Source organism: Hemicordylus capensis, chromosome 1 (assembly GCF_027244095.1).
Source record: "Hemicordylus capensis ecotype Gifberg chromosome 1, rHemCap1.1.pri, whole genome shotgun sequence".
Classification (NCBI taxonomy): Eukaryota; Metazoa; Chordata; class Lepidosauria; order Squamata; family Cordylidae; genus Hemicordylus; species Hemicordylus capensis.
Genome location: NC_069657.1, coordinates 355115251 through 355187339, shown reverse-complemented (window position 1 = coordinate 355187339; position 72089 = coordinate 355115251). Strand labels below are relative to the sequence as shown.

Sequence of the window (72089 nt, the reverse complement as noted above, 5' to 3'; positions counted from 1 at the left end):
CAGCTAGGGTTTTATCTGGAGCTGCCAGTGGGAGCACATCAAACCCATTTTGAAAGAGTTGCACTGGTTTCCAGTTTGTTTCCAGGTCCAATTCAAGGTGCTGGTTTTGACCTTTAAAGCCCTTAATGGTTTGGGCCCGGGGTACTTGAGGGACCACCTGCTCCCAAGGGTTGCTGCCCGCTCGACAAGGTCATCTGAGGGGGCTCTGCTCCGGGTACCGACAATGAGGGAGGCCTGGCTGTCATGCACTCGGGATAGGGCCTTCTCTGTTGCTGCCCCCAGACTTTGGAATGCTCTCCCAGTGGCCATTTGCTCCTCTGACTCCATCACAGATTTTAGAAAGCTTGTTAAATCTTGGCTTTTTATCCAGGCCTTTACATGATTGTTTTATTGCTGCTTCTATGTGTTTCACTCATATATAGTTTTTATGTTTGTATTTTATAGATTTTAAATTAGATTGGTTTTGTATTTTAGCTTAATATTTTTATTGTCATTTTTATTGTATGTTTTTTCACTTTTGTAAACCGCCTTGGGATTGTTTTTAATGAAAGGCAGTATATAAATGTAACAATAAATAAAAATTAAATTATATAAAAAATATACCGCCCTTCCAAAAATGGCTCAGGGTGGTTTACACAGAGAAATAATAAATAAGTAAGATGGATCTCTGTCCCCAAAGGGCACACAATCTAAAAAGAAACATCAGACAGACACCAGCAACAGTCACTGGAGGTACTGTTCTGTGGGTGAATAGGGCCAGTTACTCTCCCCCTGCGAAATAAAGAGAATCATCACGTTAAAAGGTGCCTCTTTGCTAAGTTAGCAGGGGTTACCAAGTTAGCAGGGGTACACCTTGCAGGTTCCTCCATGAGTGCAGCTTTTGTGGGGCCAAGCACCCCAGCATGAACTGCTCCATGAGCAGGGGATTTAGAGGGTGATTGGCGGACTTGGGCAATGTTGGTAAGAAAGGTGGTGGTTCCACTGCCTCCGGAAGGGTCCCAGCCCAATTAGTACTTGAGAGGGGCCCCAGCCTAATTAGACTGACAGTCTTGAGGCAACTATGGAGGATTATCCTCTTCACGGCCATGTAGGTTATCTCTTGACCTATTTTAAAGAAGGTTTCAGGATTACGTGTTCCTTCTTTAGGGAACACTCAGAACCAGGGAAACTTCTATCAGTTTGGGGAATGGAGGAAGTGTTTACCAGGAAAATCTGGAAGGAGGTCAAGTTGGGCAGGGTATTGGGCCCCTATGATACCCTTCCCTTGCCTACATTGCACGTCTCACCATTGGGGGTTGTCCCCAAGAAGGTCCCGGGGGAGTTTAGACTCATACATCATCTTTCTTTTTCTAGGGGTTCCTCAGTCAGTGATGATATACCAGAGGAATTATGTTTGGTGAGGTATACTTCATTTGATGAGGCAGTACGGACTGTTTGCAGTAGTGGCTCCGGGGCTTTGTTGGTGAAATGCTACATCGAATCTTCATTTCGTCGGCTGCCTGTTCATCCCATAGATTTTGGCCTGCTGGGTTTTAAGTTTCAGGGATTTTACTTTTGGATTGCACCATGCCTATGAGCTGTTCCATTTTGTGTGTGGTGTTTGAAATGTTCAGCTCCATGCTGGAGTGGGTGGTTAGGTATCACATGTGGTGGGACCATGGATGACTTTCTTTTTGGATGACTTTCTGTTTGTTGGTCTGGCTAGCTCTGACCACTCTGTCTGTCCATTGGATAGTTTTACTGGTTTGTGTCTTGAGCTGGGTGTCCTGCTGGCTCATGCTACAACAGAAGAGCCAACTTCCAGGATTACTTTTCTTGGCATTGAGTTAGACACAGTTGCTGGTTGTTTCCAGGCATACCCAGGACAAATTGGATTAGCTCTCTGCCAAGCTGGAAGAGTGTTTGATTGATTAAGTGCTGTCAAGTTGGTGTCCACTCTTAGCGACCACATAGATAGATTCTCTCCAGGATGATCTGTCTTCAACTTGGCATTAAGGTTTCTCAGTAGTATATTCATTGCTGTCGTAATCGCGTCCATCCACCTTGCTGCTGGTCTTCTCTTTCCTTCAACTTTCCCCAGGATTATTGACTTCTCAAGGGAGCTGGGTCTTCACATAATGTGTCCAAAGTATGATAGTTTGAGCCTGGTCATTTGTGCCACGAGTGAAAATTCTGGATTGATTTGTTCTATGATTCATATGCTTGTTTCCTTGGCTGTCCAGGGTATCCTCCAAAGTCTTCTACAGCACCAAAGTTCAAAAGCATCAATGCTTTTTCTATCTTGCTTCTTCAAAGTCCAGCTTTCACATCCGTAGAGTGTCACAGGGAAAACCATTGTCTGAATGAATCTAATCTTTGTAAGTGTAGACACGTCACAGCATCTAAATATCCTTTCCAAGGTCTTCATTGAAACCCTACCAAATGCTAGTCTGCGATGTACTTTTGACTGCTGGATCCTTTCCTGTTGATGGTTGATACTAAAAGGCAGAAGCTATCCACCACTTCAATGTCTTCATTGTCAGTTCTGAGGCTGGTTGCTGTACCCATTGTCATTAGTTTAGTCTTCTATACATTTAGTTGCAGTCCCATTTTTTCCACTGTGCTCCTTGAGGTTCATCACTAGAGCTTGCAAATCATCTGCATTCTCAGCTAACAGAGTGCTGTCATCAGCATAGAACAGGTTAGTAATTCCTCCAACTTTTAAGCCACACTCATCTTCTTCCAATCCAGCTTCTCTCAGTATATGTTCAGCATATAAGTTGAATAAATAAGGAGAAAGTATACAGCCTTGTCTAACTCCTTTGCCGATCTTGAACCAGTCTGTTCCACCATGTTCTTTCTGGACTGTAGCTTACTCTCCTCTGTATAGGTTTCTCATGAGAACAATGAGATGTTCTGGGATGCCCATTTCCCTAAGGATATTCCACAGCTTGACATGACTGATGCAATCAAAGGCTTTTCTCTAGTCAATTAAGCACAGATTGACTTCTTTTTTGTATTCTTTGACTTTGTCCCCAGACCCCGGCCCAAGAAGACACAGAGACGTTAAATGGATGAAACGGGCCACGTTTATTAATAAACAAATAGGCATAGGCGGACTGTAAACCAGGTGATTAATCACCAACATAGAACAGTGCGGGCCCCTAGGCGTGAGCTAGGATGCTACCATCCTATTCATCACCTGACATGGGCGACACACCCTGGCTCAGGAAACAAGCGGGTATACCCCACCTGTCTCCTTCAAAGCCAACCGCCCTCCAGAGAAGAGGGGATCTGGACAGCTCAAGGTCTTCACCCACCCCGGACCGCACAGCCCAAAGGTTGATGAAATCCTTAAGCAGGTTTCCTGGCAATCAATTTCTCCCCGTGCCGCACAGGCTACAAAGGAGCGATTGACCATTCCACCTTACAATATCCAAGGGTGCTCACCATACTCTAACCAACCACTTACCCCTTAGCCCGCACTGTTACTGCCCACGTGGCCAACCTAAAACTAACTAACAACTGAGTACAGAACGGAGTAGGCGAAAAAACCCCCAACAAAGGCCAATACGTTGGGAGCAAAAAATTCCTACTCGGCCCCGAAGCGACCAGTCACTGAACCCGCTCTGCATCAGGGAGGGAGGGAGGGAGATCCTGAAAAGAACTGAAGAGTAGAGGCGTGGATCGACCGTGCTGCAGCCGAAACCACGCCCTTTTTTGCAAATTGGCCAATCAGGCCACTTCTAGGGCCTCATGTCCAGGGTGGCTGAGACAAACTCCCTCCCCCCCGCACAAGGCGAAGGGGAGGGGAATTCTCAATTATCCAGCGTGCATCAGCAATGATGTCTCTTGATCCTTGGCCTTTTCTGAAACCAGCTTGAACATCCAGCATTTCCTTTTCCACGTAGGGCTCTAATCTGTGTTGGATGATCCTGAGCATTATTTTGCTAGCATGTGAAATTACGGATGTTCTGCGATGGTTTGCGCAGTCTGTTAAGTCTCCTTTCTTTGGTATGAGTATGTAGACTGACCTCTTCCAATCTGTTGGCCACTGTGTTGTTCTCCAAATTTGCTGGCATAGTTTGGTTAGAGCCTTGTCTTATTCCTTTTCGGCTGCCTGCCATATTTCTGTAGCTGTTCCATTAATTCCTGTAGCCTTCCAACTTGGTAATGATTGGAGTGCTGATTTAACTTCATCTTCTTGTACTAGAGGTTCTTGCAAGTAAGAAATATCTTCTAGTGTATCTTGACATCCCTGTTGTACAGATTTTCAGCATACTCCTTCCATCTCTGTTTGATCTTCTCTGAATCAGTTACTATATGTCCTTTTACATTCCTTAACATACCAATTCGAGGTTGGACCCTCCCTCTGAGTTCAGAGATCTTTTGGAAAACATGTCTTGTTTTTCCATGTCTATTTCCATTCTCAAGGTCTTTACAGATGTCATTGTAGCACTGCTCTTTGTCTCTTCTAACAGCTTTCTGAAATTCCCTATTAAGTTCCTTCCTGAGGTCTTTATCATTCTTGACTTTGGCTTCTCTCCTCTTCTTGGCAATTTCCACCATCTGTTCTGATATCCATTTTGCTTTCTTCTGTTTCTTGGTCTTTGGCAGTCTCTTTTCACATTCATCCTTAACAACTGGTTCCATTCCACAGTTCTTCTGGTTCCCTATAAATGAGGTTCAGAACTTCAAAGCATTTCTTGATGTTCTCCTTGAAAATGGTGGGAACATTCTCAAGATCATATTGTGGAAACTAGATAGCTTTGATTTTCTGATTTAGCTTGACTTGGAACTTGCACATGAGCAGTTTGTTATCTGTTCCACAATTGGCCCCCACGCCCCAGAGTGTTTGGGGCCTTGAAAAATTACCCTAAGCCAATTACAGGTGGTGGTAGGTCACCTCCACTTTGCTCACCAAGTTGTTGCACCAGGGCGCACCTTCTTGCGGCACCTGTGATGCCATGGAGGAGTTACATGAGCCACACCATAATTTGAGGGTTACTTCTGCTATGTGGGGTGATCTGGAGACCTGGTCTTCCTGTCTGCAATCCTTTAATGTGGTCTCATTTTGGAGGGCCAAACAGGTGCAAGATTTACAGGACAGCACAGGTGATTTCAGGATTCACAGGAGTGAGTGACAATCCCCATCTGTTAAATGGTTAACAAAGTTGTGGCCCTTTTACACCTTTCATGTTAGTCTCATGTCAGTTTGCAGGGGCCACAACCATGCTCAGCTGCATGAACAACTTGCAGAAGAGAGATCGCCACACAACTTGGTCTGTGCCAGCAGGGTGGGGGCAAGTGGCAGCACCAGCTGCTGCTGAAAGGCTGGTAAGACAATTAAAGTACTTCTCTCACCACCCCCTGGCCACCCTTTTGATCCCGAACTGATCTGCCTGAACTGGGCTTGGTTGGGTTTGATTGTAGATTGAACTGCCTCAGGTTTGGTTCATGATCGAGTCACTGAACTGGCCCAGTTTGAGGTGAACCAGTTCGGGATCGAATGGTTCATGCACACCCCTAAATAAGAATAAGAAGAAATAAGCACAATAATAAATATAGTAGGAAACAACAACAACAACAATAGTGATACAGCTGAAGTTTGCAATTCTTCAGTTCACAAGATGAATTGCTGTGACTTGTAACGATCTCCTTAAATATGAGGCATTATCAATAGGGATGTGTACGAATAGATTTTTTAAATTAAATTTGTGCCTGAATTGAATCCCCAATGATTTGTTTTGCATCCATATCTGTCCCCCCAAATCACTACTTTTTAATTTTTAAAAAGTTAAGCTCTAGCTCTTGTAGAAGTGGAGTTATGGAGCATAATATGCGGTCACTGTTTGTCAAGTGTTTGGTTTCTTTGATGTATAATAACTTTTCCTCATAATGAATCCCTATGAGGATTCATTACACACCTGTGTCAACTACACCACCACCACCACCCACACACACCTGCAAGGCTGTGGGGTACTCAGTTTATTTTTTAGGAATATTGAAATGTTTAGATTCTTTGGTGTCTAATAACCTTTCACCATAATGAATCCTTATGAATTTTCATTATACGCCTTTATTTCTTTTGTTCCTTTTGACTGTCATTGGACAGTGCCAACTGTCAACTGCCATGTGTCACCTACATCCCCCTCCCCACCACACACACTGGGGTACTCAGTTTATTTTTTAAAGAATTTGCTGAAGTGTTTAGATTCTTTGGTTCTTCATTACACACCTTAACTTCTTCTGTCCATTCTGACTCCACTGCTTTGTGGGTGGGGGTGGGGAATTAGTGGCATCCCATGTGCCAACTACCCCTCAACCCGCAAGCCACTGGGTACTCAGTTTATATTTTAGGAATTTTTGAGGTGTTTAGACTCTTTGGTGTGTAATGAATGCCTTGCGGGTGGGAGGGGGTGTCCTTAGAGTGAGACACACCCCCACCCCAGCGTCAGACCACCGGACTGGGCCACTTGTGAACCAGTTCGCAGGCCTCTAACATGGCCTGCGGACCGGTTCATGCACATCAGTAGTTGGCACATGGCAGTTGACAGTTGAAAAATAGTGACCTCACATTTTGCTCCATAACTCCACTTCTACTAGGGGTAGAGCTTAGATTTTTAATTTTTTTTTAAATTAAAGCTGGAAATCTGGGGGAATTAATAGGAGGAATCAGAATCTGGAATCAATTCAAATTGAATCTGGTGAGATTCAATTGGTACCCCAAATCTAGCCAATGGACCACAGGGGTGATATGCTCTGTTTCCAAATCACCAGAAGCAGCAAGATTCAGGTACAAATCAATTTGTACCCTAATTGATTCACACATCTCTAATTATGAACTCTAAGGTTCAATGCAACTCCTCCTTTTCATCCAATAGAAGAACTTTTTTCCTCTATCAATTTAGCTTGCTAATCCCCCAATGACTGCTGCTTTCTCTCCCTCCCCCACCCTCCTTTGGAATGTTACTGTGGCCAATTATGAACCAATTTTGCAGCACAATTGTACCTATGATGCCACCTGAAATACAACAGGGTTTGATATCATCAGTCCAGATTTGTAATTAGCTTAGAATAAATCAAGTTGTTTTCTAGGAATTTTATTTTTGATTTTTTTTTCCTTTGGTGGGAGAGGGGACTAGCTTGAATTTTCAAGCCCAGTAATAAACTTAACCGGAGTGACTTACTCATAATATGCAAACATGCAGATAACATAAAAAGAAACTTATTCTTAATTTGGTGAGTTAGAAATTGGGTATAGTAACATTAATTCCAACAAACACTACAAGCTGTTGCTAAATCAATCAATCAATCTGGAGTTGCAGAATCTAAAGTTGCTCAGAAAGTTATACTTGTTATGAAGCAAATTCATCCATTATGGAAATTGTTTCCCATAAGAGGGGCAAAGCTGAATGATTACTAGCCAGAAGGGCCACGAGAACAAATTCCAACATAATTAATAGAGGCAGGACACAAGCTAATTAATAAAATCCAAGTCTATCTTTTGCTGATTATAATGATTCAATTCTCTGTCCCTCATAAGAGGTATATCAAACTTTCTTTGAAATCCAAATTACTTAAATTGTATCCTGTGAACTATCAAATAATTATTTATAATAAAAGATTAGTTTGAAGAGGTAATATTATAGTTGCCTCCTGCATCTGAATCTTCTTAGAACTGGCAGAATATTTATCTAATATGGATATGTGCTTCCTCCTCTGTTTTGGGTAAGGCTGAAGATTAAAACGATTCCCCTACATTCCGAATCCTTGTGTCTTCTCGCCTGTTTCATTCTTTATACCAGAGATACACTCGGGTTCTTTTTGCATTGTCAAAATTAAAAAAAAAGATATATGCATTTTTTGGTTCTTTTTAACATATATATGTTACTATCCAAAAGCATATACAAAAGTCAACATGAAGAACTCTAGGGTCCCATGGTCTCAAATTTAAAAATGCAAACTTTTGTCAAAAGTGAACAAAAAACTAAGTAGTACGGACCCTTGAGGGCTTTGAGGCTCTGAATAAAAACAAAACATATTATTTTAAAAAATTGCATCCTAAGCTGTTGTTCCATAAATGGAGAACTCATACTGACATGGGGTGTGTATGTGTGTGACTGATCCTTCCTTCCTGCTACAGCCTCCAAGTTGCATGTCATCCTATTCTGAGGGGTTCCTCAGAAGTGGATTTTCGGGGGGTGAGTGCAGGGGCTGCAAAGCATAGGATCTGGATCAAGCATAGGATCTGGATCTGGAGCTTCCTCCATACTACTGCAGAAATAAGACTTGGGTGTTCATGTTCAATTTAATCCAATGACCTTGCAATAACTCTGATAAGCTATGCAAAATAGCTCAGTTTAGTTATTTAGAACAAACATTAGAATGTTAGAATAAATGCTTGACTAAACACCTGCCTGAGATGATTTTTAAAAACCCCACCTTAGTTGAAAAATCAAGCATGCAGTCAACTGTATACAACTGACAATACAGAGTCACTTAAGAATCATGCAGTAGGTATCTTAATGAATGTTTCTGTAAAGCTGTCTTGAAAAACTTCAGGAACTGAAAGTGTCTGTGAACTAAAAAAAACCTCCTTGAAAAGGATTTGAGTGACTGCTGCAATTTGATGTTGCTGCCATTGTAGGCTTCAGTAGCTCAGTTTACCAGATACTTTGTCAGTGTATTTCAGTTTTCTAGTTTTCAGGGCTTTCTTAATAATTCTACTCTTCCCTGCAATCTATTTGATGTTTTCAAATCCTGCCTAGCAGTTCAGTCATTGGCCTTAGTGGTTAGACTGTGAATTTGTTGAAATGACGAGGCACACAATCTTATTTGATTCTGAGTTTCTGTATTGGTTCTAACTTCTGCAAACTTGGCTGTTCCCATTTCACAGTATGAGTTATCATGGATGGGGAAGGGAAAATGCTCATAATTTCACCAGGACATAAAGTAAATTAAATTTCATTAAATCAAAAAAACTTTAAAGAGATAATTATGGGTGTAGCAATTCCAACTGAACTCCAAAAAGTGAGGAAATGTGATGGCCCATGATGTTCACACCATGGGAATATGAGACTAGACGTCCAGTCTGAGATATTATACTGCCTTACAAAATCATAACCATGGACACTCAACTTGGCTAGGTCTTCTGTGCTCCAATTCACTACCTGCATAGCCTGGTGATGAGAGCAAAAGCTGAGGATTAGTGTTACTGCAATGTTTAAACAGAATTTGGTAATATGTGCCACTAAGTATATGGTGAGTGCTGTTACCTCAGCAGGCAACAATTACAATGAGAACAATAGGAATTTGTATGAAATGTTTGATGCTGAACCGGTTTGCCTTGAACTCAAATGGTTCGGTGGCTCAGTCGCAAACCTAACTGGAGGTCGTTCAGATCACGGTTGAACCAAACCAACCTTGGTTTGGGCAGCCTGGTTCAGGATCGAAAGGGCAGCTGGGGGACAGCGAAGAAAATAGTTTCAAGTTCTTACCAGCCTGGCACAGCTGCCAGCACCACTGCTCACCACCCTGGTGCAGCCCAAGCATGCAACGATCCCTCTTCAGCAAACTGCCCACGGATGGCAAGCTCCTGCAGTGATCCCCCTTCAGCAAGCCACCCGCAGATGTACACAGGCTGGAACCATGCTGCTGCTGCATGGGCAGATTGCTGAAGAAGAGTGATCATTTGAACAAAATGTAAGTGCTATTGCTATCATCATGCACTTGGGATGCCATGCTGGGCTGGTAAGAACTTGAAATTACTTCTCTCGCCGCCACCCCTGGTCCTCCCACCCCTTGGCATTTAAAGGGGAATCTTCACTGGATTCCTCTTTACAAGTATAGCCCCTCAAACCGCCGAACTGGTTTCTGTCAAATGGTCAGTTTGACCAAACCTGTTCAAGGATAGGCATTTTGCTGACTTGTGCTACGCAAATGGCCAGTGCACATGTACGGAGGTCAAAGAAACGGCCTCCATGCATGTTCAGAGGCCCGAAATGGGCCCAAGAACTGGGTCTGAAACAGGCCTGAGCAAACTCTGGACACTGTGAGTAGAGGCCAGAGGGGGCTGGGGGAGCCACTGCCACCCTTCATGGCTGCTGCAGCTTTTGGCAGTGACATTGGCATGCTAGGTGAGAAATTTCCATTTATTATTTCTATTTTTAAAAACACTTTTAGCAGCCCCCTGCTCCTGCTGCCCCTTTACAGGTAAAGGGGAATCCTCACCGGATTCCTCTTTGCCAGCAGATCCTCAAACTGGGCCTGAACCAGTTCAAATTTGAACAAAACTGGGTCCCGCTCCGGAGGGGGGCAAAACTGAACCAGTCTGACCTGGTTCAAAATTGGTTTAGATTCAAACTGGGACAGGGAAACTGGTTTTGTGCATATCCCTAAGGCAGCGGAGGTGGCAGGAGATGGGGAAGGCATCTTACTACCCTGTAGGCACTTCAATAATTTGCCACTTAAGACACTTCCTGACCTTGCCTTATGGAAGGCCTGAATCACCAAGGTCTGATAAGTACTGTACAATTTTTCAGTAACAAAGCTATCGAAAAGAAGTCTACTCTGAGAGAGAGAGAGAGAGAGAGAACGAATGAATGAATGAATGAATGAATATACCAGGGAGATCCTACTATTTTGGAGAATGAACCTATGTATTTACTTAAAATGGTAAAATTAAAGCAGAAACCAAAAGACAATGAAAGAAAATAAAAAATAAAAAAGACATGAACAAAAACAAAAAGACATGAACAAAAACAAAAAGACATGAACAAAAACTATGGTGGGGAGAAAAAAAAGAACTATTTATTTAGACATGCCATAGAAAATAGCCTCAGTGTATATTTTAATGTTTTTTAAAATGTTATTTGAAGACTACCTAGGCATATTGGTAATACATTCAACATTAAAATTTATTTTCAGATGAGAATCAAATCTTTCAGGCGTATGCTTTTAAAATACCTATAATATAGCTAAAATGAACATTTATGCCTGATTTCTAAACAAGGCAAGGAACTAATGATTCAGTCTAGTGTTCTGTTGAATTTTCATGAAGATTGATTTTTGCTGCAAACATTACCATTTGGGAGGTGTGAAAACATTTTTTAAAATCACTCTACACGTGGTATACATCCGCACTACAACTCTTTCTGCTTAAAAGTATGATGCAGCTATGGCCTGAGGGCATAAAGAAATTTACCATATGATAAAAGTTTATACAGTATTTGGCTTTAGGCTATTTCTAATCCAGGCAGTTCATTGGAAATATTTCCTCTCTTTTGCATTTTGAGTCATGATAGTTTAATGCATAAATGAATAAATTTCAGCCAAGCTTTAGTACTAACTGTTTTCCATAGCATTTAAATTATCCTCTGAGATAAAGGCTTGTCCTTTTAATGCTTCCAGTACACAAATGATCTTGCCCATTTAAGATTTTGGATTGACAGCACTTGAAACATAAGCAGTAATCCCCAAGAAGCACTTAGAGAGTAAGGCTTTCTGAGGAACTGATATTGTACCGAGTATTAAATTTACTTAACAGTATTACATTTACTCACAGTCAAGAGGTCTTTACATAAACCACAACCTAAACTCAGTTCCATGAGTGCCACCAGAGATAATCAAATTCTTTTTCCTGTTGATGCTAAAAGTTTGAAATAGAATCAAGTCACTTGACCCTCATTATCTCTATATGGACCTAACACATCACAAGAAACCATGATACAAAACAGTTAGTTGGCTTCATTTGTAGGCATGTGCACGAATTGAGGTTCATGCACTTGTCTGAATGCATATGTAAATAAGCAGGTCTTTACCTGTGTGACCACCACTCCAGACAGCTTCCTGCTGCTGTGGCTCTCCCCCCACCCCAGCAACATGTGTGCGGCGCCAGCTCACACCTGGCCTCTGTGCATGCGTGGAGGCAATTTGCATAGTCAGCATGGTGTTGCTGACCACGCACCTGACCTCCATGAATGCACAGAGGCCAGCTACGTGCTGCCACTGTACCACTGCACTGCCTTGCATGGGCTGTTGGGGAAAGTGCTGCGGCAGCAAGAAGTTGCCTGGAGTGGCAGTCATACAGGTAAGGACCTCCTTACTTACTTTTAAAGGTTCTGCTTGCCCCCCCCCCCTTGGTTCTGCCCTCAAACCATTGAACCTGCATCATGGTTGGGCTGAACTGGTATGAACTGGTTCGCGGAACCATGAACTGGTCCACATTCGGACCAGTGTACGAACCTCAGGTCATGCACATGGCTATTCCCTTGCCACTTTGGAGAGTGCCTAGAAGGTAGCCTGATACTCATATTCATTAATTCATTAAAAAGTATTCCCCCCTTTCTTTAAAAGATTGAAGGTGGCAAGCAATATGAATTATAACAATAAAATAAACAACAACTATTATTCAAACACAAATAAAGAAGTCAGGAACTGGGAGCATATAGAATTAGGAGACGGAATAAAAACAACAACAAGGACGATCATAATACATGACACAAGCCTTCTAAAGAGCCAGGCCTTCACAAGGTTAAAAGAGATAAGAAAGGTCAGAGCTAGTCAGGTCTTCAATGGTTCCACAGGGCAGGGGCAATCACTGAGAAGGCCCTATCCTATGTGACTATCATATCACCTCGAAAGGAGGCAGTACATGCAGGTGGGTCCCTCTGAAAACTCTTATGGGCCTGGAAGATTCATGTGGAAGAAGGTGCTCCGTCAGCTATCCTAGTTTCAAATCATTTAGGGCTTTAAAGGTCATTTTCATGCCTGGAAATATGATTTTCCATTAAATAGTGCAGCTGCTTTAGAATACATGTAATATGTTCCAAGGGCCTCTTAAGACTCTAGCAGCTGAATTTCTGGGCCAACTGAAGTTTCTGAACAGTCTTCAAGAACAGTCCCAAACAGAGCACATTACAGTAATCTAGTCAAGACTAGTAAGGGCATGAATCACCATGGCAAGATCTGAATGGGAGAGGAAAGGGAGCAGCTGGAGCACCAGATGAAGCTGGGCAAAAGCCCCCCAAGCCATGGGCCACACCTGGACCTTCAAGGACTCTAAAACTGCAAACCTGATACTTCAAGGAGAGTACAACTCTATCAATAACAAGTTGATAGACCGTCCCTGATTCAGCAGTTTTCATAAATGGGAGGGCCTCTGTCTTATCCAGATTTCATTTCCATATATTGGTCCATATCCAGTTCTTCACCCAACCATCACTGTTTCTTCAGTTGGGAATGGCCCAGATATATAGGTGTCATCAACATATTGATGGACACCCAACAACAAACCTATGGATAACCTTCCCCAGCAGGTTCATGTAAATGTGGAAAAGCATGAGTGACAAGATAGAACCCTGTGGGACACTTTAGCCAACAGCCAACTTTCTGGGCACACATCCCCAGCACCTCTTGCAGGGTACATGCCAGAATGTGCAGGCGTGTTGAGGACTTGTGGCCATATCCAGCCGCTGGGGGCAATGGGGCAGCAGGGAGGTATGCTGCCACCCCGATCAGCTTTCTTAACAAAGGACGCCGATGGGGGGGACACAGTAGGAGGGTTAAGTGCATCCTCCACTGCTCTTAAAGCGGCACCCCACTGCCTTCGAACCGGTGGAACCGCTGGTTCTTCAAACTGGTTTGGAGGCCTCCGAACTGGTTCTGTGCACATCTCTACTATCTTATACTCCAGAGGAACAAAGACCAACAGAGAATGAACAGAAACAACGAGAGTAATATTTTGCAAACAAGCAAGCAATAGGACACATATCTCTGGCTGTAAGTGATCAGGTAATCTATCATATAGAAGATAAAAATACAGCAAGAGAGAGGTGAGAAAGACAGAAGGAGGTATTTCAACAAAGAACCATGAAAAGTCGAATTTATCTTATGCTGCAGTTGTGTAGTAAAATATTCAAAGAGGGAGTGAGTTTGCATGGGCACACATGCTCATTTTGGGGAATACTGAGAATGCTGGAGCTGTAGGAGATATATATGTCTGAACCAGCAAAAGCTGGACTTTTGCTTAACATTTTGCCTAAAGAACATGAGAATATTGTTAACTTTCAGCAAATCAAAGAAAATGTGACTTTAAGTTTTGTGCAGGAGAGTTTGCAATAATTCAACTTGAAAAATCATACAGAAAGTAAGGAATCACTTAAAAATCAAGCCTACAAAGTTGCTGGTGACAGGCAATGGAAGCACCTTGCATGTGGAAGCACCTTGCGTTTGAGGAATGCTTGTCCTACTAAAGAGCAAGGGGGTTATTCTCAACAGAGAAAAGAGAATAAGACTAAATTACCTATGCAAAACTGAAAGCAATGAAAAGAGTGCTGTGGATGATGAAAAACTGAGGTCCAACACATATCCCAGCACCAGTTCATGGGCTTATTTCTCAATGGTATAAGCATCTTTTAGCTGGTAGAATTCCATGGCCTCTGATACACCTGCACAACTGCATCATTATACCAGCAGAACACTATTCATTCATTTAAAATATTTATATGCTGCAGTTCTTCATAAATGAATTCATTGTGGCTTAGAACAAAATCTATTAAAAACAAAGTAAAACACAGCACAGCTCTTCTCACAAACAAAACCATTCTTGAGAAGAGCTTCTATTGGGCCTTCAGGGAGAGAGGGCTTAGCCTGCTCTCCCCGCAGACGATCAAAGGGCAGCTATGAGGTGGATGGATCAGATGCCCACACGACTGCCAGCTCCATCACGGGGCCAGCGGGGGCTGCAGGGACCGGGGGCTGTGTGGCCCTTGGAAGTCCCAGGATTCCCCATGCGAGTGCGCGGGACATCCTGGAGAGACCCCCGAGCCCGGGAGTCTCCTCATGTGTTGCCACGGCGTGGAGCTGTGCCACTCCAGCACACGATCATCCCAACGGTGCTCTGCTAACCTTGTTTAAAGGGAGGGGTACTTTTGGTGGTTTGCTGGTGGGAGCTGCACGGCTCCCATGGCAGCAGACATACAACCAGGAGAAATCGAGCTAGGCTCCCTTAGCCCAATTTCTCCGGGTTGTGAGAATGGTTTCAGCCTCTAAAACCATAGAATTGCAGTATAAGGCAATCATTAAAATAGAGCAATCACAGAGGGATATATAGAGTTCGGGGAAGGCCTGCTGAAATAAAAAAAAGTTTTCAATTTCCATTTAAAATTAACAGGGAGCGGGCAAGCCTAATATCTCCATCAGGGCAGGGAGTTCCAGAGAGCTGGGGCCATGACTGAGGAGGCTTGCCGATGTGCTGTTGTCGATTGCGCTTCAGAAAGAAGCACAGGAAAGCCTCTCTACATGATCGCATGACCTGGGCAGAGCTAAGTGGAAGTAGCAGCCCTTCAGCTATCTTGGCCCTAAGCCATATCTGCAATTACTGGCATAACTCTGGCCAGTGGAGACCCCAAAATGGGATAGGGACATGGGCAGGATGAGGTAGAACTTTTTAAGGCCAAGTTCTATACTTCTTCCACACACTAAATATGCATTGACAATGGCCTAACTTTAGGCCAACTCTGGAGGGAAGTAGGCCAAGCACCCATTGGATCCAATGGAAAAAATCCCTCTCCTACCTCATCCACTACACTTCCATTGTCACAATGGAGGATCTCTACAGCCAATCGCAGTGCACCTGATCCAGTACATAGACCCCTAACAGGGAGACCATGATATGACATGAGGCTATATTTTTGGCCCTTATGTTTGAGCACATAAGATGAACCCTGGTGATGGGATCAATGAAGAAAGGGCACTTAACACAAAAAGGGGAGCACTTTGCACAAACAGCTTGCTGACCTTAGAGCATAGATGGAAAGAGGACTTTGCTAACACCTTTGCTCTACCTTACAGGACTCTGGCCATTTGCCTATGAGTCAAAGAAAAAGCACTTGCAGGGGATAACAAATGTCCCATGATGTGTCTTGTTTTCTCTGTTTTCTGTTTGAACTGGACTCAAATCGAACTGGGCATGTTTGGTTTTGTGCTTTCTGAACAGACCCCTGGCTGGGCTCAAATTGGAGCTGATTTGGGGGTTCTAAGGTTAAAAAAAATTCCCTCAAAAACACTCACCACCAGGTCTGGGGGGACGTGGTCTGCCGTAGATGCAGGGGTGTGTGTCTCAGCCATCTCCCTCACTGCCGTCTTTCCTCGCTCTTCCTAGGGCCATTTTTGCCCTTTTCCAGGCCATTTTGGCCCATTTTCAGGCTTTTCCAGCCTCTCCTTTGTGTGGGTGGCCATTTTGGAGGGTGCTGCAAATGCACCCTGTTCATTTTCGTGGCCGTTAAATCTTTAATTTTTTTAAAATTTCTTTCCTGCGGAAGCAAAGCAATGAAGTTACTTCCCCATGAGAACTTGAACACTTGTCTTGGGGAGACCTGTGTGCTTGTTGTCCCTTTCAAGGGAACTATCTTCCTTTCCTTTATACTAAATAGACATCTATTTTAGCAGTGTGCATATATGCAGGGGATTTGAGCCTCCTTGTATGGGTACCTTGCAGGTCCTTTGACCAGCTTCTTGCTGCTTATACCACATGCATTTGCAGCCTTATGTCATGTGGGTTGTATACTTTGTTTGTGGTGTACTGATGTCATGGGAGAGGATGTCCCTGCCATTCTGTGTGGGGTTGGCTCTTTTCATTCTTGCCCCTTAGCAGGTGTGGTCAGTATGCTATTCCAACACTGATGTGTTCATGCCAATTGCCATGATGTGTTCTGACAATTGCTGCTCCATGAGGAGTGGCTGCTGGGATCATAACTCCTGTGTTGTTCCCCTCAGCTCTTATTTACTCCACTATGTTGTTCTGGAGAGGGAGGTGCATAAAACCAGCAAAGCTGATTCAGCTCAAATCCAAAATGGATTCGAGCCGTCCTGGCCTGGTCCAGTTCCATGCCCTGCCAAATTAGACCCGGTTCAGGTTTGAACTGAGGTGGTTCAAAAGGGCTTGGAGGTCTACTAGTAAAGGGAATCTAGGGAGGATTTCCCTTTACCAGTAAAGGGCAAGGGGGGCAGGGTTTTTGGGGGGCTTCCCTGAAGGTAGAGTGGGTGAGTATACCTGGGCAACTACCTGGTCCTCAAGAGGCCCCAATGCTGATCTCTGATCACCTGTGCTCATGGCCTTCATGCTGTGGTGGCAACAGAATTATTTTATCAGATAAAAGTGTGTCTCCATTGTCAACCCCCACCCTTTGCATCCATCCATCCATCCACAAATGGGAACTTTATCCTAGAGGCCCCTGTGTCAAGGCAGCGACTTCTGGGGGGAAGTCTTGTTTGTGGATGCGGACAGCTGGAGGAACCCCTTTGACAATGCCAAAGTAAGCCCCATCACTAAAAATAGGGGGCCACCCAAGTAGGAAGGAACCCACATTAGGTACTTTGCTGAAGGGACCTCCCACAGTGGCAGCTAAAATACCATGAGGCTATTCACATGAACAGCCCAAACTAGGCTAGGGCTTCTGATCCCGTCACTGCCACCCCTGCTAGCCCGACTTCCCAACCCGGCATTTAGCCAAGGTTAAATGGACCTTCGGTTCATTTGACCTCAGCAGGTGATCATGTGTGCGATTGCAGCCAGGTTAAAGGGCTTCCCCCTGTCCCTCAGGCGGCAGTGAGCTGGGGGAAGGAGCAGCCACAATGAGTGTGGCAGTTGCTCTAATGAGAGCAACAGCTGCGCTTGTGCTGCATAGCACTCTGGGATGTGGGAGGGGTAAGTCCTCCCAGTTCAAGCTCCTGCCATCTCTGCGCCACTGCTCACGTGGGCATGCAGCATGGCGGAGGGAGGGCAGCTGCTGCCCATCTGCTGGGGAAGGCAGGCAAACTCCTGTCTTCCCTGCACCCCCTGGCAGTGGCCACAGGAAGTCATAGGAACATAGGAAGCTGCCACATACTGAGTCAGACCACTGGTCCATCTAGCTCAGTATTGTCTTCACAGACTGGCAGCAGCTTCTCCAAGGTTGCAGGCAGGAATCTCTCTCAGCCCTATCTTGGAGAAGCCAGGGAGGGAACTTGGGAACCTTCTGCTCTTCCCAGAGTGGCTCCATCCCTGGAGGGGAATATCTTCCAGTGCTCACACTTCTAGTCTCCCTTTCATATGCAACCAGGGCAGACTCTGCTTAGCTAAGGGGACAAGTCAAGCTTGCTACCACAAGACCAGCTCTCCTCTCCTCATGTGTACAACCTCATTATCTTCATATTAGAATCATATCCATTCATTTTTTTCCTTTTATTCATTTTGACAAATAATAAACCTACTCAGATGCATCTGTTTCTGAATCAGAATTAGCCAGCTGAGTCCCAACATCGTTGTAATTTATAAATTGGTTATGAATAAGGGACCTGAATTTATCCCTTCTTTGGGCTCTCCCTCAACAGAAAAAGTAAAGGGAATAGCTTTGAGATTATACCAATGTGACCTTCCATCATGGTGGAAAAACTTACCATCTGTTGGGTGCTGGGATTGGGAGAGCTGGATGCAGATATCTTGTGTCAGAAACCATGCAAATGTAAATGGCACCCTTTTGTAGGCATGAAAGGCCCAATGCATATGTTTCCTCAACAGCGAAAGAGCTGTCAAAAATGTGGCCAAAAGTTAACTGAGGTTGTCATTCAAAAAACCCCCAAAGCTTAAATTGTGACAAAGATCAGCTGGCTCACAGACTCATTTGTAAATCTTTTTCCAACTGGTCCCTAGTCTGTAGAAGTTGGTTTAAAATGGGTCTGTTGTTAAAGAGCAGTTGGGAGGATGAATAACTGTAAAACATGCAAGCATAAATTTCATACATAGAATGAAGATAATTTGGAAAGCACCATGTTGCAAAATATTGTATGTGTTGGGTATGCAGGGGGAAAAAGAGAGCCATCTGTCATTCTGCAGAATGATACTTCCAAGTAAACAGGCTTGGGAACTCCCACTTCATTCAATAGGGCTTATTTCTTAGTAAGTGTTTTTAGAACTGCAGCCTTATCATTTGAGCACAGAGTGTTTCATTAACATCTACATTCTTAAAACAAATGTTCATAAATCATCACAAATGTGTTTTCCTAGAATTCCAACTGAGCTGCCATTAAAGAGATAACCAAATAAATGTGTATTTTTCCTTATTTCCTAAATTAGATGCAATTTCAGTGTGATTTTCCTCTGTATTCCTACCTAACATCTTTGCTAATGAGCAGTGTACATATGCCATCTAAGAGGCTCAGTGGGAGCCACCATTAGAGAAGTTAGTAGATATATTTTTAGACAAAGGGAAACATTTGAGAATCATTAACCAGAGAGCTAATACGATTTCACCCTAAGTATACTTTTTCCTTCAACGCCAGTTTTTTCTCCCCTGATGTCTATCTGAAATGAATGACAGGAACAAACCATTGAAAGTGGCATCAGTGAAGATTTCTCAGATTTATCTCTTCTTGTTGACAGATCTGAACCAAATGCCTCAAATTTATTTATTTTCAGAAAGCTCAGTCATAAGAAACCCATGCAGGTCTGTAAAGGAAAATTACACTTTGTTTTCAAATTTAGACATCGGACATTTAAGAAGCTAATGTACACACAAATTCCACAACACCAGATCTTGAAACTATACTTTGTAAATGCCCCATACCTTTAGGAACATAGGAAGCTGCCATATACCAAGTCAGACCATTGGTCTATCTAGCTCAGTATTGTCTTCACAGACTGGCAGCGACTTCTCCAAGGTCGCAGGCAGGAATCTTTCTCAGCCCTATCTTGAAGATGCCAGGGAGGAAATTTGGAACTTTCTTCTCGTCCAAGAGCGGCTCCATCCCCTGAGGTGAATATCTTACAGTGCTCACACATCAAGTCTCCCATTCAAATGCAACCAGGGTGGACCTTGCTTAGCTAAGGGGACAAGTGATGCTTGCTACCACAAGACCAGCTCTCTTCTCTTCTACCTTTGCAAATCTGCATTTCTGTTCTGTTTTGTGGACAATTGGTCCCTGAAGATCTCACACTTTCCACATCTGGAGGACCCTTGTTTTATAGCTTTAGCCACTTCCAACATGCCCTGATGCTACAAAATTTCTGTTTAGAATAGTTCTTTTCTCCCCTTTGAGGTGGTTAAAGGCTTTAGGCATGGCATGGCAGAACCAAAACTCAGTGACTTCTTTAAATTTAAAAGAAAAATAATTTATTAAAAATGCAATATCTTGTTATGATTCTGTAATGAAATTAATATTTTTTTTTACAAAAACAAGGCTATGCTTGTTCTGTGGAAGCATAACAGAGGTATTATTTACAAATGGAGTGGAATGGATTAGCTGAATGAGTTGAATTTTCCATCCCAGTCGAAGGCCAGATTACATTGAGCTCCTCCCCAGTGGAACTAACTTCTGCTGTTCTAGGAGTATGTTGCTCCTTTAGATGTTCTAGCCTGCTCTGCTGCCTCCCTTGTGCTCTAGGCTGGGGATAAGCATTACATCCCTCATAAGCCACTTCTCACTTCTGGGGTGATTTTAAGTCGATCCCAGACCAAGCAAGTAGGCATGTGTGAATCAGTTTAGGTACAAATTGATTTTGTAGCTGATTTGAGTGATTTGGAGATAGAAGAAATTGCCCCTGTGGTCCATTGGCTAGATTCGGGTCTATATCTAATTGCGCCAGATTCAATTCGAATTAATTTGAGATTTAGATTCCTCCTGTTAATTTCCCCAGATTCCCAGCTTTCTTTTCTTTCTTTCTTTCTTTCTTTCTTTCTTTCTTTCTTTCTTTCTTTCTTTCTTTCTTAAAGCTAAGCTGTTGCCCTTGTAGAAGTAGAGTTATGGAGCAAAATGTGTGGTTACTATTTTTCAAGTGTTTGGATTCTTTGGTGTATAATAATTTTTCCTCAATGAATCCCTATGAGGATTCATTATACACCTTCATTTCTTCTATTCATTTTGACTGTCTTTGGATAGTGCCAACTGTCAACTGCCATGTGCTAACTACACCCCCTCCCACCCACAAGGCAGTGGGGTACTACTCAGTTTATGTTTAAGGAATTTTTCCAAGTGTTTACTGTTTAGGCTGTTTGGTGTCTAATAACTTTTCCTTATTATGAATCCCTATGAGGATTCATTACACTTAACACTTCAAAAATTCCTAAAAAATAATATGAGTACCCCAGTGTGTATGTGTGCACACACAGTGTAGTTGACACATGGCAGTTAACAGTTGGCACTGTCTAATGATAGTCAAAATGAACAGAAGAAATGAAGGCATATAATGAATCCTCATAGGGATTAAAACATGCATGGAGTGTGGAAAGAGCTTCAGCCGGAGAAAACATCTTATTAAACACCACAGAACCCACACCGGAGAGAAACCTCACAAATGCTGAGATTATGGAAAGAGCTTCAGCAGGAGTAGACAACTTACTGGACACCTTAGAAACCACACCCGGGAGAAACCACACAAATGTTTAGAGTGTGGAAACCGCTTCAGGAGCAGAGGAGCCCTTACTATACACTCTAGGGCCCACACTGGAATAAGGAAGGCTCACTTCACTAAACATGCGTAAATTCAAACAGGGTAGGAATAATACAAATGATACTGCAGACAATCCTGCACATCTCCCTCATTTTGTGAAAGATAAACCCTTGTGAGATTTCTGCTTCTTCCTTGTTTTGCTTCCCTCAGGAAAATTCATACTTCTATGTCTCTGTTTTGAATGAATGTGCATAATTTTCCTTCAAAGTGGTCAATGAATATTAGTTTTTCTCATTGTTTATATGTCTATGTGAAAGAGATTCTCTCCCCCTGCATCGCGCACACAGACGCACACACACACACCCTGTCTTCTCTGTGTGAGTGTGTGAGAGAGAGATTTCTAAAGTTGAATAAAAAATCCTTTTCATGGGCACTTGTAATACACGTTGGAGCCAGTGTGGTGTAGTGGTTACAGTGTTGGATTAGGACCGGGGAGACATGAGTTCAAATCCCCATTCAGCCAAGATACTAGCTGGGTGACTCTGGGCCAGTCACTTCTCTCTCAGCCTAACCTACTTCACAGGGTTTTTGTGAAAGAGAAACTCAAGTATGTAGTACTCTGGGCTCCTTGGAGGAAGAGCGGGATATATATGTAAATCATCATCATCATCATCATCTCACCAAATGCATGCTTTACAGTGCTCACCAATCACTATTCTAACTTTTCCATACCACACTATACCTGCTGTTGTGACCTGGGAATAAAACTCACTATAATGTGAGTAGGCAAAAACAACAACAACAAAAACCTCCATTAAAAGCCAATATGATGAAGGCCAAAAAATTCCTATCTGGCCCACACAATGCTCCGGGGTGGGGGAGAAGGGGTTGCTTCTCCTGTGCTGAATGCCAAGCCCAGTGAGTGGGAGCTGCAATCATTTGCCCAGATCCTCCCACCTGGCTCCACAGCCAAAAGGACAGCTCTGGCTGCCTCATGCTTCATCAGAAGCATGGCTGGGGCGAAATAAGCCATGTCTTCCCTGGACACACCTGAGTGAACAGCTAGATTCCCCCCAATGTGAAAAGATTTAAGATTAATTGTATGAATCATTCATAATTCTCTCCAAAATGATAAACATTCTATGCCTCAGCATAAATGTGTCTCATTAACAACCTCAGAAGGCATTTTAAAATTATTAAATGCAGAGAGGCCATGAGCTCCAATATGACTGAGCAGCTACATTGAAGACTGTGTCTGTTTCTCTCCAACTAGATGAGTTCACAGACATAAGGACATTATGTCCATTATCCAATATGCCCATCATTTCTCAGCTCTGTATTTTCATCTTTATGACTTTCAAAGATTCAAAAGTAAAATAAGCTCTCTTGAAAATTATTCCTCTAAAGGGAAACATCCTTGTTGGGAGTATATTTAGTAAGTGTTTGAGCAGTTTATAGAAGAAAGCAAGTTGCCCATCTGTAAACTGGTGTATATCACTGCAAATGGAGCCTCCAGAACTGGACCTAAAAGTGGGTTTCTAGCTCTCTGCCATGATGCCAATCGCTTCCCTGAATTGCTCATTTTCCACAGCACAATCCACCAACAGGCTTTGTGTGCTAAAATGCTGAATATCAGCTGAATATCAGCTCTCGCGAGAGCTGCCTCGCATAAGATTAGCGATGGGTATGTCTTAGAGAAATATATATAAAGATGGTTTGAAAAAAGTTCTTCTTATGTGCATGGGACAAATCAAGACAACCTGGATAAAAAGCATGGGTCACACACTTGAGGTTTGTTTTGTTGTTGTTGCTGGAGAATATTGCCAACAAGTACTCGAAATGGGTAGGGGAGGAGGAATGCGCAGGGGCATATCTAGGGTGGGGCAGGTAGGGCACGTGTCCTGGGCACCCCTTGAAGGGGGCACGCCATTTAATTTTTTTTTTAAAATAGCAGCTGAAAACAAAATGGCCACTGCGCATGCTCAAATGGCCTCTGTGTGGCACTAAGCCATGTCAGACTTCACAGAGGCCATTTGAGCATACATGGTGGTCATTTTATTTTCAGTGGCCATTTTTAAAAAACAAATTATTTTTTAAAATGGCCATCGCACATGCTCAAATGGTCCCTGCGAGGCTCTAGAGGCCAGCAGAGGGAGGGGGAACCTTTGGAGACCCCACCACAGCCTTTAGGAACCCCCCCCAAAGGGGCTACAGGTAATAAATAAATGAAAAAAATAATATAATATGTCACTGTACACATATTTAGTTTGGCACTATGTACAGAGAATCAGGGCTTGTGAATACTGAGCTGAAGCTTATTAGCTAGGATTGTATTCATTTGCTCTTATTTTGCTTCTTGTGATAAGTGAGTTAAATGTGATGTCTTAATAATATGACTATTAATAGTGCGTTTGTCTTTGAACCAGTGTGAAATCCTTAGTATTAAGGCCCATTGGGAGTTTCTTTCTTTCTTTCTTTCTCTAATTTAACTGTCTTTCTGAAATACTAGATTATATTCTAAGCAGTGACACAGTTTACTCTGCATATCCTTTAATTATTTTTCCAAGTGCACCTCCACATAGTATTTGGGTATTTCATGAGCCCCAGCATAGTGAAATTTGTAGTTTTCCAGAATTTTTTTGGTCTGGCTACGTCCACTGCTAAATAGTTTTTGAAATATTAAAAGATTAATGAGATTGACTTGTATTTTTGAGTTGATATTATGGTAAAGTTATCTGAAAGATGGGTGTCAGTTGTTTGGACAGGGGGTGCAATTTCAGTGCTTGCCCTAGGTGCTATTTCCCCTAGATACACCTCTGGGAATGTGGGGAGGTGCAGCCGCAAAAAAACCCCTAATCCAATGAAAAGAGAAGAGGGGAGCAAACCACTCAATTAGAAACTTCCAAAGACCCTCAATGCAGAGAACTACTGGAGAACTGCAGCGAAATGTCCCACTTATGCAAATTCCCACAAAGAGAAGATGAGAGCTTGTGCTGAGCCTGATGCTCCAGCAGCTGCAGCCAGTGAGATGGCCTTCGCTGACTCAAGGCTGGAAAGCCATTGCCACTGCTGCCACTGCTACCATGAAGCCCAGCTGACTCCTACTGCTTTCTGTTTCCCTTGCCTATCTGATAAGGTGGCACCACTGCTAAGTTTCCTGTTGCCACCAAGCTCCTGCTGCTGCCAATCACTGGCATTGTTCGGCTCTGCTGCCACCAAAGAGAGAAGTGGTCTGAACAGGTATGCTTAGTTCATTTCCCAACTCACGCATGCTTAGTTTATTTCCCAACTCAGACTGTCAGGCTAGAAGGGTGGGAGCTGCAAAAACTGCCCACAAAGCCTGTCAGCCAATCTTAGGCTCGCCCTTGCCTCATACTTCATTTCACATGAGGCTGAGGGAAAGAAGCTGTGCCATGGATGAGCCATGGTGAGTGGCTGGATATTGTCAAGAATAGTCTGTCTTCATTCTTTCACTCTACCTCACCACCATGTTGCAGTACTCTATCAAAAACAAAGATTTATTTTTCATGCAAGATTTTCTGCACTGACAAGATTAACATTACCTAACCATTTTTGGATTAGAGTTATGGGAAGGGTAGATGTGGAAGAACAAGAACAAAAAGAGGAAGATCAGTCCCATTTTTTAAAAAGTCCAATTCATTTTGGGGAAATCCTTCTTGAAATATATTTTTTAAAAATATAAAAATGGTAAACATGTACAATGAGTCATTTTGGAAAAATAAAAATGCCAGTTTCCATATGCATGCAACACTGTGGAATGTCTTTACAGGTACAATAGGAACGACAATATCATATTTTTAATTTTTGAAACTATCAGGTTTTGCAATTGTCAAAATATCTCAGAACTACAAGAATGATTACCTGAATGCCTCATGCATTCCACTAGGATGCTGTTGCTGCATCAGGGGAAAACAGCTGAATAATCCTAGTAAAGTTCAGGTAACCATTCTTGTTGTTTTGAGACACATAACACTTGTAAGACTTGGTATTTTAGACTGTGATTTTTTTTTTAAACCTAAATATTATACTATGGTTCATGTTGTACCTGTAATGATAAGAATGTAACATAAGAACAGTCCTGCTGGATCAGGCCCAAGGCCTATCTAATCCAGTATCCTTTTTCACACCGGGGCCCACCAGATTCCTCTGAGAAGCCCACGGGCAAGGGCTGAAGGCATGCAAGAGCTGAGGGCATGGTACCATATGGTGCTTTTGTGCATATGTAAATTGGCATTCTTATTTTTAAGAAATGACTAGCCATACATGTTTACCACTTTAAAAAGAACCTTTTGCAAAGAGTCCTTCATTAGGCAATGGAGCTATTCACATGACTGTTTGGGAGGGTGGGCCAGGGGGATGGCTGTGAAACGTTGCCTTCCTCCCAGATGATCCTTGGAACATTGCTGGCAGTATGTATGTATGTATGTATGTATGTATGTATTATTATTATATTTATATCCCGCTCTTCCTCAAAGGAGCCCAGAGCAATGTACTACGTACTTAAGTTTCTCTTTCACAACAACCCTTTGAAGTAGGTTAGGCTGAGAGAGAAGTGACTGGCCCAGAGTCACCCAGCTAGTATTATGGCTGAATGGGGATTTGAACTCGGGTCTCCCCGGTCCTAATCCAGCACTCTAACCACTACACCACGCTGGCTCTCTACCACACTCCCAGATGAGCAGTGCTGTGCCAGGCAGTGCAGAGCTCTGTCCCAGCCTCCAGGTATCCCACAATGCACCATGCACCAAGTGTGGTGCATTGGGAGATATCCCCCATCAGACAGGCATTCTAGGCACCCATCTCTGTGTATCTTAGAGCTGTGTGCCCTCACTCCCTTAACCTCAGCTAAAAGCTGGTCTTAAAAGTAGGGTTCAGCTGGGCGGGAGTGCTGAGATCTGCAAAGATGCTGACGCTCCACATGAACAGCCTAGCCCAGGCTAGGCTAGGCTTCTGCCTTCAGCCCTCTTCCTCAAGGCAATGTTTCCTCACTCTGAAGTCTGTCTCCCCACCTGCATCTCCCCTCTGATCCCTCACGGCTCTTTGTACAACCATCCATTTAGAATTGTCAGGGCCTTATGAAGTCCCTTAAAGAACTGTATCCAGCAACATTCTAACCAATGATAGTATCCAGTGTGTTGGATGACTAATCTTCTGCCCCCTCCCCCACTGCTATCAATTTTAATGGGTGTCTGTTTTAGCCTTTCAGCTTTGCTTCCATTCCCTTAGTAATTCAAATAGCCACCTAGCAGCCTCCATTGTATCCACAATGCCTCCAGGAAATACATAGTCATCAATGCTTTGTGACATCAAAAGCCTCTGCACCAATACCGAATCTTCATCTCAGTCATGCTGAAAAGGCCTACTAGAAAAGGTTAAGAATGAATGTGAATATACAGGGATAAGCAGCAACTAGCACAGCTACACTGTATATATTCCTACCATTTTTGGAGTGTTTTCTAAATGTATGTTTAATACATCTGAGGATCTGGAGCAAGTAAGAGGTTCTACTTCTTTTTGCACATCAGCAGGCTGCACACAAGAGATCTCTTCACCACACACCAAGGTCCTCTTTGCCAAACAAATGCTCAGTGATGTAAACTGTGATCGCACTGATAAGGGTGGGAATAGGGATTTTAGGGGAGTCTTCCACTCCCCAAGAAGGTAATTCGTAGGCTGTGCATGGGCTGAATTATTGGCTTGATCCTGATCCTGCCCATTCTCACATCATGCTAAAGATGAAAATGGTGGTCAGGATTGCATTAAGCCATTAATAAGTGGTGTAGTGGTTAGAGTCCTGGACTAGGACCAGGGAGACCCGAGTTCAAATCCGCATTCAGCCATGAGACTTGCTGAGTGACTCTGGGCCAGTCACTTCTCTCTCAGCCTAACCTACTTCACAGGGTTGTTGTGAGGAGAAACTTAAGTAAGTGTGCATCAATGTGATGCACAACTCTAGTAATTAGAAGACTTATCAGAATTGGTTCTAACCATTGGTTTGGCAGTGGACACATAGTCCAATTGTCTTGGGCCCACTGTCAGAGACAGGATTCTGAGGCAGCTGGATCATTGCTTTGATTGTCTGATCCAGTAGAGGGGGTGGGGTGTGATGCAAAAGAAGCAGGTCATAATGAAGCCAGAGACAACAAAGTCTTAACTGTGTTAATCCATGACAGTAGTACACTAATCTGCATGCTGGGGTGAATCCTCAATGGGGTTGTTGTGTAATATAGAAATGAATTAATGTGTTCAAGATCTTCATGACTGATAGTTGCTAAATGACAATGAGGTCCCATCCAGCCCTATGATTCTGTGACCAGTAAATTTCAGCCATTTATCCGTTCAAAACTGCACAAAGTTACTGGATTGATGGGGACCCTATCATTTCACCTCCAGGATATACCCAAAAGGGAAACAGTACCATGCTTTCTGGCCATGCCCTGACATTGGATACTATGCCAGCCTCACCCCCTGACATCCACATGTTGTATATTAGTGTGAAGGGACTCTATGTGGGATATGACTCCGTAAACATTATCAAGGTGGGGGAGCACTTATTCCTTCCAGTTACCAGAATTTACATGAAAAATGGCCCCTTTTGACCTAAGTAAGGTCTTGACTTAGGGAGTCAGACCATACTACGTAGAAGTGATGATGTTTATTGCCATTTCTTCTTCTCTCATGAAAACAACTTTCCCTCTTCTGGGCACTAACGTAACGGTACAATTGTGTGCTAGCATCATCTGCTGGTTTTTGAAATGCAGAGCAAATCTAGTAGTATCAGACTACTATGGCTGTGGTAATTTAAAATGCCTGCTTTGGATTATACTTGATGAATGCAAGGCATGCAAGTGCTTTTGTTTTTATGGTTTGTTTATTCATTCATTTATTTATTCATCATATTTTTATACTGCCTGATACGAACATCTCTAGGCAGTGTACAAAATCCAAAAAACCAATTGTACTGTATCTGTTTTGATTGTAACTCTTTAGTGTTGTGTGTTTTGTGCTCAGCAAGCAATCTGCTTCCATAGGAGTGGAGATATCTGCTCAATCCTACCAGAGATCAATCTGAAAGAGCAGCTGATTTGGAAGCTCATTTTTCTCCAAGAATTAAATAATTAAAAAAAAAAAAAGAATATCATTACTTAAAGGAGGACATGGTGAAAGAAATCATGTTCTAGCCAAATGGCCATTTATTTAGTAGAACCCACTGAGGCTGTTCTCATGGGCAGCTTAGCTCCAGCTAGGGCAGCCCAGCCTGAGCTAGGCTGCTCATGTACAGGACCAGGATCAAGGCACTGCCCGCCTTCCTAACCCGACTTTTAACCCCGATGGTTATCTGAGGTTAGGCAAACCTGCAATCATTGGAGTGATTGCCGCCGGGTTAGAAGGCTTCCCCCGGCCCCTGGCCATTTTCGTCAGTGAGTCTGGGGGGACGGAGTGGCCATGCTGAGCTCAGCTGCCGCTCTAATGCAATTAGCTTCCGTACTCATGGCATGACACACCCAGGATGCGGGAGTGGAAGAAGTCCTCCTCCTCCCACTGCCCGCTACAGCCTTTGCTGTGCTGCTGCTCATGTGGGTTCACGGTGTGGCGAGAGCACAAATGGTCCCTGCTTACTGCCTTCCCCCCAACCCACCCACCCACCCTCCCAGCCAAGGTTGTGTGAAAGACCTCACAATTTATTTACCAACATTCCCCATTTTTAGAGTCTCCCCTTTAAAAGTTAAATGCCTATTAACTCAAATGGATATCTGAAGACTTTGCTATGCTTCACAATAATGGGATGCTATGGATATTCATTGATTCTGGGGGAAGCACATTTAAGAGTTTGACATGCTTCCTCTCCCTACAATCTCATCTTGTACATTCTACTCTTACAAGGTTAATCATTTAAATGCTCCTGTTGTGTCAGGCACACAGTCGTCTTTCTTGCTCTTCTAATTTATTGAATGGTGCCTTCCTCAGCAGCATCTTTATAAAATCCAGAGGATTAATCAAATCAGGCCCGTCAAGAGCTATCAAGCTACAGCACTGCTTGCTCTCCCCTGTGGTCAACGTTTCTCCTCTGAAAAAACTTTCTGTCGCCTAAATACTAAAGGCTGACTTAACAACACATATTAGAGCTGGAATTAATTAGATTGTCTTCTCTTTTAAACACATTAGAAAATAAAAGCCTGAGTCTGTATTTTGTAAAGGTTGGATATGCAAATATATTTTTTGAATAAGAAGGCCATGAATGTGCAACCTCTTACAACTCCTCACAATCCATAGCCTTCCATCTCCTTTGCTTAAAGCTGTGAGATTATGTATATACATCCTTTTTGCTCCACAGGGGAAAATCCCTGTGGAGTATTTTCTCCCTCTGATGTGAAGCAGAACAGCACGTGAGGTGAAGCTGTCCCCTTCTCACCACCAACTCATGTCAATTGCAGCCATTGGCAGGAGTGAGGGAACTCACTTCTTCTTCTTCTTCTTCTTCTTCTTCTTCTTCTTCTTCTTCTTCTTCTTCTTCTTCTTATTATTATTATTATTATTATTATTATTAATTCGATTTCTATACTGCCCTTCCAAAAATGGCTCAGGGTGGTTAACACAGAGAAATAATAAATGCATAAGATGGATCCCTGTCCCCAAAGGGCTCAAAATCTAAAAGAAACACAAGATAGACACCAGCAACAGTCACTGGAGGTACTGTGCTGGGGGTGGATAGGGCCATTTACTCTCCCCCTGCTAAATCAAGAGAATCACCATGTTAAGAGGTGCCTCTTTGCCAAGTTAGCAGGGGTCGTCTGCTCCTCTCAGCTAGTCTGGGGGTGGGTGCTTTGCCCTGGCCTTTCTAAAGGCATGAGGCTTGTTCTGACCAGCCATTGGCTGGTGGACCATTGGGGGCAGGGTCCGAGCTGCTGTTGCACCTTGCGTCCCGCCCCAAACTCAGTCTGGAGTTTGAGTGCAGCCCCTCCCACTCATTCCTGGCTATAGTGTGGGCTCTGGCTGGCCATCCCATTTGGGGGTCCGGGTAGGAATTTCTTGGCCTCTGATAGATTGGCTTTGCTCGGGGGTCTTTTTTGCCTACCTCACACTATATGCCTTAATTAGTTAGTTCAGGTTATTCCCTGGTCACAATGGCAGGTACAGTGCAGTTTCTGGGGTTTTTGCCTTCTGGTGAGCACCTTTTTAGCCACGTGTTTGGCATAAGGAGAGGTAATTGTAGTCCCAAGATGCTTTATAGCTCAGGGAGTGCTGGTGGTGGCTTTCTTCAACCTTTCAATAGGATTCAACACCCTCTAATGCTTTACGGCTTAGGGGTTGTGAAGTCTAGGACAGGTGCCTGCACATTAGGTGGCTATGATGGGCAGAGGACGGCCTTAGGCATGATGATGCCTGGAGCGGAGGTGATTTGCTCTAGGTTATTCTGGCTGGCTTGGGCTCAAGCAGCAAGTTCTTTGGAACCACACTGTGGGGTGGGTGGGTGGAGCACAATCCTCTCCTTTCATTAATCAGTCAATAAAGTTGTGGCCCTATTTGATTCCATATGCTTTGTCTTGTGTCTTTATTGTCTGCATGCAATGGCCCTAATTGACTCAGAGACTGTTGCATCACAGTACACCTAGTCTGAGGATGCAAACTCACCAATGGGATGCCAATCATTGCGCCAAAATCTATATGCAGAATGAGCTTTATGTCTGCATATTTACATTTCATTGGCAGGGTAAGAACTGCACCAGTACCATTCCTCCTCATGCCTGTAGGGAAACATGAGAAGCTATATGGGAGCTGTACTGCAACTCCTCCCACATCAGCATTAATCCAGTTTTCTGAGGGTTTACTTAGATGTGGGGATGAACTGCAATGTGGGCTCCTCCTGTGTGGTCTGGGCTTTCTCATGTTACCTGGGCAACACACAATGAAGTTGTTTTGCTGCACCTCCCACGCCATTGAGGGAACATAAGACAAAAAACATGTCCCCCAGCTTTCCCTGTGCTGTTGTCATATATTGCATTGAAGACACCAGTAGAGGGTGTTGATAGCCATGTCTGATGGGGATGAAGAGCAGTGTCTCTCTTGGGGTTCTGGCTTTAGTGCACTGGCTGACACCCTGACTAACAGAGCACCAGTGCAATGAGCACTGTTGCACCAATGCTTCTAAAGAGTTCCAGACTAATGCTGTACTGGTGTGTCTGTGTGTGAATTTCAGCAACTTCCCCTTCCTTTGGAAGCCCCCTGAGTCACTTGAAAATATGACCCCGAGGGCTCTGTGACTCTCAGGGAGATAGTTTTCATTCCTAGGGTAGGGCATGTCATCAAAACTTGTCCCCATTGCTGAGACAGCAGTAGAAATGAACTAGCTGAATTTTCAGAAGCACCGGTGCTTCTCCCATTGCACTGGTGCTTTGTTAGGGTGTCAGCCACTGTTTCTTTAAATTGTTTAGAGGTTAGAACTCAGCTTTTACCCTCAGCTTTTACTCTCATTTCTTCCTATCATGGAAACAGATTTATTTCTCTCAAGAACCCATTCCCTGGTATTTATACTTTTCTAGCTGAATCTAAGTATAAGCCTAACAAAGACTCTGACCTGCTTTGGCAGAGGAAATGGATTTGTGGGGATTGGAGTGAGCTTTCATTTGTGAGCAGGACTACAATGCACTGTTGGAGCTTGGCTCTGTAATGCAATTAGGGAGGCAGTATGCTCACATTGTAAAACACTGGCTAATATTGTCCTTGCCCATGACCCAAACAGTGCAGCACTACGCAACAGAGTCAATTAACTTGCTGTAAACTTCCTGTGGAGACAGCCCCAAATTAACTGGCTTTTAAATTATTATTAAAAGTTCAAAAGCTCAATTAGACATCAACCAGGTCTTAGCTTGAGCTGAAGTAATTACAATCTATGGTTGAATAGCCCAAATGAAGTTGAATTAATCCTTACACTTTACAGTATCTTAATGAGTTGGATTAGCTCTTAGGCACTGGAAATCATTAACTTCGTTAGACTAACATTTCACTATAGTCTTATGGCTGATTATTAGGATTACAATGATCTTCTTGATAACTAAACTCCTGCCCCACTTAAGAGATAATTAAAATCAAGTTTCCATGTATTTTTCCTGAAGAATACCACTTACACTATATTTTTATATGTCGAAAATTGAGTTTTGTATATATAAGGAAAATATTTATTTAAAAGTCTGTACAGTCAAAATTATACGACTTTGTATAGATAAGAAACCCATTGCTTGCAATCTCCAAAATAGCCTTATTATTACATTTATAGTCTCCCCTTCAGAGCTCAGAGCAGCACCTTCTATTCCCCCCATTTTTTCTTCACAAGAAACCTGTGTCATCAGGTTAAATTGAGAGAATGCAACCAGTTCAGATGAGTTTCATAACTGATTGGAGATTTGAACCTGAATCTCCCCAGTCCTACCTACTCTAACATTACCCCTACAATATATAGAAACTAGATCCCACCCACCTCCAATATATCTGTAATGAATCAGAGGGTGCCTATACATGTCATGCTGAACCTGAAGTTCAGTGGAATTTCCAGAGCCCCAGGGATGGGCACACTCCCAACTTCTGGTGTCAGGAAGGCGATGTCAACATTGGGCATGATGTGTAAACCTGCCAATGTTGGCATATTCTACCCAAAACAGACCAAGAAAACCAATCCACTACCCAAGAATTATCTCATATGATATCTCATAAGAATAGACACAATTAATTTAATAAGAACAAAATTTAGTGCAGTGGGAAATGACTTAACTAGCAAGCCGGAGGTTGCTAGGGATGTGCATGGAACTGGATTATGGTTCCGAGGCCCTTTATGGACCTCTGAACCGGTTCAAACAGCCGGTGGTTCCACTTCTTCGAAGGAGGGGGGGTGCCGCTTTAAGAGTGGGGGAGGTGCACTTACCCCTCCCACCTCTCTTCTCCCACCAGTGTTTGGTTTTTCGAAAGGCAGTGGGGTGGCAGCATACCTCCTTGCCGTCCTGTTTGCCCCCATTGACTGGAACTGAGCGGAAGTATCTGGTGTGCCTGCACACACCAGTGTGGACGCGCACACATTACACCTGTCCTGCGCCTGCCCCTGCCTTGCCTGCGCCCACATGTGATGTGCGCATGCCCACGCACATGCACCGGCGCACCACATTCTTCTGCTCAGTTCTGATAAATGGGGGCAAATGGGGTAGCAAGGAGTTATGCTGCCATCCCATAGACTTCCAAAAAACTGAGCACCTGTGGGGGAAGAGCAGTGGGAGGGGTAAGTGCACCCTCCCCCACCCTTAAAGCGGCACCCCCTGCCTTCGAGCCACACCCGCCTGGTTCCATGCACATCCCTAGAGGTTGCTGGTTGTAATCCCTGCTGGTATGTGTCCCAGACGATGGGAAACACCTATACGGGGCAGCAGCAATATAGGAAGATGCTGAAAGGTATCATCTCATACTGCATGGGAGATAGCAATGGTAAAACCCTCCTGTATTCTACCAAAGACAACCACAGGGCTCTAATTAAACAGATATATAAATATATATCTAAATACTGCATACATGTATATTTAGATGTTGTACATGTATATATCTGGCTACTTAAGTTAGTCATATTATTTCTTGTTTACACAGTCAGACAGGTGTTATTGACTGGTTTGTTTTATCCAGACATCGAGTCCTTCCTAAGGACCTGGGATGGCTGAATTTTATCATCAATACTGTTGGTTATTATAGATATTGTCGCAAAATATAGGCTGTTCCCAGTAAAGCTGCTTTTTGTAATTGGCTGATGGTGATTTCTGTGGCTCCTGTGGTGTTGAGGTGCTCTTCAAGGTCTTTTGGGACTGCACCCAGGGTGCCAATTACCACTGGGATTATTTTGGTCTTTTTCTGCCACAGCCTTTCAATTTCTATTATTATTATTATTATTGTTGTTGTTATTGTTATTGTTATTATAAATTTCATTATATTTATTGTGTCTATTCTTATGAGGTATCATATGGGATAATTGTTGGGAGTGGATCAGTTTTCTTGGTTTGTATTGGCTTGCATTTCAGATCCTGGTACACCCTATTTCTGGCTGGCATATTCTACCCTACTTGCAGTATTGAACTATGGGTAACTCCTCTGATATTGGGATAATTTTTTGTAAAAACTAAAAATAGGAGAAAGTGCTAAAAGTGGCTTGATTCAAACCAGAACTTTTAAAAACATTTTGGATCTGAAGCCCACCCGCCCCCTGGACCAAAATTTCACCCCCATGTGGAGGAGCAAGCACATTCTTTTGATTTTATATTAATTGTTGTCTTCTCAACCTCAGAAGCACAGTCAGTAAAAGTGAAAATACTTTGAATGTTTCTGTTTTTTGTGGTTAGAAAGAATGTATCACTTTCCCCTCTGGCCATTACGGGATTAAAATGTATGAAGCCCTTGTAACCCCCTTTAAAAGGTCTGCCTGTTCCTGTAATGGAGAAGGGAATATATATATATATATATATATATATATATATATATATATATATATATATAATAATTGAAGGAATGTCCTTTTTCCTTCCACATGGGTTTTGATCCAAGTACTTCAACATCCCAAGCAAATAGGACCTGTCCTTGTGGTAAAGGAACACCTGAGACAATACTGCATGTTCTTTTATACTGCCCATTCTATAAAGATTCACATGCCAGTTTGATTATACCTTCGCTTTTGAATAGGCCAGGTAGGGATGAATCTTACTATATATGGCTTTTCTCCTCTCTGATTATGCAGATACTACCTTAAAGGTAGCTAATTTTTGCTTGGCAGCCATTAAAATTAGAAAACAAATGACAGCCGATGAGATGTAACTCAATTCTGTAGTGAGAGTTCTCACTATATTTAATTTGATTTTTTTAATTAAAGGATTTTATAATGCTATTGGGGGGTGTTTTAGGGTTTTGGGTTTTGTGACCATTTTTCTGATCATTGATCATAAATAAAGTTTCTTCTTTCTTCTTCTTTCACAAGGGGGTGGAATGATGGTCCAAGGAGGAACTTCAGATCCAGAATTTTTTGTAAAGTTCTGGCTTGAAACAAAATTTCATTCTACTTGTTTTCTATGATGAGTTACATTTCCTACCCCTATTGAGCCATCTTGTGGTGAACACCTGCAATAGATTATCATAGAGATGGTAGGTAATCTTTCCCAGTTTCCCTTTCTATTATTTTGAATATTTCTTCATTCAAATCATCTCCTTCAAATTTAGTTCATGTACAGCAAGAATAAATATTTCTGTTATACCTGAAGTAGTTATTATAACTGAAGGCCCTAGTATGTTTGGTGTTTTAAGGATGTGTAGCAAAGTAAAATAATGGTAGGGTTGTCACCCATTTAAATCAATCTTAGTTGGTAATTATAAGAGTTTTCATTGATCATTCCATTGATTTCATTTATATTTGCTAGATGTGCATATTAGTTCTGAAGCAAGAAGAAGTATACTTCCTAAGTTTTTAGATGATGCATGCATATGTATATGCCATAGCATGATGATCTTAAAGGAGGCATTCCCTCCATGTGCAAGCAAAAGAAGTGGCAAACACCACTTTTTATGGTGCCTGCAATCTGAAGTGTTTTGAACTAAAATATAAATAATATTTTTTCAAAAAATGTCTGTTGTCTGGTATATATGGTATATAGCTATACATATGTGTGTTTGTACCATTATAGTTATAATCACTATAACTATAGTCATTTTGAAGGCTATAACTATATACAATGGGTTTAATTTTATGCTAATTTCAATTTTTATGCTAATTTGATACTAATTTATCTTTTAGTTTTTTCCTAATTTAGTAATTTTCCTAATGCATTTATTTTATACTAATTCCATCTTAATGATTTCCTTTATTATGTTTATTAAATATTCACTATACCTTCATCTAACAAAACTTGATATACATTATACTTCACTTATACAACTAGATAAATAATTATAAAAGTTTAAAAAGTTAATAAAACCTTATACAACTAGATAAATAATTATAAAAGTTTAAAAAGTTAATAAAACCTTATAGATAATTAACAGACATTTATCACAATCACTTTAAAGAAAAGAAAGCCTTGTGAGCATTTTCTCCTATCTTGCATTATATTACTCCAATAACCTTCCATCTGTCCTCATATCTATCTTGCCCAAGACCATCTAATTTTCATTAATTCATTCCATGTTCATCATTAGGGCAATGTCCCAGCAAAGAGCAGTATCCAGACCTCAGCATTAGGTAATGGGGCTGGGGGAGACTTTGACAGAAATCCTTGTGTAAGAATTGTTTGTTACCTGTATATCCCAATTTTCATCCGCTAAATGTTGGAAGGAGATGAGCCTTGGCTCATCTACTCTGGTAATCTGAAATAATGCACTCTACATGCACTTTATTACCTGTTTTCTAGTTGTGGTATGCTTGAGCCAGAACTGCATGCCACACCTCTCAGTTGACTTGACCACACCCTCTACACATTCACAGGCATGTCCCTATTTCCACTGGTGATATGTTGGAGGATATGAACAAGGGCTGTTAAACTTTAAGTTGCCCCTGAATTTATGAGCGTTATCATTTGAGGCTATGTGTTCAGCCATAAACATTTGACTTCCATGGTTTCTGCCCCAGCTGAAAACAATGAACAGGGGTGTAGGATTTTTAAAAACTATTGTAAAGACTTTTCTGTAATAAAATATGCTCAGTTGTATTTATGAGTGGTGAGGCTACGAGTTGTATATTTTATATCTGCCACAATGTGCATTACTGGAGAATAATTGGCTTTTTATTGTGTTGGGAGAATACCTCCCAATATTTATCCTAGTTCTTGTTCCACAACATAAAAAACAATGGAAGAGAAGTGAAGAGAACATGAGTATATTAGAGGATGCTTTGAAGCAATTCAATGAGCCCCAGAGGGCAATTTGCCTGTACTGCAGATGATGTTGATGAGAGACAGAAGAAGGCTTCAGTGGCAGGTAATTGGACAGCAGTAAAACCTACAGATGGTGCATAGCACATTTTCTTAAAATGACCTCATAAAATATATGGTGAAAAGTCCTCACTTCATCAAAATGTGCAGATAATCTAACTGATATTTCATTACACATTAAAACTGAATATTCTTCAGGAAATGAAAACGTCTTGAAATAAATGGCTGCAATCTTAATATCAATAATTATCCAAAGCATGCTGAGGCCACGAGGCCAGCTTGACATGCCCTTTATTCCAATGGCCTTGGGTGGGTTACTCGGCATAAAATTGGAATGTATGTGTAGAGTAGTTGCTTACTCACTTCTGTAAGAGAAACTCTCCTTCCATGAATGGAAGGAGCTTATGTTTGGATCAAAACATATAGGAATATAGGAAGCTGCCATATACTGAGTCAGACCATTGGTCCATCTAGCTCAGTATTATCTACACAGACCGGCGGTGGCTTCTCCAGGGTTGCAGTCAGGAGACTCTCTCAGCCCTATCTTGGAGATGCCAGCGAGGGAACTTGGAACCTAGATGCTCTTCTCAGTGTGGTTCCATCCTCTAAGGGGAATAACTGCTCATCCATCAAGTCTCCCATTCATATGCAACCAGGACAGACTCTGCTTAGCTAAGGGGACAAGTCATGCTTGTTACCACAAGACCAGCTCTCCTCCCACAGACCAGCTCTCCTCCCACAAGTTTGTGAATTAAATCCATTTTATGCAAAACAACAACAACAACAACAACACTGTCGGCTTCCACATAACAAGGATTATTTCAGTGGCAAACATTGTCCACTGCCTATATTTTAATCATGGTAATTTCATGACTTTCAAGAACTTGAAGAGCCTTTCCTCTTTGTTTGTGGGAGCTGTTGAAATTAAGATCTGGCAATCAGCACAAGTGGTAAGAGGTAAACTGAAGACACACATAATATTGTTAGAGACACTCCCCACTTCCCTCAGTAGTGAAGTTCCAAGGATACAGCACTAGGGTGGAGCCACCATTGTGCAAATGGATTCAAAGAACCCGGGCCACCAATGGGAAAGGCCGTCGAAGCCCGCATGGTGGGGGGCATGGCTCAGGCTCTGGAGAGCCCCAAGTGAGCCCTCCCCTGCCCATGCCCAGGCTCCAAAGAGCTCTGAGTGAGCTTTCCTCCATTCATTTCAGTCAGAGCTTGCTGCCTGACAGCATTTATTTCTGTTTCTCTCCCTCGCTGGACAGGGTCACTTGGGGCTCTTTGGAGCCTGGACCTGGGGGGGGGGGCAAGCTTGCTTGGGGCTCTCCGGAGCTCAAGCTACACCCCTGTGCATGTGATGTCATGTGCATGGGGCATCACTAGAGGGGCTACCGAGCGGGGCTGGACACAGGCTGCCTTTTGACTGGCTCCGCGCCTGTACAGCACCACCCAGATTCTGGTTTCCTTTGGTGGAGAGATCATGGGAATCTTATGGTGTCACTGAGTCTGCCATCTCTACACTTATTTGCCCCTGCTAACTGGGCAAAGAAACACCTTTTTAACTTGGTGATTCTCTTTATTTAGCAGGGGGAGAGTAACTGGCCCTATCCACCCCCAGCACAGTACCTCCAGTGACTGTTGCTGGTGTCTGTCTGATGTTTCTTTTTAGAATGTGAGCCCTTTGGGGACAGGGAGCCATCTTATTTATTTATTATTTCTCTGTGTAAACTGCCCTGAGCCATTTTTGGAAGGGCGGTATAGAAATCGAATTATTTATTATTATTATTATTATTATTATTATTATTATTATTGAGGAGAGGAGAGCTGGTCTTGTAGTAGCACGCATGACTTGTCCCCATAGCTAAGCAGGGTCCACTCCGGTTGCATATGAAAGGGTGACTAGAAGTGTGAGCACTATAAGATCTTCCCCTCAGGGGATGGAGCCGCTCTGGGAAGAGCAGAAGGTTCCAAGTTCCCTCTCTGGCTCCTCCAAGATAGGGCTGAGAGAGATTCCTGCCTGCAACCTTGGAGAAGCTGCTGCCAGTCTGTGAAGACAATACTAAGATAGATAGACCAATGGTCTGACTCAGTATATGGCAGCTTCCTGTGTTCCTAATAATACTATTTGGTTTATTTAAAATGGGAAGATTCAGGTGACCCAATGCAAGTAAGTAGGTGGGAACTGGAGGTCTCCAGGGAGTGTGTGCTGCTGCTGCAAACCACAAATGTGGCTCATTTTGTGTCATCCAAACCCACCATGTTGTGTCTACAGAATGTTGGATTCTCACTGCCACCCAGCCTTGCTCAACATTCTCTGCCCAGCTTCAGCTCTTGGTTACAGATTTTAGGTGAATACTTTTCACATAGATTTTAGGCTGCAGTGGGAAGCCAACATTCTCCATTCCATATTCCTGGTTTGGATGACACAGAAATAGCTGGAAGTAGCTTCTTGCAGTGGGAGCATGCACTTCCTGGGAACCGCTGGTTCCCTCTTACTTGTAGCAAGTGGTGTGAACCTGCTGTATATATGTTGAACATTAGATGGAGCCAAATAGCAGAGCACTCATATAAGCAAATATAGGTTAGATCAGTTTTCAGAGAGACCTCCCTGAATCCTGAAAGGCTCCTTAAAAGTGCCTTCAGCTCTCACATCTCCTCACTGCCTCACTTACTCAGCAAATCTGTCAAAAACTGCCATTCCTTTACACTCATGAAGCCTGCTTAGCTCAGCCACTTCCATCAACTGGAAGTAGGTACATAGTATACTACTTGACCAGATTTTGATAACTTTCTTTCTTAAAAAAAAAAAAATTCTTTTTTTTATTTTTTTCAACATAACAGAAATAGAAAAGAAACATAGAAAAAGAAAGAAAAAATTAACTTTACAATGAGCAGTTTTTAGACATCTCATAAGTACATACCTCAATTGTTCAGCAGCCCTCTGTTCTCCACCTTCCAAAACACACACACACACACACACACACACACACACACACACACCTACCCTTGCCAAGAATTGTAAAAACAAAAAAACACAGAAATAACACTTTAATTAGCCATCTATTCTAGAAAGAAAAACCAAATCTTGGATGAGGGTGTTGATCCTTTGCTAAATTGTAAATTATGAAAGGTTCCCAAATAGAAATAAATGTTTCATCTGAAGTATTCTGTAAGTAAGCAGTAACCTTAGTCATAGAGGCATATTCCCATAACTTTAATAACCACTCATCTACAGTTGGGATTATTTGTTGTCTCCATTTAGCAGCATATAAGATCCTGGCTGAAGTAATCATATACAAAGACAGCCCTGTATACTTGGTAGGAGTATAAGATTTAGTCATATTTAACAAGAAAACCTCTGGAGAATAAGGGTTAGGTTTAAAATTTCTTGCATCTTGCAGTGAATATTCTTCCAGAATTCTTCGCTTTGCTACATGTCCACTACATAAAGTGGACCCGCTGTGATGTGTTTAATGATTTCTTTGTGTATAAAACCTCTTGTATCCGGGCCAACTTGGATTTAGTCCCCACAATGACCGCAGTGTCTGAATCGGAGGTGTTTAGCGACTCCTCTTATGTGGTTAGGGGGGCTCAGTTTCAGTTTGTGACTTGTGAGGATGTGGACAAGATGCTTGAAGCAATGCAGCCTACCACCTGTTCTCTTGACCCTTGCCCGATGTGGCTAATACTATCTGGCAGCAAAGTTGTTGTAGAAGGCCTGGTAGATATCATAAATGCTTCTCTGAGGGAGGGCAGGATGCCTCCTTGTCTTAAGGAAGCAATTATTAGACCACTTCTGAGGAAGTCTGCCTTGGATTCCTCAGAATTGAGCAACTGTAGGCCTGTTTCCAACCTTCCGTGGCTGGGCAAGGTAATTGAGAGGGTGGCGGCCTCCCAACTCCAGACAGTCTTGGATGAGACTGATTATCTAGACCCGTTTCAGACCAGCTTTTGGGTGAGATATGGGGTGGAGACTGCCTTGGTTGACCTGATGGATGATCTCCAATTGGCAATTGACAGAGGAAGTGTGACTCTGTTGGTCCTTTTGTACCTCTTGGCGGCTTTCGATACTATCAACCATAGTATCCTTCTGGAGCGTCTGAGGGGGTTGGGGGTGGGAGGCACTGCTTTGCTGTGGTTCCATTCTTACCTTTTGGGCAGATTCCAGATGGTGTCTCTTGGGGACTGTTTTCTTCAAAAACTGAACTTCGATATGGTGTCCTTCAGGGCTCCACATTGTCTCCAATGTTAGCAATAGCAATAGCAATAGCACTTACATTTATATACCGCTCTATAGCCGGAGCTCTCTAAGCGGTTTACAATGATTTAGCATATTGCCCCCAACTTTCTGGGTACTCATTTTACCAACCTCGGAAGGATGGAAGGCTGAGTCAACCTTGAGCCCATGGTCAGGATCGAACTTGTAACCTTCTGGTTACAGGGCGGCAGTTTTACCACTGCGCCACCAGGGGCTCTTTAATGTTGTTTAACATATACATGAAACCGCTGGAAGAGATCACCAGGAGATTTGGTGCAGTGTGTTATCGGTATGCTGATGACACCCAAATCTATTTCTCCATGTCAACATCATCGGGAGAGGGCATAACCTCCCTAAATGCTTGTCTGGAGGCAGTGATGGGCTGGATGAGAGGTAACAGGCTGAGACTGAATCCAGATAAAATGGAGGTACTTATTATGTGGGGTCGGAACTCAAGAGATGATTTTGATCTGCCTGTTCTGGATGGGGTCACACTTCCCCAGAAGGAACAGGTACGCAGTCTGGGTGTGCTTCTGGACACAAAACTCTCCCTGGTGTCCCAGGCTGAGGCAGTGGCCAGAGGTGCCTTTTATCAGCTTCTGGTGATATGCCAGCTGCATCCGTTTCTTGAGATAAATGACCTCAGGACAGTAGTACATCTGCTGGTCACCTCCAGACTTGACTACTGCAATGCGCTCTATGCGGGGCTGCCTTTGTACATAGTCTGGAAACTGCAGTTGGTCCAGAACGTGACAGCCAGGTTGGTCTCTGGGTCATCTCGGAGAGACCATATCACTCCTATCTTAAAAGATCTAAACTGGCTTCCGATATGTATCTGGGCAGAGTACAAGGTTTTGGCTATAACCTATAAAGCCCTAAACATCTTGGGCCCTTGGTATTTAAGAGAACATCTTCTTTGCTATGAACCGCACTGCCCATTGAGATTGTCTGGATAGGTTCATCTGCAGTTGCCACCGGCTCGTCTGGTGGCTACTCAGGGACGAGCCTTCTCCATTGCTGCCCTGAGGCTTTGGAACACACTTCCTGCAGAAATAAGAGCCTCCCCATCTCTTATAACTTTTAAAAGGGCCGTCAAGATGCATTGGTTCACCTAGGCTTTTAATTAGATACTGTTTTAATTGTGTTTTAATAGTTTTAACTTTTTACATTTTAATTGTTGAAATGTTTTAATCTTTTTATTCGTTGTTTTTATTGTCTTGTAAACTGCCCAGAGAACTTAAGTTTTGGGAGGTATTAAAATATGTTAAATAAATAAATAAATAAATAAATAAATAAATAATATAAAATATCACTGCATGGCTCTTACACTTCCAACAATCTCCAGAGTAATTGTTATCCATCTTTGCAATCATCATGGGAGTAATATACCACCAAAAATACATTTTATACCAATTTTCCCTTAAGGTGCTATTTGCTGTAAATTTAATGTTCACCTTCCATTGATATTCCTATTGTTGCATATCAACTGTCCTGTTTAAATTTTGCATCCACTTAATCATACAGTCTTTTACCTGTTCTGTATGAGCCTCTGGTGGCGCAGTGGTAAAACTGCTGCCCTGTAACCAGAAGGTTACAAGTTCGATCCTTACCAGGGGCTCAAGGTTGACTCAGCCTTCCATCCTTCCGAGGTCGGTAAAATGAGTACCCAGAATGTTGGGGGCAATATGCTAAATCATTGTAAACTGCTTAGAGAGCTTCGGCTATAAAGCGGTATATAAATGTAAGTGCTATTGCTATTGCTGTTTCTGAATCATATTTCAATAGCAACTTATATATTAATGCCAGTAAATGATGGGTATTTTTAGCAATTAATACTTCGAATTCTGTTATGTCTCTAATTGTGGCACCTTGTCTTTGTATTTTTTCTGCACTATAGTACTAATTTGTAGATATTGAAACCTTGAGGGCTAATTGGACCATTCCGAAGCAACAGTCTGGATGGGTTTCATTTTTGTTTTTCCTGTTGTTAAACTTTGCAAATTGTATGCCTTCTCTCTCCAGTAGGCAAAATTTCTAGAATTTTCTTCTCCATGAAGAAAGATGTTTATGATAGATAGCAAAGGCAATAACTCCAGACTTATCCTGTTCTTATAGTTGTCCCAAACATGTAATGAACTAATTGTAGTACTAGTTGTATAGGATTTTATGTCATGATCTTTCCTTTTAAAATTAGTCCATAAATACTTATGTAACCCTTCTGGAAGGTCAGACCCTTCCATAGCCATCAGCAAACCATATGGTTCTCTAATCCAGTCAGAAATCCATGTCAAGCAACTAGCATGATGATATAATATCAAATTAGGAACAGGCAATTCTCCCCAATCTTTTACATCTTGCATGACCCTGAACTTAATTCTTGGTTTCTTTTAACTGGCCCAGATAAAAGAATTTATATTCCTCTGTCACATATTCAATGTCTGATCCTCAATTTTAATAGGGATCATTCGAAATAAAAAGCTCATCTTTGGTAAAATATTCATTTTGACAGATGCTATCCTTCCCAGCCAAGAAAGATTTAATTTTTTCCACCTGGTTAGATCTGCCATAATAAGGCTCCACGATGGTAAAATAATTATTCTTGAACAGATCTTTGTTATTCACTGTTAAATTAAACCCCAAATATTTAATTGGTTTTTCTGTCAGTTGAAATCCAGACTTGTCTTTCAAATATAATAGTTCTGTATCTGACAGGTTCCATGTAAGGATCTGTGTTTTGTTTTTATTGATCTTATATCCTGAAACCATGCTATAATGATTTATATGCTCTATTATTGAGTCCAAAGAGTCCTTTAGTTGAATAATTGTAAGAACCATCATCTGCATACAATTTTATTTTATGTTCTTGCTCCACCATTTTAATTCCAGAAACCTTTTGTTCCTGCCTTATCTTCATTGCCAATGGTTCAAGAAATAGGATAAACTAAGATAAACAACAATGGTGGAAGGGGACACCCTTGTCTAGTGCCCTTTGTATAGGTCATCTTTTGGATATTGTCCCATTCACTATTATCTTTGCTCCTGGTAAATACTCTTCGTTCCTGGTAAATACTTTGTTCCTGGTAAATACTTTGAATCCATGAAAGGAAATTCAGACCACAGTTCATTTTTTCTAATAGTTTAAATAAGAAGGACCAATCAAGATTGTCAAAAGCTTTCTCTGCATCTAAGAAAATCATTGCTGCTTTACTCTTACTCTTTGAAATATCATCTATTGCATTCAATATATATCTCAGATTGTCTTTCATGTATCTCTTCGGTACATATCCTGTCTGATCTGGATGTATTCTATCAATTTAAAAACATTTCAGCCTTCCTGCCAAAATCGCCATAGAGACTTTGATAACTTTCCATGACATGAACTGGTCTTCTTTGGCTATTATGGAATATTAATGTTCCTTTTTCAGATTTCAGATAGGCTGCTCAGGTGATGCCTCAGGGCAAACCTGTAGTGAAAGACTCACAATGATAGGGTTGTTTATTATTTATACATAAAATACCCTACCTTTTGCTCAAGAGACCCACAAGACATTCCCCAAAGACCCACGAGGTGGCTCTAACCAGTGTGAGAGGCTTCTGGGGATACTCTATGCCTCTTGAGCTCCAGAGCTCCTTTTTCCGTAGAGGGGCTTCAGCCTATTTCATACTGAGAGAAATTGCCCAAAGAAATTAGCAGTCAGTAAAAGCAGATTGTAGGAATTAAGAACACATTTGTACTGGGCTTTACAAAAACTTCAAACGGTTATGCCATTTCCCACTTGTAATGATTATTGATGCAAAAAGGTGGAGATTGGCAGTTTGAAAATTAAATAGAAAAATCCTACTCAACTTTGTTCCACTGAAAACCAGGGATAGTCCAAATGATATGTTCTATTATTAATTTTGTAATAACTTAAACCTGATTAGTGTTTGAAGACTGATGAATTGCTATAAAGAATTGTTATAATAAACTTGAAATTTTTTGATTCCGCACTGTGCCTTCAAGAGCTCTTAATTTTTCCTTCTGTTATAATATTCATAGCAGATATAAAGAGATATCAGTCATTCAAGGGTAAAATGACAAGAGACTTAGCTCTGAAAATGATGTTGTTAGTCATGTCAGCTTCTAATAGGAGCTGTGAAATAATTCAGAAGCTAGAAATCCAGTATCTTAAGAAATCCCTCACATATGCAAATATAGACTTTTCTACTTAGAATTTCAATTATCAGCTAGGATTGGGTGGTCAAGCTGAGACTTTCCAGCTGTAGTTGTACTGAGGTCCCTATCATCCCCAGCTGCAATAAATTGCAGCAGGGGATAGATGAGAGTGATAGTCCAACAATAGCTGGAGAGCCTCGGGTAGTCCAGCCCTGAGTTAGGAAAACAGAACTTAAAATGTAGAACACTTAGGCAAGGGGCCAGTCTAGCAGCTCTCATTTCAGGCAGTGGATTTGCTGTTGGGGGTAATCATCTGCTTTGGGGACCCTCAAGAAAATCAGTAGAAGTCTCATCAGGCCAGCTAGATGATCCATTCCTATAGGTTCACAGATCCAACTTATTTCCGGAACTCTTTGGGAAATTTCATTGTGAATATAAATAGCTATTAGGGATGTGCACACATTGATTTTTTCAATTCAATTTGTACCCAAATTTAATCACCCCTGGTTTGTTTTGGGTATAAATCCCCCCCATCACCCCAGATACAATTTGGATCTGAATAGATCCAAATCTGAATCGATTTGGGGCAAAAAGGGATTCCAGGGGCAAAAGAGTGGGGTGGGTGGTAGTCCCCAATGGGTGGAAGCTACAACTCAAATTTCAAATAAATTGGGCGCAAAGCGGTGATTTTTAAAGAATTTTTGAAGTTGGAGCGAATTTAATCTCCCCCCCATAGGGAATAATGGGGATTTCAGCAGCCCCATTACTGGGGGGGGGGGGGACAACAGGGTGGACCAGAGTGGGCTGTGGTGGATGGTAGTTCCAAATGGGTGGAAGGAAGCTACCACCCATATTTCAAAGAAATTGGGCAAAGGGGTGATTTTTTAAAACAAATTTGTGTTTTGTGCATCTTTAAGCTTTTTCCCATAGGGAGTGATGGGGATTTCAGCAGCCACATAACTCCATATGGGGGCACCAGGGTGGCCCAGAGTGGGTTGTGGTGTAGTGCACATGGAGTGCCAAGCACACAAACACCCCCCACAATTCCACAAGCCATGGGGTACTGGGTTTTGTTGTTACAAAACATCATGATTACTCTAAGATGTCTTTTTTCTAAACCCAAAATCCCCAGTTGTTGTAGCCTTACCTCATAAGAAAGGTGCTTTAGCCCTCTAATCATTTTCATTGTTTTCTTCTGCACCTTGTCAAGTTCTATAATATCTGTTTTGATATATGGTGACTAGGGATGTGCAAACAGGTTCAAATTCGAACCAGTTTGAACTCGGACCAAACAAGGCCTTGAATTGGCAATGCTGGTCTGAGTTTGAACCAAACAGGGTCTATCGAACTGGTTTGAAGAGGCTTGAAGGCTCAAGCCTCCATTTTAGGTGCTGGTGGCAATTTTGTGACTGTTCTGTCACTTGCTGTGATTTGCTGAGCTCCAGCTTCCCTGATTGGCCAGAAGTGTTTGGCCCTCGGGTAGGCTTTGCAGTGGTGCCAGTCCTGGCGAACTGGCACCCTATTGGCCCTGGGGGAGGGACAAGAGTGTGGCTCCAAAAGGAGGGAGATTCAACTTCTACTTAAAGGCAGCCCCTGGGCTTGCAAAATCACTCTTTGCCGAGGTGTGAGAGAGAGCTGTGGCTCTCTGTGCTGCTTTTCGACCTCTGGTTCTCTGGTTTGGTCTCTGCTGTGCTGGTGATGTCCATCCTGCCTGCTTGGTTTTTGGCTTCCCCCCTTCTTTTTTTATCGTAATTTTCCTGGCTTTGTGTGGCTGCTGTGTGCTTTCCCTTTTGGATTCCACCCCTCCACACACACACACAGTGTGAGTGTCTCCTCCTGCTCTCCCCGGCTAGCCACTGCTGGGGGGCAGGGTGCATAGATCCTTGGATGGAGGTCCATTTGGTCCATTTTTTAAAATCACCCCCCAATACACCAGCCCAATCTTCCTGTTTGCTGACTGGCCGCTTTTGTTTTTCTGGGCTGCAGAACACCTAGGGGCACAAACCCAGGTGCACCCACCAAACCCCAAGGCAATTGGACACTCTTGTGATTTTAGATTATTTTTTGAAGATTTTCCAATATTTTGTATTTGAGGATGCCCCAACTGCCCCCATTGGTGTGTGTGTGTGCCTGGGCACAAAAGTGGGTTTGGGTACAAGGGAGGCATTTATTTATTTATTTATTTATTTATTTATTTATTTATTTATTTATTTATTTATCTAGTAAATTTATTGACTGCCTGACTTCCAGAGACTTGAGGAGGTTTACATAAATTAAAACAAGAGAAAAAAGGGCTACAACTTATTGTTTAGCCCTCATATTCCCTATAGGGAAAATGCAAAAAAATTGAAACATCTTCCAAAAATAATTAAAAATCTTTTTAAAATCATTGGTTGGTTGGCTGGGTTGGTTGCTTTTGCTGCCTTGTGCAGTAGTATGTCTTGCGAAGTGTTTGTTTGTGGCTGTAGTACTAGTCATCTTTTATGTCTTGTGGTCTGGTTTCCTTGTTGTTGTTTTTTGAGCTGGCATGCAGGTCTGTCTTTGTGGTTGGTTGTTTTTTGGTATGCAGTTTGTTGTCTTCTTAGTTGCATCACTGCCTGTTGGATTATGGCCTGCTTGGGGCACAAAAATAGGGTGTGTGGTAGGCACCTATGGGTGCCAACTACCACCAAAACCCCTAAGCAATTGGACACTCCTGTGACTTTTAGTGAAGTTTTGAATCCCCCCCCCAATTTTTTACATTTTCCCCAGAGGGAATAATGGGGATTTGAGGCTGCCCTGTCTGTCCCCTTTGGGGGAGGGTTCCTGGGCACCCCAAAGTGGGTTTGGGGCAAGGTGCATTTGGCCACAACCTCCTTCCCAAGAAGCCGTAAGCCAGTGGGGTTCATGGGTTTTTAAAAGATTTTTAAAATTATTATTTTTTGCCTTCTCTACAATGAATGGATGATCTCCATTGAGAAACAGCATCCACGAGTTCACACAGAGGTCACTAGGTCAGGTCACACAGGTTGACCATTCATTCATTCATTCATTGAAGAGAATGCAAAAATAAATTTAAAATGTCCCTATAGCTTGAATTAATTATTTTTAAAGGCCTCTGTTGTTTAAAGAAGCATCTTTCGCTCACTAGAAGCCAGTGCAGCCAGGTAGGTAGGAGACTCCTCTAGGCTCCCAGGTGTCAGGCCAACCCCTTAGCATGCTTCCTTACCAGGAACTGGGCGGAGTGACACTGTGTGCCCTCTGCATGACCCTCTCCCCTGCATTTTTCAGCTGGCCTGGTACTGACCACCACAGTCTTTCCTGCCACATGATCTTCGACAAGAAGAGAAAAGCGCACTGGTAAGCGCACTGGAAAGTTTGGCCTAATGAAAAAGACAGTGTTTTCTAAAAGGAATCTGATCCATTTTCTGAATAAATTTGAACTGTCAAGCAAGCTTCACTAAAAGGGTAAATAAACTAACATTTAAATATCTTACCTCTATAAGTATTTAATGTATAGCGAAATTTTCACTCGTCTAATAAATATCTTAGTGACTCCTTTGCTTCCCCAGATAGTAATTCTAGAGTTGCCCCGGTAGAGTTATCTTGAAAATGACACACACGGTATCCATTTGTGGGCCTGTTTCCTTTTAGGATCAGGGTATACTTTTCAGTTTTACATATCAGTTGCTGGTGGAAACCCCTTGAGTCACAGTTATTCATTTCAGTTGAAGCATGGATAAAATACTGCATGGTTTAATCCTACAGCTCTATAATTCCCTTATCACCAAAATCATATATTCAAAAGCTTATAAACACAGTCTGAGGGTTGTTATTACACAATAGACAGAGGTTACATTTAACAGAAAAATCCCATTTAATAACAGTTAAGTAAGTCTATTCCCAAACTATTTTTATTCCAATCCTTTCTCTTCAGTGAAGCAGTTTTGACAATGCTTCTAAAATCTGCTGTTGTGCCTTTGTTCATAACAGTATGGCCGCATTCACATGTAACGTGAAACCGGAGGTTGCCAAACCCTCAGTTAATTTCTCAATCTGTGAATCACATCGCAGATGTTCATCTAACCATGGAATGACAACCTCTGATTTCAGGGCAGGGCAGGGCAGGTCCTCCCTCTTTCTGGTCCACTGAGGCTGCATACTAGCCAGATCCATAGCGCTCGCATCACCAGACTGTAGGCAAGGTGTCAGCATGTCTACAGGGTGGCAGCCACTGGCCACAATCTTCAGGGGTTGGCAGAGAAAGGGCATTTAAATCCCTTTAAATGCCATGTCATTCAAGCCGTTCTTCTGACAGCGATTGCACTGCCACCCTCAAAAGAGCCCTGAAACAAAACTGTCTAGCACAAGCACAATTTCTGGTCGGGGGTGGGTATTGGGGGCACTATACTTCTGTTAGTTAGGAAAGGGAAGGGAACATGATGACCTCCTAGGAGGTGATATGTATGTGAGGGAGGGCAAAGGATCCTGGGGTCTGGCCTGCCATGACCATGGATGATCTTGTGATGGCTCACCCCAATAAACCAATCCATGGAGACCAAACCACACTCCTGCCCCCATGGGAGCTTGCCACCAGGGGACTCACACACTCATGAGAGGGCGAGTCTACTTGGGATGACCTTTAGCTCACCAGCCTTCAGCTCATGAGATGAGCTAAAAGGTGGACCCACTTCCACTGGGCCCCCATTCTCTCTGATCAATGATAGAACCTTTTTACAGCAACCCCCCCCCCCGAAACTTTTAACACATCCAAAGGAGATTTTTAATGCTGCATGTGTCTGGGCATAGCCAGGTGGGCAGACTGGGGAAACCCCATGACTGGGGATGGAACTTTATTCTCAATCAAATTTACCAGGTTCGGACCAGCATTGTGCAATATACAGACCACAGGGAGAGGGGAGTGCTGATTTCCAGAGACCCCAGGGGAGTAGGGTTGCTGTTCTGGGCAAAACCAAAGATGGACATGTTCAAATGGGTGGTCAGGTTGGCAGAGGGCACAATTTGACAGTTTCTTCATAGCAGTCACCAAGACAGGGAGAGCTGTTGCCGGGGTACCTGTTCCTGTGACTAGCTTGTATAGAGCAACTTGGCTGGGTGGCATCCACGGCTTGACACTCTTGTGCGAGAGTGGTCTATGGAAGAAGGATATGGCATCACACATTATTAGTGATTCAGCTCAACACCCGATGCCCCACAGATGGTTCTTCTCATGAGTTGTGAAGGGGTATCCCCATGACTTTACACTCTCATGAGTGAGCAGTCTGCTCAGAAACAGCACCCATCATCATCACAGATGTCAAATTGCTCCTTTCACTGGGGCAATGCTGATCCTGCTGCCTGGCTCTTCTCATGAGTAAGTCTAGGGACCACACATTTTCTCTCAAGGAGAAGAGACTGGGCCACCCTTCCCCAACAACACTGCACAAAAACTAGACCTTAGCCATTCAAGAATTCCTGGCTGAGGCTGTCTTTTAAATCCAACCCCAGGTATTGCTACCCTGCCATATGTTGCCATCGCAGTGCTCTAATGGGGTTTCCCTGCTTATGTTGCCACCTTGAGTGCATGTGCTTGTGAACATACATCATTGTTCCTTCATTTTCAGAGAGCAAAGCACATGGTGCCTGTCTTGCCATCCCGTCCTCTTCATCTTCTGATTGCCAGGAGTTATGCAAGTTATTGAAGTTAATTAATTAATGGCAACAGACCCAATCTAAAATTAAAAACCCATCAGATTGCAGTAAAATACTCTTAAAAGCCTATCTAAAGAAAAGAGTTTTAAGACCTTAAAAAAACCGTGAGGGAAGGAGCATGGAGAAGCTCCTTATAATATCAAATGATGAATGTAGAAATGTTGTGTATGTGGTGCTTAAAAAAAGGGAAAATAAGACAGCTCACACTAGCAGTTTGAGGTGGGGTGGGTGGGCTAGCTCTGTGGTAGAACACATGCTTTGCATGCAGAAGGTTTAATCCCTGGCATCTCCAGGAAGGGCTGGGAAAGACCCCTGTCTGAAACCCTGGTGGACCATTGCTTGTCCATGTCAACAATATTGAACCAGATGGATAAATAGTAGGGCAGCTTTTACCAGGCTCACACTATGACTGAAGAACCTGCTATTACTTCATGTTGTATATCTTCATTCTGGGCACATATCTCAACAAAGGAGATTCACTGGATCGCTCATACAACTGGAATTTGCATGGAGACAGCCAATTGAATGGAGTCAGTCATGTGAACAGTGGCAGTCAATTGTATGGATCGTGGAATTTGTATGGAGACCGCACACATAAAGATAATTCAAGTGATTGCAGAAAATGAGAACTTATTAAGCTATTCATACTGAGTCAGACCACTGGTCTATCTAGCAGCTCTCCAGGGTTTCAGACAGCAGCCTGCCAAATTCTACCTGGAGGTATCAGGGATTGTCCCTGGGATCTTCTTTATACAAAGCATATGCTCTACTTAGGGATGTGCATTAATTGATTTTGCCATTTCAATTTGTACCTGAATCAAATCACCCTTGATTTGTTTTGCATCTGAATCTGCCCCCCTGAATCATCCCAGATTCAATTTGTACCCAAATTTTCCAAATCTGAATTGATTTGGGGGGAATTGGGTCCCTAGGGCAAAAGAGTGGTGTGGATGGTAGTGCCCAATGGGTAGAAGCTACCATCCAAAATTCAAAGAAATTGGGCCAAGGGGTCATTTTTAAATAATTTGAAGTTGGTTCATCTTTAAGCTTTACTCCATAGGGAATAATGGGGATTTCATCAGCCTTATAGCTCCATGTGGGGGGCACTAGGGTGGCACAGAGTGAGTTGTGGTGGGTGGTAGTGCCCAATGGGTGCAAGGAAGCTACCACCCAAATTTCAAAGAAATTGGGCAAAGGGTGATTTTTTAATAATTTTTGAATTTTATGCATCTTTAAGCTTTTCCCCATAGGGAATAATGGGGATTTCAGCAGCCTTAGTTATAACTCCCCGGAGGTGTGTGTGTGTCACCAGGGTGGCCCAGAGCTCTACTACTGAGCTGCAGTCCCGTCACCAACCAAGGAGTAATCATGGAAAACTATTCTCATCTTATATCAATTGCTAAGGTGCATTACTCCGCTATCACAATGTCTTAATCCAATTTGTTATATGCACGTCTGTCATTGTATTTCCCAACAATTCCTGCAAATGCTCAGTTTAACCAACAATCTGAGCATAATAGGATCATAATTATGGTCTGGATCATGGCTGGGACTGAGACTGGGAAAGGAAGGAAGGATGGATAAGGTGGCTCAGGATCCCAGTTGAGGCACTGGTAACTTCCAACTTGCACCATTGCTTCTGCTATGGTGCAAGTTGGAAGTGGAACCCAGAGCTATGCACTACTACTGTTGTCAAGGCTTATTGTCCTGATCTTCTCTCTGGCCTGGTGACTTGGGCTGGACAACACTAATAATAATCTTGTACCTCATCGATTCAATATCTGTCATTTTTCTGATGCATGGCAATTGTGATTTGAGTGTCTGTTGGTAGGCAAATGCCTACTGCAGTTACAAGCAGGTGGTGCTTCCTCAGAACCCTGTCCCTGGTGCAGGATGGAAGCATTAGTGGCCTTTGTCATGTCCTAAGGTAGAGTGAAGACTTGCTTTAATATGAAGAGAAGAAATAAAGAAATAAAGTTTTTAAAAGGTGGGTGAGTTGCAGTAAGCCCAAAATTGCCTTTGTATAGGCTCAGACAACTTCCCTCCTTCCTTGTGTTCTCTGGGCTGGGTGGGAAAAGTGCTAGACTGCCTTCTCACTTTTGGTTGGGTGGTTGATAAAGAGTGCTAAGGGCTGGCTGGCTGAGGGGAGCTCCTGGCTTGCTGGCTTCTCTCACGCATCTGCCCTCTGGCCACTCTGCCAAGGGAAAGAAGGCAGGTTATAAAAGAGCTTCACTCTTCCTTTTCCCTCCCAGACAGCTTGTTCCATGTTGGCCTCTTGGGTCACTCTAGCCAACTTCACCCCTGCCTTATTTGGAAGTGTGGCTGGCTGCATTGGGCTGTGTTGGTCAATTGCGTTGGCATTCAGAGGAGCTTTCTGCTTCAGCCACAGTTGGGGTAGGGTGCCCAAGTTCCAAAGATACCTCCCCCACAAGAGACTGCAGTACTTTTAAAATTTAATTAGCCGTGGCAGAAAGCAGAAAGTTGCCTGGCCCAAAATCATACACAAAGAAATACAACCAACATATTTCAGTGCCCAAACTTTGGATAATTCCAATCACAGAACCATTTTTTGAGGGGAAGGGGGAGATGTGGATTTCTCCAGAAACATGCTCATACAAGTGGGGCAGATCTGGTTGACATTCAGCACATTTAGTGGGATTGATTTGTAAAACGTGCTCAAATCCCTCCACTTAAATCAATGGGACTTGAAAGTTACTAATTTTGGCTAGCCCATGGTTGTGCTTATGTTTTTTTTAAAGGACCGCTTAACATGTTTTAAATTTGATAAATTAAATTTAAATTTGATTGGGTATGCATAATAACCTGCCTTGTATATTGGCCACAACTATAGAATTTAAAGCACATGCACATTTTTAAAAGCTCTGTGTCTTTTAAAAATAATAAGTGATCCACTGAAAAAAGAAAGCAGCAAGTGTAATAGGAATTGGTGGATTTTAATTCCCCCCCCAAAAGGCTTCATATCCCCCCCTCCAGTTATTGTTATATGTAATGATCTTCCATCATTAAAAGTAATAGCTTAAAGTGGTTCTGGGATCAAGTTATGAGACTGCAAGTGTTAAAGGACACAATTCACCAGGAACATCTTCTGTGCCAATTGTATTAAATTGTATGGGAGTTGCCCAAGAGCAGAAGCTTTGTGCATCTTGAATGTGTCCCAAGGTCACTTGAATTTGATGAAAATTGCCCAGTGGAAGTTAATAGCATTCCACTGAAGCATTTGGGGACAAGCCTTTCTAAGGAAAGCCTTTTAACTTTTTTCAACAACATTCTCATCAATTTAATAGCAACAGGTTGGCTGAACACCCATTAACTGAGCATCATCCTGTGTCTAATGGATTTTCAGGAGAATTTGTAGAGTCTCCTGGGATGATCTAAATTTTCCTTTCTATCTTTTAAAAGATGTGGTCTGCGATAGAGAAAACATATATTGTATACAGCCTTAAATAGCAAATTTCTTGCTGTCAAATTGAATTACTTTACTCTATGATAGCCAGAAAAATGCCTGAAGGGATGGTTTTGAAAACACGTTCCATGAAGAGTATGCATCACTGGAAATGAATTTCTTTAAAAGCAGGGCACAGAAAATCGCAACAAAGGAATGGATAAATTGCCTATTTGTTTTTGTACTGCCAAAGTCTTTCACTTCTAATGTACAAGGGGGGAGACATTAACTGGAATGAATGGATCTGATGCATGGCTCAAAAATGATGTGTATTTGCTGTAAGCACTGTAAAGCATAGAAACATGCACAAGGGGGCAGCTACTCTACATGTTTATAAAGTGACAGTAACTCAGCACCTCGTGTATTGATAATGATGATGTGAAAGCAAAGACAGATGACAGCAGAATTTGAACATAAGCATGGCCAAATCATCATAAACATTGAGGAGATTCTCACGATTGGCCAAAAGCGGGCTAAGGGAGCCTAGCCCACTGTAGAGTGAGCATGAGACCCACAGGGATCGCAGGCAAGCCTGGTTTCCTCAAAGCAGGTAACCCGCTTAGGTAGCCCTCCTCTTAGATGAGGTTAGCAGAGCAAGCGCTGCATTAATGCCATCTATCTGATCATGTCTTGCTGCGGCGTGGCTCCACACTGTGGCAACACATGAGGAGACCCCCGCTGGGAGTCTGAAACAAGCCTCCCCACCTGGGGGTCTCTCCAGGATGCCCTGTGTGCTTGTGTGGGGCATCCTAGAACTTCCGGGGGCCATGTGGCCCCCGATCCCCACAGCTCCCGCTGGCTCCGTGATGGAGCCAGGATTCGTGTGGGCGGCCGTGATGGAGCCAGGATCTGGCTGCCCAGGGCTGCTGGTGTGCTTGTCTGTGGGGAGAGCGGGCTAAGCCCATTCAGGCGAGTCTCACTGATTGTGAGACTCACCTCAGTGTCTACTATATGGATATGGGTTTCCACACTTGTCCTGATATGAAATCCACTTCACTCCAGTGGTCATGCATCTATCCCTTCCTCACACGGTCCAAAAGAACAGGGGCCACTAGCTACAGTCTGCATGTGCATGTGCGAGAAAACTGCATGTGCAATCAGAACACGTTTGCAATCAGAACATCCTGATCAAAACACTGAGAGTGACTGGGAGTTGCAGCAGGAAATCAGGGAGGCGTCAAGGAGAGGCAGGGCTGTAATAATGGGTGACTTGAGTTACCCACACATAGAATGGGTAAATTCACAGTCAGGTCATGACAAAGAGGTCAGATTTCTAGATACGCTAAATAACTGTGTCTTAGAACAATTGGTCTTGGAACCAACCAGAGAGAAGGTGACCTTGGATTTAATTCTGAGTGGCACCCAGGACCCGTGCATGATGTCAGTGTCATTGGCCCTTTAGGGAACAGTGACCATAGTGCCATCCAATTCAGCATACATGTGGGGAGAGAATCACCAAGGAAGTCTAACATAGACACATTGAATTTCACAAAAGGAAACTTCTCCAGAATGAGGAGTATGGTGAAAAGAAAGCTGAAAGGGAAAACCAGGAGAGTCACTTCGCTCCAGAATGCATGGAGTTTACTCAAAGCCACAATACTAGAAGCCCAGTTAGATTGTATACCCCAAAGGAGGAAAGGTACCACTAAGTCCCAGAGGATGCCTGCATGGCTAACAGGTAATGTCAAGGAAGCCATAAAAGGGAAGAAGACTTCCTTCTGAAATGGGAAGGCCTGTCCAAACGAAGAGAACAGAAAGGAACACAAACTCTGGCAAAAGAAATGCAAGGTGACAATAAGGGAGGCAAAAAGAGAGTTTGAGGAACATTTAGCCAAAAGCATCAAGGGGAATAACAAAAACTTCTTTAAATACATCAGAAGCAGGAAACTTGCCAGGGAGGTGGTTGGACCATTAGACAATGAGGGACTGAAAGGGATTATTAAGGAGGATATGGAGGTTGCAGAGAAGCAACCCCCCCCCCTTCAAGTGGCACCTGGGGCAGGTGCCCTGCCTGCCCTTCCATAGATATGCCCCTGTGGTCACCACATCTAAAAAAGGACATTGTAGAACTGGAATAGGTGCAGAAGAGGGCAACCAAGATGATCAGGGGCCTAGAGCACCTTTCTTATGTGGCAAGACTACAACACCTGGGGCTTTTTAGTTTAGAAAAAAGACGACTACGGGGAGACATGATAGAGGTCTATTCAATCATGCATGGTGTGGATAAAGTGGATAGAGAGAAATTCTTTTCCCTCTCCCGTAACACTAGAACCACGGGTCGTCCCATGAAATTGATTGCCAGGAAATCTAGGACAAACAAACGGAAGTACTTTTTCACACAATGCATAATCAACTTGTGGAATTCTCTGCCATAAGATGTGACAGCCAACAACCTGGATGGCTTCAAGAGGGGTTTGGATAACTTCATGGAGGAGAGGTCTATCAACGGCTACTAGTCGGAAGGCTATAGGCCACCTCCATCCTCAAAGGCAGGATGCCTCTGAATACCAGTTGCAGGGGAGTAACAGCAGGAGAGAAGGCATGCCCTCAACCCCTGCCTGTGGCTTCCAGTGGCATCTGGTGGGCCACTGTGCAAAACAGGATGCTGGACTAGATGGGGCTTGGGCCTGATCCAGCAGGGCTTTTCTTATATTCTTATGTTTTTATGTTATTGGCTGGTTTGGATAATATGTCTGATCAGCCTCACCAAATCCAGCGGGAGGAGTGTGGGTGCATACTGTTTTATCATACTGTTGGTATGCATACTGTCACGGTGAGTGTGGGTGCATACTATTATTTCAGCACATAACTGAGTGGATGAGATAATGCCCAAGAAGGGATGTGCACAAACCTGTTCGGAGGGCCTTTTACAGGCTTCTGAACAGGTTCGAACAGACTGGCAGTTTGGCTGGTTCAAAGGCGGGGGGGATACCTTTAAGGGTTAAGTTAGGATTAGGGTTAGGGATGACCGCATGTGCATCGGGTACTTCCTGTCACTCTCAGTGGGGAAAACTTGGTGGGAGGGGTACTTTCTCCCCTGCCCTTAAAGGTATCCCCCCGCATTTGAACCACCATGCAAACCCTATGCTCAAGTAGCAGTTTAACTGGGTGTGGGGGTAGTTCACAATTACATAGCTGCAGGATGGCACTTCATGTGGGGAGGAAATGCATGCACTTACATTCCTCACTATGTGATTTTGCAGGACTAGTTGGATGTGCCATACAGACTAAGGAATGTAAATACAAGTGTTCCATAGATGAAAATGGGAAAGTTCCAATTGTGAGCTTTGTACTCAGCCACTGACAATAACAATTTTCTCGAACCAAAGATTTCAGTGGGACTTTCTTCCAAGTAAGCCTGCAATCCTATGCACAGGATTAAGTCCTATTGCATCAATTCAATCAATCAATCTTTATTACGGTCTCAGACTAGCATAGCCTATTGCATTCAGTGAGACTTGGTTTGGATAGTACAGGGTTGGGTGGTAAGGCTGGGGTTGTGGTCAAGATTGCAATGCACCACACAGAGAGAAGTCTAAGTAATGCTACAGATCTGAGGAGCAATGAATATAGGAGGAAGCTGGGAAGATCCACATATACTTTGGGTTTGTACTTCAGGTATACCCTCTTAAGGCACATTTTCAAAAAATATTTACTTTGGAGGCAGATCCGGCCGCTTGCCATGTACATGGGTGGTGCGGCCTGTTTGCCCAAGCCCCTTGAAAAGGAGCATAAGGCATCTGGGAGCACCTATTGACTTTCAGGGGCTTAAGGGAGGAGCCCAGGTGGCCAGCTGACATGCGGTATCCTCCCTTCTCAGTCCGTTCTTTTGGGGCACCCTCCCTCCCTTCCCTGGGTACAGTTTGAGCTTTGCTGGTTGCATTTTGGGGACCAGGCAGGATTTTTTTGGGCACTCACTTGATTGGCATTTGGTGCACATCCTGTTTTTCCTGCCTCGTTCTGTACCTCTTAGTTAGTTGGTTGATCGTAATTTCTTGGTTACAATGGCAGGTACAGTACAGTGGGAGTTAAGATGCCAGGGATGATGAGCACCTTCAGGTACGTGATTGGCAATAGAGGGGCCTGTCAATCCCGAGAAGCTTGGCAGCTCAGGGAACTCTGACCTGGCCCACTCTACTCTGTCAGGTGTCACCCCCTTGAAAGGCTTCGTGGCTTTGGGGGTGGGGGTGATGGTATGGACAGTGAGCTGACCTTAGGTTGCCTGAGATGGGCATCTTTCACCTTAGGGCAATGGGCAGCCTTTAACCAAGATGTGTTGCCGGTGGGTCATTTAGGTGAGGCTTGCACTGATGGTGGCATGCCTCTAGCTATTGGACTGGGTGGTGAGCCAAACCTATTCCATTAAAATTGTTCAATAAAACTGAGGTTCTTTTTTCACCATATCATGTGTCTTGTGTCTTCTTTGGTGTGGGTGCAAATAGTCTATGGTCTGGTGGCAGCAAAGCAAATATGTGATAAATCCCAGAAAAGGATGGATGGAGATATAGATATAGATAAATTATATGGGAGTGGGGGCATCCAACTTCCTCAAGTGAGCAGATTTCTGATAATATGAGCCAATGAAATCAATAGGAATTGCTTCTATGCAATGGCCACATACCAAAGTGCATAGTGTTCCTCATGCCCAACTGCTTTTCAGGCTGCCCTTCCCACTGTGGTCCTCTTGCCTACTGAAAAGCCACTCTTAAAGGTTGGAGGACTCTACAGAGTATTCTGGGTACTGCACACATATCGGGACTGTGGGACTCTAATTGGGGACACTGACTGACCTACTCTGCAATGCTTGGTGGTAAGGGCTCCATGCATGGAATTGCATGCCATGCTGCCCATAATGAGCTGTATGTAATGAAACTCCACACTTGGAGCCCTTATCACCAAATGATGTGACTCTGTGGCATGGCCCCATTGCACACATTGTTTACATGTGTGCAGGGGCATAGGAGATGCTCAAGCCTCTCGTGTCCCCTTGTATGGGACATCAACCTCTGTACTTAGGGTTAGGATCTCACCAATAATGCATGACAGAGAATTTCTTTATGAACTAGGGAGGATTTGTCATTGTCGATCTTCAAGTTATCTGGTGAAACTATCAGAGAAGTGACAATCAGTTCTGTCATAAGGAGGGAAAAATGGATGGTATGATTGAACTTTATTATCAAAATTGATTTGCATCTTTTATGTATTTGATTGAAATCTTTAAAACTAGCAGCTCTGAAGAATACTCAAAACTGCCAAGCTTGTGGTAATAACTATTATTATGATAAAATTTAATAATAAAAAAACCTGCCTGCAAGATTGGTGATATGAATAATGCATATACAGTGTGGCTTAAAATGTGCTAAGGAGGAAACGAAGACTTGTAGGAAAATACTTAATCTACCCAGACAGGGATGATAATTGCTTTTTGCAGCTAAATGATACTTCATGTTTTAGACAGTACTAACAAGGCAGGAGAAGAAATCTACATATTGAAAAGTGATTTCATTTATTTAGTTAAGTGGAGAGTTCTTTTTCCTTAAAAGAATTGTCAATAATGTATATCTTGGAAATGATTAGAGTTTGTAGAGTAATAATTGGTGCAATCTACCCAAAGGTAAGCACTTTAAAACTTGGTTCACTTTAATAGGAGATATTTAAACCTGGACTTAACTCTCTTCTGGTTATCAAAGGAACACTTACCTTTTTATCTCGGGGCTATTTCTCACCCCAGAGACACAGGTCTTGTGTTGCAAAGTAGTGGCTCTGCAGCATTGTACTTTTTCGACCTTGTCATAAGCAGTTTGCTACTAACCATATCCAAAGTATAGCCACTTAGTGGCTTACTGACAGTGTGCGGTGTGCCACCCATGAAAGGGGGATGCATGCAAACTGGCTCCATGCTGGTCCAAATGGTGTCCATGTCGCTGGGGAGCTCACAGAGCATCCGTGTCTGCAAAGATTTGCCTTGGAGCTGCAGCAACCCTGCTCCCTTTATTCCCAATGGGAGAAGGGTTGTTGCAGTTTTGTTGCAGTTCTTAGGAGCCATGGCTACTCTGCAAATCCTTTCGCAGCATACTTGTGGTTTGGACTAGTACAGATGTACCAGCATTGGTACATCCCCACTTCCATGGGCAGCACACTGTGCTGTATGTTAGCCACTATTTGTTTTCTGTGAAATTTTTTTAAAAAAGATCTATATGCTGACATTTGCATATCCATGGGACTGTAACTCATCAGTAGACAGAGATGTGCATAAAGCTGGTTCGCCCAGTTCGGTTCGAGCCTGAACTGGACTCACACCTGACCGGGCATGTTTGGATTTGTGACCCTGAATCAGGGGTCCAGCTTAACTTGAATTTGAGCTGGTTCGGGGGTTATAGAAGTTTAAAGAATTTTCTTTAAACTTACCACCTGGTTTAGTGGCAGCCTTGGGTGGGGGCTGCTACAATGGCTGTGGGGTCTCCAGCTGCAGGGGTTCTCTCCCTCTCTACCCAGCATCCCTCAGAACACCTCAGAAACAACAAAACCCAGTGCCCTATCGGCTTGTCATTTCACCAATTTCTTTCAAATCTGGGTGGTAGGTTCCTTGTACCCATTGGGCACTACCACCCACCATAACCCACTTTGGGCCACCCTGGTCCCCCCCCCCCCTCAGGGAGTTATAACTAAGGCTGCTGAAATCCCCATTATTCCCTATAGGGCAAAGCTTAAAGACCAGTAAACTTCAAAAATCATTTAAAAATCACCCTTTTGCCCAATTTATTTGAAATATGGGTGGTAACTTCCTTGCGCCCACTGGGCACTACCACCCACCACAACCCTCTCTGGGCTACCCTGGTACCCTCTCCCCACGTGGAACTATAAGGCTGCTGAAATCCCCATTATTCCCTATGGGAAAAAGCTTAAAGACACGCCAAATGCAAAAATTCTTTAAAAATCACCCCTTTGTCCAATTTCTTTAAAATATGAGTGGTAGCTTCCACCTATTGGGCACTACCACCCACCTCACTCTTTTACCCCCAGGACCCCCTTTTTTTGCCCCAAATCAATTTGTAGTTGGAAAATTCGGGTACAAATAGAATCTGGAGTGATTTGGGGGGTCAGATTTGGACCCAAAACAAATCGAGGGTGATTCGATTCAGGTACAAATCAAAACAAATGAATCGATTTGTGCACATCCCTACTAAAAAGAAACATAAGACAGACACCAGCAACAGTCACTGGAGGGATATTGTACTGGGAGTGGATAGGGCCCGTTGCTCTCCCCCTGCTAAATAAAGATAATCACCACTTGAAAAGGTGCCTCTTTGCACAGTTAGCAGGGATTTAGTGTATACTTCTCATGAATTTTAGTGCATACTTTTATTTTCCATGCAATATTTTTCTCGAGGTAAAACTCTAACCTCAGGTTTTATTTGGGTGCAGTTTGATCCTCCTGAAAATCCTATTAGGGTACAAATCTACCCCCAGAAATGGATTGTGTTGTTTAAATTACAGTAAAGGCAAAGGTTAGCAGTACATCACTTGGTCTGGAATGAGCCAATTATCTTTAAAAACGGGAAAAACTTTTAATGCTCCTTGTATAGATCATTAATCTGAAAGTGTGCATCTACATATAGATCTGTTCAAATATGATATTTAATACAGAGAACAGGAAGGAATGCATGCAATGTTTCACAGTGACAGTTCATTTAATTTAGCTTTATGCTGTTAAATATACAGTGGGTGATGAGCTTGTGTTTCTTCCTTTTATTGCCTACCATCTGGTGGAAAAGGCATGCAACAGCATAACAACTTATATAATAGGCAGAAAATATTTGAATGCTCAGGTTAAATCTTGTTTGAACTCATAGTTTGGGGATTTGGTGTTTGTTTGTTTATGCAATCAATACACAAGGCCAAATTGGTATGTTGACAATGTGGGTCAAGTGGATCTGTTTGGAATACGGGCCTTTTTGCAGTAGTCTAATAAACATGTGTTGCAACAGGCATATGGCAAAGCAATCACAAAACCAGTTCACAATATGCTGGACTTGTCATGGATCATGTAGACCACATTTTAGCATGGCAGTTGGATTAGCTGCATTGGTCCTGAACAAGTTGAAATTATGGAATTGAGATGATCCCAGCAGATGCCATGGTGTGGTGAAGCATCTGCTTGATTGTGTGGCCATGTGTTCAGCTTGCAACAGACACTTGAAAGTATCTAGCCACTTGCTGCCTGAATGGGCGGCGTGGCCTGTTTCCCCCAGCCCCCTTCACAAGGTGCACGAGGCTGGGCCTTGAGGCCATTGGCTCCTTTGCAGGGAGGGGGCAGAGCTTCTGGCCAGCAATGGCCGCTTCGGTATCTCCCCATCAGTCCATTCTCTGCAAGCAGCAGAGATGGACATGTGGAGAGAGAGCTCTCCGAGCGGGGCCTCCGCTTGACTCAAGCGTGGTGGTGGTGGTGGGTTGCTGGGGCCTTTGGCGGCAGCCGCGTAACCACGGGGGAACGGTGAATGGCATTTGGTGGGGTTGGATGGCCCTTTGGCAGGCCCTCCAGGAGCAGCAAGAGGACGGCGGCGGCTGGGCATTCCCCTCAGTACTGGCTTGGAGCACGTTGGGGGGTTGCTGGCTGCAGTCTTAAGCTGGTTTTTAGAGCAGTTGGGGTCTAATTAGGCAGCATTTTGGGTGGCTTTGGGCTTGGCGGCGGCTACCTAAATCAAGTTCTTCAGGGGCTAGGCCCTGTGCAGTGCCTATAGCTGTATTAATCATATCCTGAGTTTTCTGGCAGGTGTTAGCTGGGTTATACTGGCTCTCGTGTTTCTAGCTATCTGCTGGTCGTGGGCAAAAAGAACACGCTTCCTGCTGAAATAAGAGCCTCCCCATCTCTTAAAACTTTTTAAAAGGCAGTCAAGATGCATTTCTTTACCCAGGCTTTTAATTAGATACTGTTTTAATAGTTTGATGATTTTTAATAGTTTTAACATTGTTTTAAGTTTTAAATTGTTGTGATGTTTTAACCTTTTTATTTGTTGTTTTTGTGGTATTTTGTAAGCTGCCCAGAGACTTGCATTTTGGTTGGTATGTTAAATAAATAAAATAAAATTTTAAAAAGGGAGGAAGGCCCATCAGACCACCTAGGAGGCCTGCCCCCTCTGATTCTTTTCCTCAGATGGCGATATGGGCCCTATCAGGGCACTTATTGCTCGCCTAGAAGCTTTGGAAAAGTAATGCAAGGCTCCTCAGGATGGAAAGGATAAGGGGGGGGGGGCGCTTCGGAGGTTCCACCACAGCCTAAGAAGCTAAGCAGGGGGGCAAAAAAGGAAAACCGATACAGGCTCTATCTGATATACTGGCGGTCTTGGAAGCGGAGAAGCCCAGTCCTGCACCAATACTGGTTGATCCCACTCTGGACAAAGATGGAGCCCCGCCAAAGCCTCTGGTGTCTGGTAGTGATGACTGGGATGCTTGTGATACTGGCTCAGGTGAGTCTCCTCAAGGTTTCTGGCCTTGGGGCTTACACCCCATGGGTTTCTAACACACACTTAAAGCTGATATCCATGAACATTTGGGCAGCCTACACCTTACAGTTCCTGTAACCAGGTCTGGCAGGGCCTGAACACCTGCACTGCCAGCTCCTTCCCAGGAACACCTGCTTCTCTTGGTAAAAGAACACATTTGGAGGAGTGAATTTGTAGACGTGTTCCAGCTCCTTTTTCAGGAGCCAAAGCCAGTAATTAAAGAAGGTGAGCAGGACAGGGACAAAAAGAAGAAGAAGAAGAAGAAGAAGAAGAAGAAGAAGAAGAAGAAGAAGAAGAAGAAGAAGAAGAAGAAGAAGAAGAAGAAGAAGAAGAGAAAGGCCATAGAGCATAATTGGACTAACTGGCTCTCAGCATTAAATGTATACATGGGGGTAGTCTGACAGGTCCAGCCCGCCAAGGAATCTGCATTAGTCAAGTATTTCAACATCATTCAAAGGGGTTACATGGACTTCGTGGGCAATGCTTGGGAGCGCTACGACCGCTCTTTCCACATGAGTGCAGCTCTAGACCTCACGATCCCATGGAATAAGCAACATCAAGAGCTATGGCTGTAGATTATGACGCTTTCCAGGCCTATGCAGAGAGAGCAGTCAGACAACGGGCACATAATTTCAAAACCCTCAGCGGCACCTGGTGGATGCTCAGCATGTTAAGAACATAAGAACAGCCCTGCTGGATCAGGCCCAAGGCCCATCTAGTCCAGCATCCTGTTTCGCACAGTGGCCCACCAGATATTCAAAGCCCCCTGTTGTGCTGGGAGTTCAACAGCAGTGGCAAATGCTCCCTCTCCCCCTGTAGGTTCATCCATGACTGGATTCTGTGGGGGAAGACACATTGATATGTTCTATGATCCATTTGTTTGTTTTCCTTGCTGTCCAATGCGGTCCTCAAAAGTCTTCTACAGCACCAAAGATCAAAAGCATCAATGCTTTTTCTATCTTGCTTCTTCAAAGTCCAGCTTTTGCATCCATAAAGTGTCATAGGAAAAACCATTGTCTGAATGATTCTAATCTTTGTAGGTGTAGACCCATCACGGCATCTAAATATCCTTTCCAAGGCCTTCATTGCAACCCTACCAAGTGCTAGTCTGTGGCGTATTTCTTTGTTTCAGTATTCCTTTACTGTTGATGGTTGATCCTAAAAGGCAGAAGCTATCCACCTCTTTAATGTCTTCATTGCCAATTCTGAGGCTAATGACCCAATGTCATTAGTTCAGTCTTCTTTACATTTAATCGTAGTTACATTTAATTTTTTCACTGTGCTCCTTGACTTCCATTACTAGAGCTTGCAGATCATCCACGTTCTCAGCTATCAGTGTGGTATCATCAGCATAGCGCAGGTTATTGATGTTTGTTTCTCCAACTTTAAAATCATGCTCATCTTCTTCCAGTCCTTCTCTCAATATATGTTCAGCATACAAGTTGAATAAAGAAGGAGAAAGTAGAGCGCCTTGTCTTACTCCTTTGCTGATCTGGAACCGGTCTGCTTCACCATGTTCCGTCTGGACTGTGGTTTCCTGCCCTGTGTATAGGTTTCTCATGAGAACAATGAGGTGTTCTGGGACATCCATTTTCCTAAAGATATTCTACAACTTGACATAGTCGATGCAATCGAAGGATTTTCTGTAATCAATAAAGCACATATTGACGACTTCTTGGTATTATTTGGCTTTCTCAATTATCCAGTGTGCATCAGCAATGATGTCTCTTGTTCTTCGGCCTTTTCTGAAATCAGCTTGAATGTCTGGCATTTCCCTTTCCACATAGGGCTCTAATCTGTGTTGGATGATCTGAGCATTATTTTGCTAGCATGTGAAATTACGGATATTTTGTGATGGTTTGCGCAATCTGTTCTGTCTCCTTTCTTTGGTATGGGTATGTAGACTGACCTCTTCCAATTTGTTGGCCACTGTGTCATTCTCCAAATTTGCTGGCATAGTTTGGTTAGAGCCTTGACTGATTCTTCTTCTGTTGCCTGCCATATTTCTGCAGCTGTTCCATCAATACCTGTAACCTTCCGACTTGGTAATGACTGGAGTGCTGATCTAATTTCATCTTCTTGTACTAGAGGTTCTTGCAAGTAGGGAATATCTTCTAGAGTATCTTGGATGTTGAAGTCCCTGCTGTACAGATTTTCAGTATACTCCTTCCATTTCTATTTGATCTTCTCTGAATCAGTTACTATCTGTCCTTTGGCATCCCTGAACATACCAATTCGAGGTTGGAACCCCCCCCCCTCTGAGTTCAGAGATCTTTTGGAAAACTTGCCTTGTTTTTCCATGTCTATTTCCATTCTCAAGGTCTTTACAGGTGTCATTGTAGTACTGCTCCTTGTCTCTTCTAACAGCATCCTGAAATTCCCTATTAAATTCCTTCCTGAGATCTTTATCTTTCTTGACTTTGGCTTCTCTCCTCTTCTGGGCAATTACCACCATCTGTTCTGACATCCATTTTGCTTTCTTCTGTTTCTTGGTCTTTGGCAATCTCTTTTCACATTCGTCCTTAACAGCTTCTTTGATTTCATTCCACAGTTCCTCTGGTTCTCTATCAATGAGGTTCAGAACTTCAAAGTGGTTCCTGATGTTCTCCTTGAAAATGGTGGGTACATTCTCAAGATCATATCATGGAAGCTGGATAGCTTTGTTTTTCTGTTTTAGCTTGACTTGGAACTTGCACATGAGGAGTTTGTGATCTGTTCCACAATTGACCCCCAGCCACGTCTTTGCTGTTATAACTGAGCTCTTCCACCTCCTTGCATCAATAATGTAATTAATTTTATTTCTATGTACTCCATCTGGTGATGTCCATGTGTATAGGCGCCGCTTTGGTTGTTTGAAAAACATGTTAGCGATGAAGGGATCATTGGCTTGGCAGAAACTATGTCACTCTCCTGCTTCGTTTCTGTTTCCTAGGCCATAAAGGCTGACTGTGGTTTCCTCCTTACCTTTTTCAACTCTGGCATTCCAGTCTCCAACTACCAGCATCACATCTTGCTTGTATGTTCTGTCAATTTCAGACTGAACTTGAGCATGAAAATCATCAATTTCCTCTTCTTTTGCATCAGTCGGGGCATAGACTTGAAGAACTGTCATGTTAAAGGGTTGTCCACAAAATCTATGATATTAATCGGTCACAGACCACATTGTATCCAAGTACTGTCATTGCTATATCCTTCCTGACTATGAAAGCAACATAGTTTCTTCTTTGGTTTTCGTGTCCTGAGTAGTAAACAGTATGGTTTTCTGACTGAAAGTGTCCCATTTCAGTCCATTTTAATTCACTGATGCCTAAGATGTCAATCTGTAGTCGATTCATTTCATCTTTCACTGTGTCGAGCTTTCCCATATTCATGCTTCTTACGTTCCATGTTCCCATTGTAATTCTGTCTTTGCAGCTTCCGATTTTCTTTTCTTGCATGGCAACATCAGCTGCTAGATGTCCAAAAGGCTTTAGTCTAACCGCATCATAAACACCATCAGTACTCTGAGAGATCCTCAGCTCTTCCTCAGTAGTGCGTTGAGTACCATCCGACCTGAGGGGCCCATCATCCGGCACTTCATCAATAATCATTCTATTTTGTCTATCCATGTAGTTTTCTTGGTAAAATACAGGAGTGGTTTACCACTGCCTTCTCCCACACAGTATGAAATGGTGCCTTTGTTGTTGTCGTCACTGAAGTGATCATCCACCTCCAGCACTTTCCTATATCACTGCTGCCCAATTTAGGTGCCTGCTTGGTTTCACTGGGCAGCTGAGATGAGCTTCGTACTTTAGGTGACCCTACTGAGAGCGTATGTCCTGGCGTACTTCGCTCATCCCTCCCAGGAACACATACCGCCCCCCCGCCATGATGAGGCAGCATAGCAGGTCTTGTGGGGGGGGGACTTGGGGGGACTTAGGTTAAGGTTTGAGTCCTTAGGTTAAGGACTTAGGTTAAGGTTTGACCAGAAGGGGAGGGGGCACCTCATTATACTGCATAGGTCAGACAACCTGGTTTTGTGCCTTGTGGGGGCCCTGGAGCATTTTGCTGCCCTTTGTGGGTCTGCTGGAGGGTGTCTGTCTGTTCATGCAAGTGGATGGCCAGTCTCACAGTTCCAGTTTTGGGCAGTGGTGCATAAGGCCCTAGGATCTGCTGGTGTGTCCACAGTTCACCTTTCGCTGCACTCTTTTTGGATAGGTGAGGCTTCAGCAGCCTCCCATTTGGATGGCCATTCAGTGGCTTGGCTGTTGACACTCTGGGGTCTACGAGAGATACGTGTGTTAGAGTGTCTGACTTCAGTCACTAGTTCCATTCTTCTCCTTGCAGGACCAGTGTTGCCGGCCATGCAGGCTAGGGTCCTCATCTTTGGGTACTTTAGTCTTCTGGGCCTATAAGTGGGCACTTCGTGCTAACCCCAGAATGCAGCTAGGACCAGGGGAGTGGGCCTTGATCTCATGGCTCAACCGTCAGGGTATTCCGTTTGCCCAATTTTTGCCAGCATTGCTGGAATTCCTGGAGGGTAATCTGCCTCCTGATAACCTGGTGGTCCCTCTGGAGGAGAATGATTTAGTAAGACAGCCAGGACTCTCCCTTATCCTTAAGGTTCATACTTATCTTAGGGTAGTGCAGAACTGGCTCCCAGACTTAATTATCAACTGGTCTGACTTGTTACAGGCAGGGTATGGAGAAGGGCCAATAGGCCTGGGAGGATTGATAGGGCCAGGAGGAAGATTAATGCAGAATTAGCTCATTTTGTCGATACCCTTGGGGTGGTTGTTTGGTGCACCCTGATATAATATTCTTGACCCCTAAGTTGTACAGGGGTGATGGGGTCCATATTTCGCCTATAGATACCAAGGTTTTCTTGGAGGACCTGAGGCTGGGATTGGTTGCAATTTTGCATGGTTAGTGGGCAGTGCAGGGTGTTAATCTAGGCTAACTTCCACTACGGCAGGTGCAGTGCTGTGGGAAGTAATGTTTAAACCTTGGTGAGCAGTGAGCACCTTCAGGTAAGCATTTGACTATAGGGCGGTCAGTCAGATCCCTAGAGGCTTGGTGGATCAGGGAAATCTGACCTAGTCTTCTCTACACTATCTGATGATATCCCACTGAAAGGCCTAGTGGTTTGGCCTGACCTTAGGTTGGCTAAGATGGGCAGCCTCCACTCTAGAGCCATGGGGCTGCCTGGAGCCAAGGCATATTTTCCTGTGTCAATTAGGCTAAGGCTGCCACGGAGGGGGCATGCCTTTAGGAATTGCACTGTGGGGTGGAGAGCCAATCCCAGGTTTTTTTATAGTTCCGGTTTGATTTATATTCAATAAATTGTGGCCCATTTTCACCATCAGTCTTGTGTCTCATGTCTCCTTGGGGTATGGCTGCAAAACCCAGTTGTATTGATTTGTGGGTGGCCCTGGCACAGTATACTTGGCTTGGGTCAAGGACCAAGTTTATGGTCAACTAATCGCATGACTTCTATATCATATAATAAATCTGAAGGTGCCATTTTATAGTTCCCTGCCAGATGCCACAAGACTCATATTTCTAAGCAGGGATGGTTACCATTTTTTTTAAAAAAATAAAAGAAATAACAGTGGCTGACAACTGGACTAAATAAACACTTGCATAATGAGCAAAATTGCACTAATGCAAGAAGATTTTGCTTTAAAAGCAGGAATTTGCACAATTGCACAACAGTTCCCTTTAAAACCAATGCACTGTGCTGCATGTGTGCATGTGCAAGTATTTTTGCAGTAGTGTAACACTGGTCTGGAATGCATGCTCCAATCTGAGCCTAAATAGCTAGTGCAACAGCTCTGTGCTAGGACGATGTCTTTCCACAAGTGCTTCAATCGTCAGGATTTCATCCAAAGAATTTCTGTAAGTGAATTGGCCTCACTCAAAGGCATGAAGCTGATGGAGGGGACAGAACCCTCTTCTAGCCACCAGGGATTTTGATCATGGGAATAGCCTCAATGTCTGAACTGGAGAATTAAAAATAACTTATGAATCTGAATGAGAACAGAACCCAAATTTTTAGTGGTTTAGCTCCCTGATCAGTTTAGTGACATTCTTGAGTGAAGTGGACATTTATAGAAAGCTTTTGGAAAGTGCTGAGGGCTGAGGCTATTCCAATAGTCCTTTGTAGCATCAGCATTGAAAGGTTATATTTGATCCAAATCACTTTTGACTTCTTTTGTAGCCACGAGAATACTTTGTGCTGAAAGAAATTCCCCTAAAATAACCATTCTATTCCAAAGCAGTTTGAAGAAAAACTTATTAAACATTCTGGAGTCCTACTGAAATTTAGTGGTCCTTTAGAGTAAGTTCTGAAAAGTACTATTGAGTAAGTTACTCTGGATGTCAGCCGCTGTCTTTTGCATTATGAAATATAGTTGTGCCATTCTGTGGCAGCCTTCAGAGAAATGGCTATGCAGCATCCAAGTCTCATCCAAGAGGGATGGGAGCTCATTGCTTCTGTCCCAGCCAAGAGCCTTGTGCATGCACCTTGCAAAGGCAGAGGCTGCTCCATGCCTCTGAAGCTGTGTATTGTCACCATTGCGACCAACCCCCGTCATTCCCTATGAGTTTTGGTCCAACTTTGCAAGGTGCATGCCAGGGGCGTAGCAAGGTTGGAGTGGGCCCAGAGACAAGATTTTAAAATGGGGCCCCCCTCACTGAAGCTCAGCTCATGAAGTAAAGAAATCTTACATGATGCTGAATAGTGGTAACAAAAAGCATAGTAAAATTTTGTCTGTCTGTCTCTCTATATAAATATATCCATACTATGTGCCACAATAGAACATCATCCTAAATTATTTTTTAAAGGTTTTGTGAACTGTGGACCATGCAAGTCATTGAATGGTACTAGAGAAAGACATGCTGTTCTGGTAGCTCCAGGTCTTAACACTCACATCAACTTTGGAGGATGAATACAACTGAAGGAAGCCCGGGCGGGTGCGCGGCTGGGGGAGTCAGTCATGTGACTTGCCTCTGGGGGCCTCCCCAAGGCCTTGGGCCCCTAGACAACTGTCTCCCCTTGCCCTATTGTAGTTACACCCCTGGTGCATGCACAGGCTTCTGGCTAGTGCAGAAACAGCGAGCCCTCATCCCTCTTGGATAGACAGCTTACTATGTAGCATGTCAGCCACTATGTTTTTCAAACTAAAATGTCAGGCAAACGAAATAAATATAGCAAGATATTAAGAAGATTTGCTTATGTACACTTACTATTACTCCATGTGTTACCAAATAATTGCCCCATGAAATAAGAGTCAAGATAGTATGTGTGATCGCAAAAAAGAATAAGTTGAAGTCACTGGGATTTATGTAGCTTAATTGTATTAACTTTTGAAATCTTGGTGATTTTGTGTGCCTGGCCTGCACTTGTTCTCATCCAAAACTGAATCTTACCCATCTACCAGCTGACAGCAGACCTGTTGACTCTCAGATGACACAGAAAGACAGAAGCACTAGATGTGAAGAGGACTTCTACTCCTGTAGGATGTTTCCAGTAAAATAACTGGAAAAGCTGCTGCTTCTGCAAACTGTGGCAGCAGTGCAAGAAGCAGGAATCGTTTCCTGGCTGGCTCCATTATAGTTCCCAGAACGTACCAAGAAGATCACAATGTCACAACAGGGAAGGACACA

General features: G+C 43.2%; 1 long non-coding RNA gene across 1 annotated transcript; it reads left to right on the top strand.

The window, feature by feature from the left end:
- Window positions 1-26815: 26815 nt before the first annotated feature.
- LOC128351975 (uncharacterized) lies at window positions 26816-37383 on the top strand. Its single transcript, XR_008320155.1, has 3 exons — window positions 26816-26924; window positions 35427-35590; window positions 37237-37383. It is a non-coding gene; the product is annotated as an uncharacterized LOC128351975 (long non-coding RNA).
- The last annotated feature ends 34706 nt before the right edge of the window (window positions 37384-72089 follow it).